Here is a 72,089-nt window from a genome sequence, read left to right on the forward strand (position 1 = left end):
AAGATGGCGCATTTCGTGCCTTGCAAGAAAACATCGTCAAGTGAAGACACCGCAAGACTCTTTCTTGATAACATATATCGTTATCATGGCCTACCAGATGATATCGTGTCGGATCGAGGTACTTAGTTTGTATCCAAGTTTTAGAGGTCCCTCTTTGAGATATTGAAGGTGGATATTAAGCTCTCTTCGGCTTTTCATCCTCAAACTGACGGTCAAACGGAGCGGGTGAATCAAGTTTTGGAGCAATATTTATGATGCACCATCAACTATCAACAAGATGATTGGACTGCATATCTACCGCTTGCTGAGTTTGCATACAACAACACTCTTCATGCGTCAACTCAACAAACACCATTCTTCTCCAACTACGGATACCATCCCAAGCTCGATTTATTGAGTTCTTCAGCAAATAACAACCCAGCAGCTGAAGGATTTGTGAAGCAACTATCGGAGCTTCAAGCGACGTTGAAGCTTCAATTGCAATCTGCCCAAGAGAGTTACAAGGCATCTGCAGATAAATATCGAAATGAGGCGCCTACTTTTAAAGTTGGAAGTAAAGTATGGCTTCTTCGACGGAATATCAAGACCAAGCGGCCATGTGACAAATTGGACTATCGGAGATTAGGGCCATTTGTTATCGGGAAGCAGATCAATCCGATGGCATATCGTTTGGAGTTACCAGCTACTATGAAGGTACATCCAGTCTTTCACGTGTCTTTATTGGAACCTTATCGAGAGTCAGCTTTTCCCCAAAGAATACAAAGTCCGCCACCAAGTATCGAAATTGAGAACCATGAGGAATACGAGGTGGAAAAGGTACTAGATTCACGGCGTAATAGAAGAAAATTGGAGTATTTAGTGCATTGGAGTGGATACGACATCAATGAACGAACGTGGGAGCGTGCCGAAAATCTTGCCAATGCGCCAAAAAAGGTACAAGAATTTCATCAACGATATCCTCATAAACCTAAGCCGATTCAACGATAGCTTTTTGCTGAAGCTTGCTCATCAAGTAGCATAAAAAAGGAGGAGGGCACCTCCAAAACCCATAGTTCGATAGTGTAGAACTTTGTTAGCAACTATTGTTTGCTCTCATCATTTTAGCCTTTAGACATGGATAGTCAAGATACTACACTTGTTATGTCATCTCAAGTGACTAGCTCATGAAGACGACCGCGAGATGAAGAACCGCCTGCACCACGACGACGTCGGAGGATACCGAGCAACAGATCGCTAGTAATTGTATTTGAGGTCGAGCCTGCCTACGACGGTCAGCCAGAAGGTGTGTTTGGAGGACAGTTTCACAATGAAGACACAGAAGTCCACGCTTGGTCAGAGGTTGAAGGTGTTGGTCACTACCGTTGGCTCCAAGGGCCGATGAATCATTTGCCTCGCGAACAACAATTGGAATTCATAGCGGATGTGATGCGACAGATTTTCATTTTCTTGCGTTGGTATTGACTGATAACAACATTACTTCTCGGAGACCTCGAAGCTAGAAGAGGAGGTGATGTCATGGACATACATTGGAAGATTCTTCGAATATTCTTCTAGAATATTCTCTAAAGATTCTCTAAAGATTCCTTTAGAAGGTTCTAGAAGATTCTTAGAATATTCCCTAAAGATTCTCTTAGAAGGTTCTAGAAGATTCTTAGAATATTCCCTAAAGATTCTCTTAGAAGGTTCTAGAATATTCTTAGAAGGTTCTAGAATATTCTGATAGATTCTAGGAAGTTGCTCGAGAAGTTTCCTAATTAGTAGAAGTTGTTGGAGAAGCGTCCTAGTTAGCGGAAGTAGCTCGAGAAGCTTCCTATTCAGTAGTATATATAGGAGTCGAGGCTGAAGGGTTCTTCTGTCTCGACAACACATCTCTTGGAGTTCTAGCTCACCTTTCTGGTGTTGTTCTTGTACTCATCTGTTTAATCTAGTTTTGCCACTTCTTCTTGAACTTCTTGTTAGATTTCAAGTCTGTATTTTGTGTCCGTGACAAGTTTCTATCATATTATTATTTAGGATTTTTTTATTTTTTTTCTTTTGTGTGATTGGAAGTGATTGTGTCAAAGACATGAATCTCGAAGAAGGAAAATCCTCAATACACTCTTGTATCAATCTTCAAATCACTAAAGAGAATTAAAAAGTCATTCAAAAGGTGATATAATATTAAACTAGAATGGCTATTGCCAAAAACAAGAACACTGGAAAGACTTGAAACAAGACTAAGGACTAAAAAGGTCTTGACAAGAGTGAAGAAGGCTTCACTCTTGCCTCCATATATAATTTTAACTAAGATGTACATGGTAATGTCCTATAGGACCTCCAAAACGTGTTGACTTTGTTAGCCACATGTCTTAACTAGTAAGGCAAGGTATTTATGTGTGCACCACATAGTTAGCTTATTCCACAAGCTATCATATGGAAACTTGTTTCATAAGCTACCAACATGTGATGAACTTGTTGGCCAAGTTTCTATTCTACAAATACATCTAAAGTCAAAACCAGGTCTATAAAGCTTCTAAGAAGCTATTTGTAGAAGACTTTATGAAATTAATCTATATTTATCTACTTCTACCTAATCATATAAGTAAGTATTGGAATAAATATATATGTCCCTGGCATTACCTTCCTTTTTAGGAATGAGTTCCATGAGAAGCAATCATCATTTTCTATAGATCTTTGTAATTCTTCATCTTAAATTTGTTAGATGTCGTCAATAAAAGGTCTCAACCTTCTTTGTTGCATTTGCAAGATTCTTTGCTGGCTCCCATGTGCATTCACTAATGTCATATCTTTGCCAATGAACAAGATATTTCAACCTATTTTGGTGCTACATTGAGTCTAAGACTTCTTCCACTTCAAATTCTTGATTAATATCCACTTCTAAATGAAGAGGTGGCATTTGTCTTCTTCTCAAGATATTCAGTGTCTTATATGATTCAAGAAGGGATACGTGAAATATAAGGTGGATTTTCATAGACTCTCATAGATGTAATCGATAAGTAACAAGATTGATTTATTTACGAATAGAAAAAGATCCCAATTTATGATAGTCCAACTTATCACAAGGATGATTAGTCTTAATATTGTGACAAAGTAACCATACCTTATCACCTATGTTGAATTGTGATTTTTTCTTGCAATAGGCATTCATGTTGGCTTTTTGTTATTCTTGAGCTTCCTTTAATTATAACTTCATTGTTGTATGTAGCTCTAACAAATGATTTGCTAAATCTTTTGTTGAAGGATTATCAACTTTTGAAAAGTCAAAAGTATCAAGTCGTGGATGATAACTATAATTGACAAAGAAAAGTATTTGTTGAGTAAAAGAATGTATCAAATTATTGTAAGTAAACTCTGCCAATGGCAAAAGAGTTGTTCAATCTTGATGATAGTTGATGGTACACCTTAAATACTACTCCAAAACTTAATTCACATGTTCTGTTTGTCCATTAGTTTGAGGATGAAAAGGTTGAAGAGAGCTTTATATCTACTTTTAAAATCTTAAATAGTATTCTCCAAAGTCTTGATACAAATTGAATCTTCCTATCTGATATAATATCCTTTAGCAATCTATGATAGCAATAGATATTATCAATGAAAAGCTTAGTTGTTTCTTCACTTGAAATAGATTTTGTACATGATACAAAATATGCCATTTTGATGAATTGATCTATGATTACGAATATACAGTCATATCAACTTGAACTTGTAAGATCTATAATAAAATCCATAGAAATGAAAGACCATAATTATTTAAATATAGGCAATAGTTAGAGAAGTCTATAAAATCAATGATGAGGAATTTTTGATCTTGAAGAAATGTCACATGATTGGACAAAGTCTTTTATTACCTTTTAAATTTGCAGCCACCAAAAATCTCTAGATGTAAGCTCTAAAGTCTTGTTGTATCTAAAATTTCCAGCTATTAGAAAGTCATAATATGCTTGAAGAACACATAAACGTATTTTTATTTTTGGAACATATAGACGTCCTTTGAAGTAGAGTAGGTTGTTCTTGAATTCAAACTTTGAAATATCATAAGACTTAGAAGAAAGATTCTTGATATTATAAACAAGAGGATCAAAGGACATACTTAATTGAATTTGCTTGACAAAAGTTGAATCAATAGTCAATATTGATTTTATTATTCAAAGATGAAAATACTTGGATTTGAAGAAAATCGATCTTTGTTGATCAAAAGATGCATCTTCGTCTTTTGGTATAAGATAAAATGTCTAGAAAAGGCGTTTGATAGACCTTGTTGTTTTTCAAGTTAATAAGTAAACTTGAAATTGAATTTGTATAAAGAGATGCTCCAATAGGCTTGACGACAATTCAAAACATGTGCTGACATGAAGTACTTGAGGTTCTTATGATCTATATACATAGTGACTAGACTTGAAGTGCTTTCTAGATAATGATGCCATTGTTGAAATGAATCCACAATTACAAGGAGCTCTTTATTATTGATTCAGAATTAATCTCGGTTGATAAAAATTTCTTGGAATAGAAAGCTACTAGGTAAAATTTGTCATTTATTCCTAGTTGTAACAATACGGCATATATAGAAAAGACTGACGCATATGTTTTCATAAAAAATACCTTGAAAAGGTCGACACAATACAAGATTGGTGCAGAAGTAAACTCCATCTTTAAAGCATCAAATGATGCCTTTGCTTCTTTATTCCACTCAAGTTTGTCTTTACAAGTCAAACGTGTAAGTGGAGCTCTAACTTGAAAAAAGTTCTTGATGAAGACTCGGTAATAATTAGTAAAGCTCAAAAAGTATTATACTTTTCTTACTATTTTTAAAATCTTCTAATCTATAATAGTTTGGATCTTCTTGGGATCCATCATAAGATCTTTGTTGGAAATGATATATCCTAAAAAGTCAACTTGAATAGTGTAGAATATATACTTTTCTAACTTGGCATATAATCTTGCATCTATAATTTTTTGTAATACATGACAAACATGAACTTCATATTTTTCTATATTTTAGAGTAGATTAGAATGTTGTCTAAATAAAAAAATGACAAAATCATCCAAAAACTCACAAAAAATATCATTCATAAGATGTTGAAAAGTGGCCGATACATTCATGAGTCCAAAAGTCATGATATTATATTCAAAATATCTATACTTAGTTCAAAAAGTAATCTTCTATTTATTTCTTTTTTTTAATACGAACTAAGTTGTATGCTCTTCATAGATCTATTTTTGTATAGATCTTTGCTTGATTGAGTTGGTCAAGAAGTCTTAAATCAAAGACAAAGGATACATATTTTTTATGGTGATTTTTTTGAATCCTTGATAATCCACATACATCCGCAAAGATCCGTCTTTCTTCTTCACAAATAAGTTAAGAACCTTGGCTGGAGATTTAGAATGGCATATGAAATTCTTTGCCAAGTTCTCATCAATGTACTTCTTTAATGCAGCCAATTTATTGTGTGATAAGCTATAGATTGATTCGAATTGTGGTTGAGCTCCTTTTGGCAAATCAATTAAACAATCATAGGATTGATGCTCTTGAAAAATATCTATATTTTCTTTTAAAAAGAATGTCTTGGAATTCTTGATATTGACTAAGAATACTATTTGATATTTTATCACTATTAGAAATGGACATAGCATATATAGCAAAAGATGATTATTTTTTTGTAGTATGCATGAAATTTCTTACACCTACCAATAAAGGTTTAGATGTGCTAGACTAATATACTTCTACTTCAGAAACACAATCTTAGATTATACTACAAGAAAAGTTAAGGTTACAAAAAATCTAATCTATTTGAGGGTTATATTTTTCTAGCCATGATAATCCTAAAATAACCAAATTAAAGAAAGATCTTATTACATTAAATATAACTATGATGTTATGATCTTTAATTACTACATCTAAAGGAACAGTCTCATAGGTAACATTTCTAGAAGACAATGAATGATCATCTATGATTTCTACATATACAAGTTTAGTTTTCTTGACTAAAGATAATTTTTGATTTTTAACAAAATCTTCATCTATAAAACACGTTGAGACTCCTAAAATTAATAAGGCAAAGATTTTGTGATTTTTAGGTCTTAAATATACATCTATTGTAAAACAAGGTGAAGGGTCTGAGGAGAGAATATGACCTTTACTAGGTATTGTATATGATTTCAACCGCACGGTCTCTATTGTAGCTGGAAAAACTTGTTTTTTGATACATCATCTTCTTTGGTAATTGTGCTCTTCATTTTGTAATTACATTTCAAAAAACTTAGGAGCTGCCGCTAGTACTTGATTAATTCATTTCCAACCAAATCTTTATGCATGACACTTTTTAAATAACTGATTATTGTATGCAATGGCTTGAGCAATAAATTGTTCCAAAGATTCTACTTTTAGCATTATTAATAATGAATCTTTGACGCTATCCTTCAACTCATGTTGAAATTGATTGATAAGTACTTTGTCATTCCAATCCACGTCGCAAGTGAGGTTTTAGAATTTAGCAACATATGTGCTAGTTGATCATGATCCTTGTCATAAAGATAAGAATTTGGTCTTTACTACTCGTTCTCGATCCCTTTCTTTGAATGTGGTCGTAAATACTTCTAAGAATGAATTTAAATCATAAATAAGTAATGAATCATTTTCCATCAAAGGTGCAAATCAAGAAAGAACATTCCTAGATAGAAGTGCACCTATGAAGTCGACTTGAATAAATCCATCCGTGTATTGGAAAGGATGTAATCTTAAGTAGAGTTTAACGTGTTGTAAAAATCCTTGAAATTTTGATCTTATTCTATCAAACTTCTCCGGCATACTAATTCTTGTCTTTCTTGAGCTTGTAGAAGTAAGACCCTCTGAATTTGGTTGTAAGGCTAATTGACTTGTTTCCCTCAACTACACAACTTCTTGACGTAGAATCTAGACTTCTTCCATATGTACAGAAATAGTACTCTCATAGTTGATTTTAGTAATACATGAAATTTCCACCCTAAAAGTGTTGATAATCTTGTGAAGATCTTCAATAGTTACAAATCTATTCTCACTTCTGCTAGGAATAGCATCCTTCTATAAACAACTCAAACAAATCCAAAAAGTTAAATTAAAGGAGGGTAATCTGCAATCTCTAATAAAAAATTTCACAAAGAAAGATAATCCACTTTCTTTAAGGAAAAGATCAATGTTTAGAAAATAAGGTTTTTAATTTAAAGGTGGATAGTTTGCAACCTTTAAAATACAACAATAGAAGTGGAATAATCCACTCATTTCTAAAATAAGAAAGAAATACTATGTTAGTTCTCTTGTCAAATTGTCAAGAATATGAATTTTGAAGAAAGAAAATCCTCAATATATTCTTGTATCACTGAAGAGAACTAGAGAGTCACTCAAAAGGTGATGTAATTGTTAAATTATAATGGCTATTGCCAAAAACAAGAAGATTAGAAAGTCTTGAAATAAGACTAAAGACTAGAAAGGCATTGACAAGAGTGAAGAAGGCTTCACTCTTGCCTCCATATATACTCTTAACTAAGATCTATGTAGCAATGTCCTATAGGATCTCCAAAACATGTTGACTTTGTTAGCCAAATGTCTTAACTTGCAAGGCAAGTTATTTATGTATGCGCCACATAGTTAGCTTGTTCTACAAGCTATCAACACGTGATTAACATGTTGACCAAGTTTATATTCTACAAATACATCTAAAGTCAAAACCGCTTCTATGAAGCTTCTAAGAAGCTTCTCTAGAAGACTTTATAAAATTAATCTATATTTACCTACTTCTATCTAATCATTTAAGTAATTATTGGAATAAATATATATGTCCATGGTAGATTATTAGATTTAATAACCATAGTTGGCTATTTAAAATGTTATAAATTACTATACAACCTTCGCCTTGACAGTTGTAAAAATAATTCTATAAATAAATTCTACCAACACAATTGGTCATACTTTTAAAAACTTTAATAAACTATGTTATCAATTTATTTATGATTTTTAAATATAATATTTTAAAAACAAATGAAGGAGTTTTAAATTTTAATTTGTGCATGTAATGATAATTTTGACTTTTAAATCTCTATTTAATGATGTCTTTAGAATAATACTTTGCCAAATTCAATGATTAAAAATTAAAATTAGAAAAAAACCATTAATAATCATATTGGCTTTTACAATGTACATATTTTATAAAATTAAAATAAATGCAAGATTTGAATTTTAACATATAATGTTATTGTGAATACAATGTTTATAATAGTGCAAGGAGTTAAAAATTCAAATAAATATAAATCTTGAAATTTAGATTTATTTTTTTTATTTTTAATATATTAGGATCATTAGAAAATCTTGCATTAATAGTATAAAAAGTTATATCTTACTTTACCAATCTAAAGCATATGCAATAACATATAGTATTTGAATTGTGGAATAAAAATTGGATATCTATTATATAAAATAGCTTAAGTATAAGACAAAAAAGCCTTCTTATTGGCCAAACATAGGAACAAGAGAACATTGATGAATAAGAGAATAGATAGATGGCAATGCCATAGATTGTAGTGTCCAACTGTACAAGTTTTTACTAATCTATATATATACACTAGTAATAAATAAATAAATACATATACAATAATATTTTATCTATATATAAAATAGGAAAAGAATTTCATATTTTGTTCTTTTTCAACCTTTTTAATATTGCAACATAAATGTTTATGTTGCAATGTTAATAAACCTTGTTACATGCAGGGTTAGTTTAGTTTGTGTTTTTAGAAAATATTTAGATAAAATCCTATACATAATTATTTTGGTAATTAACATGTGACTTAGAGGAAGATATTTCTCTGCATGTGCTTACCTAAATGTACATATGCATGCTTAACAAATAAAGAAACAACAAGAGCAATAAATAAATAAACATCTATATATATATATATATATATATATATTAAAGCACGCCCAGAGCTACAGCTTTTCCACGATGTTAAATAAATCAACACAAAGACTTTGAATGAGAAGAAGGGGAGGTAGTAGCAGAAGAAGTCCATTCAATGTCATCAACCAGCTGTAAGAAAGAAACAGCGGGAGAAAGAAAAAGCAAGAAAGAAAGAAAGAAAGAAAGAAAGAAACCTACGTGGAATATGTTTCCACGCGTGGCGTTCACTGATTAGCCCTAATGTTAGTTCTCCCTCCATTTCATCTGATTGGCGAAAAAGGAATCTGGAAGCCGCGTGGGATATTCCCCCCTCCCTACTCTCACCAAGCCACTTGCCGTTCCGTGTCACCGTGTGAACGCTCCCTTATATAAAGAATCGTGAACAATGCACGTTGGAGTGTTGAACAATGTCTATTCACCAAAAGAAATTGCTTTGTTAAGTGGGTAGTCATCGTAGTAGTAGTAGTAGTAGAAGTAGTGGTAGTTATTTATGAAGGTAATATTTTATTCAGTGCATGGAGATTTGCCATCATTTGGAATTCGTTTTAGCTCATGTTTTGAGGACACGTTCATATATTCCATTTGACAAAGGTTCAAGACTAGGAGTAAGTAGAGGGATTCACCCCGTGGCGAAAGGGAGTGTTCATCCATTGAACTGAGAACCTCCCCTTCATCCACATCCGAACACTCCCCTCCCCTCTAGGAAAGAAAACGGCATTCGAAGAATCCGATCCTCCTTCATTCGTCTGCCAACACCCCCATCTCCCCCACGCGCTGAGCTGGAAAATCCAGGTCAGCAGCACAGTTGCCACCTCCCCCGCCCTCCCTTCCCACTGGGCACCAAAGGCACCGTTGGAAGAGTCCCTGATGTCAGACCCTGAAGTTCCGAAACGTCAGCCTCCTTGACCTCACCCGCCCCGGTCGTCGGCTAAGCCTTGACCACACCCGGCCCACTTGCCAACTCCTTGCTTCAGGCCGAACCTCACTCATACATAGCTTTGTCTTTTCTGACCGACCGAGCACGAACCACTTCCGAGCCTATCATCACATCAGAAGGTGACAGGTGTGCATTGACCAGTCACCACGGTGGCTCAATCTCCAACTTCTGTAGACTAGGCGTCAGAAGCTACCGACCTGTCCGAGCCTGGATGGGGGCGGGAATTGGAGCTTGGGCTGGGCCCAAACCCCAGAAGCAGGCCCGTTGCAAGCCGTATAAAGCGGGAATGTAGAATGTACATGGGGTGTATACAATGGGGGGGGGGTGTGAAACGGTTGTTCATACGGCCGTGGTCTCCGGAGACGAGTAGGAGACTGTAGGGGTAATGTTTCCAGCGAGGTCTGGCGCTGGTTGGGCGATTTCCAGTGATCCCTCGTGCTCCTACCATCACCTCCTTCGCCTTTGACTGGACAAGGCGAGGGCCCATCTGCCATGACCAGAAGAAATTGGGAGAGAACCTTGTGAGGAGTTTCTGTGTAAGAGATAGGCGCTTTCTGTATAAGAGTTAGGCCGGTGGGATCAATGAACTTCGTGTACTCGGGTTCTCTCTGAGTTAGTTTTTCGCGGAAGTCGTACGCTCACAGGCACCTGGTGGGTTAGATGCGTTTCCCTTTTCCTTTTGACTGGTGGGAGAGGCCAAGGACTTCGTGCGGTGGATCTTGTGAATAAGGACCGCGTTGCTGTTGATCTTGGGTTGTAGTTTCCTTTCGGCGGAGCAAGTAGGTGTGCGCAGAAAACCTCGAAGTTAAAGGGTGTAGGTCCCTTTTCTCTTTCCCGTTCTTGATCTTCCTTTTTCCTTTTGCCTCTTCGTCTCTCTCTCTCTCTGTCGAGGTCGTGCAAGGAACCAAAAGCGTGAAAAGCAAACTGAGGATACCTGCTTCGACAAGATGCAAGTGTGCTTGCAAGGTGATTGTAAAACATATTGGACGACCTCGTCTCTGTAAAGGTTGAAAGCCTGAATATTCAAGACAGCGAAAGCCCGGGTTGTGTAGCATTGGAAGCAGGATTTCAAGCAATTGTAGAAAGAAGTATTGATTTGAAGCTCTTACAGAAGCTTGCTTGTCGATTTCCACGGAATATGGGTAATTACATGTGCGTTAGTGTCAAGCACCGGCAAGTGCAGGACGAGTGGCAAGGGCCGCCGACCAAGATCATTCGCCCAGATGGAACAATTGAGGTGTTCAGACAGACGGTGACGGCTGGGGATCTTGTGAAACAGTATCCTGACCACTTGGTGTGCCATTCCAGCGCCATGATTTCTGCTCTAACTCCAAGTTCAGCATTGCCCGCGGAAAAGGAGCTTGAGGGTGGTCGTTTGTATTACGTCCTCCCGGCGCACAAGTTTCAGGAGAAGATCAAATCGCAGGGGAAAGTAGTGCCCCGAGGGCGCGGGAAACTCATAGTGGAGATCAGGCCGACGCCAGGCTTTGCGCAAGTAACAATGAAAGGCGAAGTTGGTGTGAAGCCATTGCACGACCAGCATGGAGTTGTTGTGAAGCGCGTGAAGTCGGACTCCGAGGAGCCGATCATCAGCTACTCGACACCCAATCTGAGGAGTATGTCTTTGTTCTCTCGAACACAACCGAGTCTCGCCCGGTCAACTTCATGGAAGCCAAGGTTGGAGACTATTAACGAGGTGGGTGCTGCGTCACGACGACATATTCAGAACTTCATGCGAGCTCGCAGTTCGCGGAAAAGCTGAGTACAAGATTGCGAAACGGATTTTGAACACATTGATCTACCTCCAGGCTCAAGGCGTGGCTGCTCCATGTACATTCAACCATAGCCGCATTGAAGGAGGATGCGAGGATTTCGACGTTCACACTGCCATTGATCCCAAACAGTGACCTAACCCTGACGGTGTATTCTCAGTAATACTGCATGGTTTAGGGTTAACCCTCCTCGTAGCAAGATTTCAAATTAGGATCACTGCCCCTTGATGGGGGTTACACACATACGGCGGTGGGGTTAGGTCAGTGTTTGGGACTTGCAACATTTCGGAATAGATACTGTGACTTATGAACGTCAAACCCTTTTTTGTTTGTTTCCAGACGTAACCAGCCTTGTCATCTGTATGAACGAGTGACGGTCTGGTTGCGACGGGAGACGTGAGATTAGAAAGTTAAACAATTTTGTAGCAGGTGAAACCTTTGTACAGTGAAGTTATCTATAAAATCCTGGGTTACGATTCTCTCACGAGCCATTGTCCCACTCCAAACCTTGGAAAAAACAATCCATGTTTTTAACCATAATCTCCGCTTTCTAATGTCCAGTATCTTGCAACCGGACGTGATAATACAACAACACAGTAACGCACCGGCGGTGGCTGTTGTTGATGCTGTTGCAGCGTTTGTGTTTCGTCACACTGCACGAATAGAGAAACCCACTACCAAGGTATAATTTTCACAAGCCAGGAACATTCTCCTCGACCCACCGAATATTCATACCTCGAACCCGAAGGTCTCCCGAATCGAAGCTGCCCACCAAGGACAAGGCTTCACCACACGGTCGCGAGCATGCGAATGACCAGATTGGGCTTCCAGAGTAAAGAACAGGGTGCCCCTGCGAGGAGAGATTTAATGCGAGCGTGGACCCACTTCGTGAAGGCAAAGGGTGACACCTCCTGATTGAATGTCAGTGGAAAACTTTAGGGACCCTGCCTGCACACGCTACGCTCTCCGTCTCTGCTCTGCACCGGAAGATGACGCTTGGCAGAGATCGCATTCAATCGTCAGGCACGCTCATCAAGTGTGGCCGGGACGATTGCCGAAGCCCACCACCGTTCGTTTCCTGCCGATTCCGCCCCCCTCCCCCTTCGTACTTGCCTGCCACTTTCCCCTTCATCTGGAAGCACCCCTTTCCACAAGGGTGACGGATGGATGAATTATCCCTCGATGAATGGGTGGGCGATGGATGAATTATCTGGTAGATGAGTTCAGTACTGTCTTTGTGGAGATAAACTCTTGATAAGAACCAAATCTGCCACGTTTTGGCTTTTGTGCTTTTTTGTATTTTTCTTCTCTCTTCTTTACTTTTTTATCTTTGAAATATATGGGTGTTTTAAATACTGATTCCCTAAAGCTTAAGAACTTGACTTCTTTGGACTTTTATGAATAAAAATAAATAAGTTCAGTTATTTGCTTGTTCGTTTATCTTCATTACTTTACTTAGTTTTAGATCGCCTTCTTTACATTGAACTACTTCGGAATGGAACTACACTACCAAATCTATTTTATGTTGATTCTTTTAGTTTCAAAATTGGAAAAATTGTACAATAATTTGATAACTAAGAGATGAAGTTTTGTTGAATGATGTGAACGACCTTTCATAATTATTATTTACAAATTTAAGTGTTTACTAAGAAGTTTAATGAAATTGTAGAAGTCATATATCATGTTTTACAATAATAGGGAAAAGTTTGTAACTTTTCATTATTATTATAAAATATTATTATCACTATTATTATAACTCTACTATTACTATTGCCATTATTACTATTACTACTACTACGTTAATACTGTTGTTAAAATTCTTTCTCCACTTTAAAAAGTACTTCCTAAATATTACATAATCTCAGAGTGCAAAACTATAGTGAGTGGTGCAAAAAATAAATTAAGACAAAATCAATTATTGCCATTGAGTTTGCCGTATGAATCTGGTGTTAACAATCACAACATACCCAAATTGTTTTAGAAAAATACACAAATTATATATATATATATATATATATATATACATACATAAAAAATATAATATATAAAAAGTTGAAAACGTTTTTTTATTGAACAAAATTTTAAAGCACCTTGTACAAGCAATAATTATTACAATTTATAAGACTGGAATATCTATTATTGGATATACTAAAAAAATAGGAATTTTAAATATATATAGACAATATTAATTCATTTTCGTCAAAAAAGCTTTACCAGAAGACCGATTCACATTAATAATTTCTTATCATCATTATCATTTCTCTTAAAATGTGGTGGAGTCCTTCCATTTATTAATCATCTTGCACCTTCGTTGCACATCCCAAATTCGAATCTTAAGATCTCGTAAAACATGTGGGTGAAATCGAGATGTCAATGAAGATCTGGATTGATCGTGAATGTCGTGTTTGCAACCTCCAGCGATGAATCCATCGCAACTTAACCCACTGCAGTCTTCCTGCATTCAACTACGCAATCGCCGACATTTCCTTTCAATCTAGAGGCTGCTATCTCCTGAAATTGGGTCCATCGTATACTTGATTCGTGCGCAACTTCAGCAGTAACAGTGTGCAAGGCGACGTGCAGGCGATTGCTCAATCCGAGGCGGGTCCCAGATTTCGCCTAATGCATGTTTACGAACTCCAGGATTCCTCAATAACCTCAATTAAAAACTTGCAGTGGCGATGGTAGTCTCAAAATGAACTCCACAGTACATTGCGCTCGTGGACGCGCGTATGATTTGCACAAGTGATTGCTCCTAGTGTAAGTTTATTTGTTGCAGTGGTGGTGAGACTGTCCTTGCTTCTGAGATTCTTCCATTGCACAGTCGATAACTGCTTTTGGCATCACGCCATCTTGAACCGGCGCATCAGCGGGCGTGACGATTTGCACGTCACTGCTTGCGTCGTGTGCGTTCCTGGTGTGTAAATTCCATGCCTGCACAACCCTTGTGAAGCGCACCTGCACAGCTCACTCGTTCTCTCTCTTACGACCTCATGCTGCCCCCATGACAGAAGAACCTTGTCGATGCAACCAGCCAGCTCCCAACATCGATGCGTGGGGTATTTGCTTGATCTGATGCGTGGTGCTTGAATGCTAGCAGTTCGGGAAGCATTTTCCATGTGCAACCTGCTGACGACGTGGAGCCGTCGAGCTTCGAACCCGCGTCTGCCACCCAGCCTCGGAGCGGCCTCCTTCGAGGATCTCTAATGCTTGGATTGACGGATGAAGCGATTGGTATAACGTTTGGATGAAAATAAACTTTCATCCATATTCTTTGCTACATCCATGTTTGCTAGGTAGGCTTCTTGTAATTTTGTAATTTTAAATCTAAATTTAATCTAATAAAATATGGTTTTATGTAAATCGACACTTACGAACTAAATAATTACATATTTTTAATATTGCCTTTATAATAATAAAATAGTAATAATAAATTAAAGATAAAATGGTGTGCATCCATTTAAAATCATACCATCTTTTTGTAAGTCAATTTATATACGAGTTCATCTAAAGTTGTTCGCCAACTCTTTCATTTAAATGCCTCAATAAATGAAAAACACTCAACATCCAAAGTTGACACCATGAGCTTCACTCCATGGACTTTGAGTACATTGTGTGCTGTCCATTTTACAATAAACACATAACATTTACTTATTTATTTATTATTTGTTTTTTGTTTTTTGTTTTTTGTTTTTTTTTTGTCATTTTGATGTTATTTTAAAGAAAAAAATATTTTTGTAATTAATTTTGAAATTCTCCATAAGCATTTGGTGTATATTATTTCAACATACCACACCCAAAGTAAAATAAAGGGCTCTAATATTAGTATATATATATTATTTCATTTCTTATTAAAAATAGAAATAGAAATTAAAATATTAGTAATGTAGCTTATTGCAGGTAAATAAATAAAATCATTACACTTTCTATTACTAATTTTGATGAAAAAGTCAAAGTATAAACTTTCAAACTATTGCTACTGAAAGGCTTTAAATATCATTTACTTGGAAGACTTTGTGTCTACTAGGTTGTTTGTGATTGATAAGTATCACCTAAATGGCATATGATTTGGTGTAAAAAGAGATGAAGGAATGCACAAGACTTGTATAGAAAGAGGATTGGTGCAACAAATACAAGTAATTTATTTGTATCATTGCAATTGTGCATTATAATCTATAGGCACTAGAAATATAAATTCTTCTTAATTATAATGTGTTTTTTTTTTTTTTTTTTTTTTTTTTTTGCAAAATGTAAGATAAAGATGAAGACTTAAATAAAGGTTGAAGTGTTATAGAAAGAATCCACAAAAGCCTAAGAACAACAACAAGGCATGACATTGCTAATGTTTTGTCGATTGTCTTTGTATATTTTTGTATAGCTACATTTGTTTAAATTTATTTATATTGAGTATTTATATATTTTTATTTAAATTTGATAAATCTTCAAAATTAATAATTTTCTTGTTTTATTATTTTATTATTTTGAGTACAATAAAACATATGGTGAATTTGATCTTTCATTATGTATATGTGTGTATGTAAGTAGTTGAATGCATTTTAGAAGAAATTGAGCACATGATGAAAAACGATTGTAAGAATGGTAGTAATTGTCTCTCTTCTTCGAAGTATCTTGGGCTCATATTTTTGCAATCTTAGAGTAGAAGGTTAAGTTATAGTCCTTTTAATTTAGTGGATTCTTTCTATAACACTTCAACTTCTTCCAATATAAATTTTGCATCTCTTTCATACAACAATATGTAATAAGGAACCAAAGTTGACTGTTTGGGTCATTCTCTTTTGCTTTTATCTTTTCTTTTTTGCATATGTGGTGTTTTTAAACACACATTGTAGAATGCAAACACCCAAAGCCCTATCTTCAAAGCAAAAAAATAAAAATAAAATAGTACTTTGACTCTATATGGGTATGACATGACAAGTAAAATTATTGATCTTGTACATTTCTATCTCATACACTAATGTGCAAGTAAAAACAAATTTTAAAGTGTCTTAATTTAGCATTTTAAAAAATAAAAGGACAAATGTGAGGTCATTATAGTCAATTTATTAAAACAATACCAACCAGCATATTGTTGATAGTATCAAGTAATAATTTCAGAAATGTGGATGACATTATCTAAATATTCAATAGATATTTCTCTATTAAAAATTTATCAATCTACTTGGATAAAGCATTGTTTGCTAGTGAAATATTGCATTGAAGGAGATGACAATTAACAAATTATGAATGGATTCTACAAATTTGACTGATTTTTATTTTTCCATGTAGAACCTACAAATAAAAAAAAAACATATATTACTTCAAGAACTGAATGAATAAATCTGTGTGAGTGTCTATCATATGCATACAATGGATCACATTATAACACATATCTAAATTCTAAACAAAAATGTTGTGCAAATGAAACATTCTAAATCGAAACTTTCTGCTTCTGTCGAATTGTCTCAGAATTGAATTTAAACAAAAAGTTTGTGTGAATTATACTGGATAAAATTAAAAATATATTTTATATCAATGAAAGACATAAATTAATGTAAACTATGATATCTTATATTCTTTGATTTTTTAAAATGACACTTAAAACAGTTCTTATTTGCGGCTTCATAAATCAAGTACTTGTGTAGCATATCATTTTGTGCATGAACATTTGATATCAAATACATTAAAATTTGTACAACCTTTTGCCCAGTTGAATGTTTGTGTTAATTAAAACGGATTCAAATTAGGAATTCACAGAAATATATTATTATGTAAGAAAAAGTTTACTGGATATTTGCTATTTGAAACAGTTTACTGAATATTTACTGAAAATTTGAATACATAATGAAAATATTCTTACAACTGAGCAGTATAAATAAGTAAGTAAATAAATAAATAAATTGTATTCAAGTTAATTTAAAATATGAAGAAGTAAATTCTTTTAATATAACTCCTCACCACTTGAAAATTCACTAAATGAAAGGTATCAGTTTTGATGGAGTATGTAAATTTTCAAGCATGTTAATTTGAAAGCTGTTTGGTCCACTTCCAACGTTACTTTTTCCTGAAAAAGTGTCGCCCCAGTCAAAGACAACATTTAAAGCAAAAGGAGCCATGTCGTCCATCTCCCCGAGGCCAACCACAGTTGAAGTTTCCTCACCCATCCACACTTGGCACATCCACGCTTCCGCTTACGAACCGTAGGATTACATCGAATTATCAACAACCACGACGAAATTGCGGCCACGACGAAGACACGAAGGAGCCAAGCGAGCATGGTCAACGCCGACAAATATGGCTCGGCGTTCAGTAGTGCCGTGTTCTGATTAGCGAAATGTGGGAGATGGGTTAGGTGCGAAAATAAAAGTAGTCTTCCCATCCTCTTATCGACAGCGAGTGACTTTTGAGGGATCCCAGAAATCGGCGATACAGTGTAAATTTTGTTCCTTTTCGTGTGTTTATTTTTTTTGGGGTCGATTCGATGAGAGATTGCTAACACGAGGTTTGACCAATCCACCACACGGAAAATTTGCGGGGCCCAGACGTGCCACTAAAGCGCAATCCGCCAGGGAAGCTCCTAGAAAGCGCGGGGAAGAACACCCATAAAAATTCTTCTTGGTGTGATGCAGAGTCCTGTATTGTGATCGAATTCGAATTCCGAAAGCTTACCGAATTTTCGTTTTTTGGGGAAGATTTTCTATACAGTGAGAAAACTGGGGAATTTTTCTGCTGCAATGTCAACACTTGTGGGATTCGTGTGGTTCCGACTGCGGTGATGGTTAATAATAGAGAATTCTCGGTTGCGCTCTTGACCGCTAATTCCGGATTCAAGTGATCGCAGATCTGTTCTCAAAGGTCAGCGCGTATACGGCCACACACAACTTTAGCACATTGTCGGTGCCACCAAGGTTAATAACAACTTTATGTGATTCTCCATCTTCTTCTTCTTCGATGGGTGCGAGTGGAATATATCTGTGAATGTCCTCAACCACCACAATCCAAAGATTGGATAGGGATATTCAACTCCATGACTGACAGACGCAATTCCAATAGTGATTTTTTAGTTGTATGATATATTTTCATATTAGATTTAAATTGGTCTAATATGTTGTTTGAAATTCAAGCAAAGAAAGAGATCATGCTACTCTTGTTTGTATGGCATAAATGAAAAATCATAAATGTTCAAAAAATACAATTATAAGAAAATATGTCATCACATTCTTAACAATGTTTATCTAAGAATTAGAAAGAAATTATTCACAAATTTTGGAAGTGTAGTCATGTAATAAGAAGATAAAATTAGATAACATATATACTTAATAAATTGTGCACATGTAATTATTTGGAAGTGAGAGCCTTAAAAGACAATTTGCAAACCCAAAAAAATCTTTAACATCAGACTATGACTAAGATTTTTAAAGATTGAAGTGATTTAATTATTAGTATATAATTTGTGAGTTTAATCTATATATATATATATATATATATATATATTAATCAATGAAAACAGTTAGAATATAATTCTAGTTACAAAAAATATATAAACAAGCCTCACCAATGGCACACTTTAAAATAAAAGAAAACAACCAAACATAACAACTAACTTTTTATATTGTTAGGATATGTTAAAAATGACAAACAAATTCCAAGCTAAGAAATAGAATGATTTGATGAAATATCAAAATTCTACACTACAAGGTTATTATATATGACTTGCTCAAACTTTAATAATCTCAATAAAATAAGAAGAATATTCAATCAACCCACCTATCTTCACTTGGCTCTTGTATTCCCTAGGACTTTGCTCTCCGTCATTGATCCCTCATATTTTTCACTTAGTGATGTGTTAATTTTGTTAGAAGGACAGAGGGATGAAGAATGGAACTCTTAAGAAGGGATATAATGGGTATGGTAAGAAGAAAATCACTAACAATTAGTTGTTTTGAAATCTATGTGGGTTGATGTAATATTTTCCTAAAATAATGACATTAATTTATCTAGTTTCTCAATCTATCTTATATACATGCTTTTTAAGATTTAAGCAACTTTGATCTATTAACTACAAGAGCGAATTCTCTTTGTTTGTTTTTTTGTATACATGTACATATAATTACACATACATACATCCAACCAAATCGTGATGTGTTATTCAGTCCACCTAATAATTGTCAGCAAATGTGGCATGTTCTTTCTACAATACTAATATAATTGAATTCGATGTCTAACAAGTGGAGTAGCATGGGACTGTTGAACAATATCTGACAACTTACTTAGTAATTCTTACGACAGTTTTTGCATATGTTTGGTTTCAAAGTGAAATAGTTAATGTTAATTCCGAAGCTAATAAATGAGGCCATGAACTGGAATCTACATGAAACTTCTTATTACAGTTCTGGAAACTGCTCCTGAAGCTGCACACTTACAACAATCCATGATGTGGGCTACAATATACATAATTTAGAGCACCATCCTTTGAAATCTTATGTGGAGCTCTGCACTGCACGTGTTGATAAGGAGGCAGCGAATTTTTGTTGAAACTATGCAGTCAAAAATATCTGTCGATGAGTCAGCAAATGCTTCTTAAGTGATTGACCAAGGCGCTTCCAAGAAAGCTCAAATCTGTAGGAAAACTTGTGTCTCAAAAGAACTTCAACAAGGATGAGTACGGCACAGTCGTGAAATCCCTTAAACAGTGTCGGCGTGTGATACAAAATCACCATATCCAAGACACTTAGGCTACGCCAGTGATTCAATAAACTAGGTTTTAGTGGTGACCTGTTAAAAGTCAGTAAAACAGTTTTAAGAGCAGTTTCAACAGAAGACAGAATATAAACACGCAAATAACCGTACGCTTATACCTAAAGCATGCGTTGGAAACCTGATCTATCTGTGAGTTTACACTTGAGAAGAATTAAAAACCTAATATAATTGATTTGGGGTCCAATGATGAGTCTAAGGTAGAGTCTATAAGCAATCAGGACATTCTGAATGCCATATAAAAGTGCAAGTAGTTTACACATTGACATAGATTTCTGTTGAACCTGTCCAAGGCACCTCAAACTGTAAGCCAATGGGAGCAATCACCCATTCATTTGAACAGATGGCTGCTTCCTGCAGTATTTAGCAACGCGGAGGAACCATTTCACTATCTAATACTATTCCCAATCTTAAACTGAACCAGTCAAAAGTTGAAGGTTATCGACTAGAATCTGAAACGTAAGTTCTACAGGAATAAAAAAATTAGAACATGGAATTAGGTGTAGTGCGGATCTTACTGCCTACCTGTTCAACTACTACATGGTTCCGGCCCGATATCAGTAACAGGACCATGTCCACGTAACCATCCTAGACAGGCTGCTACATGCGTAGAAAATCAGCCATATAATGTTGCGGAGAGCATCGAAGGACCTACAAAAATTTCAGAAGGCCAGAGATGTCCAACACCAATTCCACTGCAGTAACTACACCGTCACAAACAAAATGGCCCTGAAGCCAAGAGGGCTACCTCAGCGGCCTATACCAAGGCAAACTAACTTGTTGAGCAAGCGAGTAGATAGATTTCTGACAGCGGACCTTCGCAGAAATAGGCCTCAATTTGTTGGTTGTCATAGTGGAGTTGTCCTTGGTTCTTGCACAAGAAATTGGTTTTAAGGTAGCACCTGTACATGGCGAGCTGGTGACCTGAGAGACAGGACATTTAGGAGATGCAGTGCTGTCATTTGCAAACTGTACAAATGTCACATGCATTGTATGGTGTTTCAATAAAGCCCAGGTCCTCGAGGTAGGATGCTCACTCAAACAAAATGCTCGACGATTTAAAAGGAAAACCATTTAAGGGTTGCACAGACCAGTTTCTAAAAAACTCAGCAGGCATTTCATTATGCCGTCATCGTCTGCTTTGAAGCTTCAAATGTCTGAACGTTGTGAGAGAACGAAAGGTTAGAATGGAGCTTCATAGCCAGGCTCATCCCAGACTTCAGCACTGCCGTTGGAAGCATCCTCACCATCTTCCTCTGTTGAAAGCCGAATGTACTCCATGTGTGCAAACCGATCCCACTCGGTTAATGATGGGTCCTCTCTCTCCTGCTCACAACGTCCATAATTGCAATTAAGAAGCACCTCTGAGTGTCCACAGTTAGTGGGAAATATATTTTCGTTTTAAAATTGATAGTTGGAAGACTACACAAAGGTAAAATTGATATAAACCAAATTGCATCACAGAAGTGCAAAGAAGGAAGGGGATGAAGGTGCATTCTGAAAACGGCAATTTATAAACGTCGAAAGGGACCTGTTTTTCGTACTACAATATCAAGCTTAGAAGATGACTGATATGCTGAGATCTTGAATAAGAGGACGAAATACCTGACGGATGAGGAAGGGGTCACGAGTCTCAAAAGCAACGAACTTATTGAGATTGAAGAGTATATTGAAGAAGTTCCCAGACAATTTACATCGCTTCAAATCCTTAAGTGTCAGTTGCCCCTCTTTCTGCAACCAGAGAAGAAAAATTTCAGCAAGAACTTCATACAAAGCAGCGATGAAGTTCACGCAAGACCTGTTCAGTGCGACCGTGAGAAAGCCTGTTCAGAATATCGGAGTAATACAAAGCTTCAAACCAAAAGATTACCGCAGGTCCTATCATGTCTGCCATTTGACAAACGATATCCTCAAAAAGAACAGGCTCCTGAGCCATGCACTCCATCCGATGAAGTTGCTCCTCATAAAAATATTGCATCTCATTTGGTGTTATCACACCATCACAATCCAGGTCCACACATTTGAACCTGCATCAGGTGTACAAGAAAAAATAAATTAGACTCGATGTCCTCGTTGTTATGTAACTAATCAATCCGAGTGAAAATTCAATCCTTTATCCTAAATACTGTTTTGTCAGAAAGCACATGATTTGCATTCAAAAACATCAACTTCATGCCAAAAAAGTGGAGAGCATTTTAGAGGCCATATAAAGGTACGTACCAGTATTCTAAGCTAGGTTCTGAAGACTTGTCCTCTTCTGAAAGAATGAACCACACGAAGTCCTCATAACCCATCTTCCCCTCTACTTTGCTGGTGAACTTTCTTGGAACCTGAAATCCACCACATTATCAGAACCAACCCTCAGGAATTATTCTTTTTCTTTGAAATAGCGAATTACTAGACAGAAATAGTCATGATCTTCACTTCAATCATGAAACATTTCTTACATCCATGCTAAGTTTCCCAAACTAGATTTTGAAATTCAAGTCGGATATTAGAATGCACCTGGGAAAAGATACGCTCCACGATTCGGTAGGTGAGAGCATGATTTCCATATCGAAGAAGGTCATCTTTGTCTATCAAAAAGTCGTGATCTGAATCCAGCTCCCAGAATTTGCAATATATGACATAAAAATGTTCATATGAGAAGTACCTGCACGAAGCGATTACGTGGATGAGCCTACAGATACACAAGTAGAAACCTAAATTCACATCAATGTACCATACTGTCTTCTATTGAGGGCATGCCAATATTATCTATTTAGAGAAACTTGTAACCATACATAATCGGAAAAGATCTTACAAAGAGTCTATAATTTTAACTTGTTTAAACAACTTCGCCCACACCCAAGCATTTCTTGCTCACAACTCAGTAATAGTTCAAGGGTATCATCAGACCTGAAGATGTAAAAAGCAGGAAATTCGCCAGGAGATATACTCACCGCAACACTTTGTTGATATCTTCTTCTTCATCCACTTGCTGAAGAGCAGTAATTAAGTTACTCCGTTTTAACTCTCTAAGTTGTAGCCGACCATTCCCAGATTTATTTACATGGTAGAATATTCTGTAGATCACAGTTTCAGCTGTCCACCAACACAGCATTTCATTGGAGTACAAAGAATCAGGATGCATTACTCAAGTTGAAAATCTAATCATGCTAGCATTCAAAAATACCATTGAAGTCTTTACAGGATCAGTGCATAGATCATGTGCAGAATTTGTAACGAAGTCGTACCATATCTGTCTTGAAACTCTGGGGTATCATGAAGAAATTCCAAACCGCGATGCGTCAACAGCAATTCTCTTAAAATAGGCCTAAAGTCCTCCTACGCACAATATGAACACATTACATTCAACTTAGCAAATTCATCATGGACCATACAGAACAGTTAACTCTACAAATGGAGTAGATGGTAGGACTACTAGCAACAGACACGAGTACATGGACGGTAACCCCATAAGAAAGGAGAAGACAAATGTTATAAACAAGGACAAAATGAAGTTACTGTCGAAACTATATCAGACAAACCTGTCTGAGGAAATTCTTGTCAGTTTGCTTCAAAATAGTAAAAATGCGAGTTGCAGTGTCCATAGCTAGCATATTTTGGTCCACCCAATATTCTATGAACTTGTCCCTATGAATATTCAAAATCCACGTTAGTTCAATTGAAATTTCAGTGACATGTAGAATGCAAATTAACAAATTTGAAATACAAAATGCGACAGTCAACGCCATAGAGAAGGAACAAACCGCTTCACATAGTAAATACGCTACACGGTAATTAGAATTTAAACGGTGTTGAGACAATTTCCAACCTCGTCACTAGGCCTGAATTGTTGACATCGATCTTTCTGAATAAACAACTTGAAAAGAAGGATGGCAACTTGCAGACATCCTTGGTGACACTTGTAAAAGCTGCACATAGTCAACAGCAGAAAGTTTTTCAATAACCCAGCTCCAGTGAAGTATTCCTATTCAAATCAGACATTTAAGATCTATTCACCATTACTCTGACCTGGTCGACAGAAGATCGAGTCAAAACTCCATTTGCGAAGACTGACCTGATGCAGGTAGACCTTCTGGATGGGCTCCAAATATCTGATTAATGCGAGCCATGCATGATTCGGTCGTATCCTTCGATGGCGGAGGTCCATGCGGAAAATAAAACTGCATCAAACCGAACCCCCCATGTAAGTCCAATCTACAATGCCAGCAGATAACCCTGACTCTTTTAATCAGTCACGAAATCCACCTCATGTCTATTAAGAACTTTCAGAAAAGCCAATGATAAAACAACAATCGTTCATGCCCTGCTAATAAATTGCATAGATGTACGATTGAGAGTTCAAAAGGGTACACGACCTGAGGACTTAAGGAAGTTTCAGAACACTTTACAACCCGGGCGGTTTCTAGAATACTGGCCCCAAACTGCAGAGAACCGACGTACTTGCACACGTTTCATTTGAAGTTATAAGTCGTCTGGAATGAAGAGAAAGTTACCATCACAATGTTTGTAGAAGCTCGTTCCAAGAGTAACTATTAACTCTAGTTTCCAGATTATGAATCTAGAAAATTCTTAGACATCACTACTATTGCCGTAGTGTCGTGATTTTCACTGTACAATGCATATTCAACCATTTGCAAGAATAGATTTATTAAAATTACCTGGGGTATGATTTCTCGAATAGGTTCACTACTTTTCTTCAACGGAGAGTCCCGCATCAAGTGACTAGTTCCTGCTCGTCTGCTGAAAGGAGACCTTGGAGACATTGGAGATCCAGAGCTTCGAGGAGACAATGGCGGAGTATTCCCCACTGCTACAGAAAGATGAGTTGGCAAAAGTGATGAGCCAACGTTGAGGGGTCCTGCTCCAGCTTTCGCTTCTTCCAGAAGATTCGAAACCTACAGAAAGATGGATGACTTTGAGAACGTGCAATGAGCATCCCATAAACACTGAGTAGACACATTGGAACGAAACTTTTCTCTACTACACTCGAATGTTCAAGACTTAAGCACTCGAATGCGCGTCCTTAAGCGAGAGCGAAAGACGGTGGGTAATACATGTAATAACGACTTAAGCCTATCAGAACACCAGGATGTACTTACTACTATACAACTCTGGTCTAACAGTGTCTTGGACTAATCTACGATAAGCTAAAACCTCGAATATCAAGAATCTACAATAGCCAGAGCCCAAGAATCGTGAAGGGAAATGATAGGTACATAATAGTACTAAATACGTGCACGCTTACAACTCAAGGCCCACAAGAAACCCTCAGGTTCAAAACACCATCTTACTGTATGTTAACTGCACGAAGATGTGAAACAATAATACCCATTGATATGCCTGATGAAAGAAACAATAAAAAAAAGTAAAAAATAAAAAAGGACAAACGGTGCTCATATTTTAAAGAGAGCATCTGCAGGGCAGTTGCGAGGTCTTTGAAAGGGCACGTTGGGTCCGAAGAAACTGAAACATACAGGATGAAGAAACCTGGAGAAAGGAGAGGGAGACAAACAAAAGTAAAAAAAATAAGGAAGAAGAGGAAGGCGAGGGGGTGGGGTGGGGTGGGGTGGATGAAGAATCGAAAAACTGTATTCACTGGTCAAATGATCCAAAACAATGAGAACAAATGACCTAGCATCAGAGAACTGAAGTACTCGAAGGGGACCACAAATACATAGGCCTGATTTTCTTGCACGATTAAGTTCAGGAGTAGAAAGAAGATCCCAGGGCAATATAGAAACAAATGAAAAGCAATCCCCCTGCAGGGCAGTGTGATCAGGCTAGACAATGATACAATGCCGTGCTATGTGAGATATAATAGGGCCAAGGAAATGACAATAAACAAGACGAAAGGATGAGGATCGTAATTCACTCTAAGTAAAACCTAACTTGTGGGAGATATAGAACTGATGAGGTTACTCAAAATTCCCCTTCCGTGACCACTCAACAGAGGATATCAGCCACATGTAGGACAACACCTTTCCTCAAAACCGACTTTCATAATGCAGACCGAACCACATCTCCAAATACAAGATTAAACTCTCTCCTGAGTCACTTATCAGAATCTCTCATGAAATCACATCTCCACTATATATCAGCGAGGCCAGGCCAGGACATTACACTGCAACTCACTCTACATTGATTATATTCATTCAAAATCCTAAACTAGAACCTGCATTGTGCCATGACAATGAACAAATCCCACTGCAATCCCCTAAGCTCAATCTTTCAAAACCCTAATTGGATCCATCCACAGCCCCTCTCAAAACTAGCCCAAAACATCTCACCACTCCAAACCCAACACCCAAAGCGGCAAACCTCACTTGTCTCATAAATCAACGCCAAAACTCCCCCACTCTACACGCTACCCATAATCATCATCACTCACCAGACGTTGCGCGTCGGGCAGCGAAATCCATTGCGCGAAAAGCTCGTCCAAGAGCAACTTACAGAGTGCTCCAGGCTTGCTGGCTCCGTGCAAGGATGCGGACGAAGAATGGGTAGGGGAAGGAGATGCAGAGGAGAAGTCCGCAGGGAGCTGCAGCAGGTCGGGGTCCAAAACTCCCATATCCACCACAGGCGACGGAGACTCCATTGCAACGCTGCCCAAGACTCCCTTCAGCATGATCCCGATGCAATGTGGGGGAAAACAGGCGGCGGGTGGGCAACGAGGAGATCAATCTCACATCGCCTGCTGCTGCTCCTGCTGCTCCTCCTCCTCCACGGGCTCCCCGGCGAACAGCCTAGTGACGAAGGAAAGGGTGATGAACAAGACAAAGCAAAGCAAGTGGGGTCGCACTGCGATCGCTATGTGAGGAAGTGGCTCTCCGCCACCACGGCCATGGGCCCTCCTCCTCGGGACGGTTTCAGGCGGCGGTTCTCGACCCGCAACTGTTTACCGCGATGTACGGGATCCTCTGGAGGACAGTTCAGAATCGGAATCTGTCATCCACTTTAAAAGGGATTCCCTCAACCGTGCTTCCTAACTATTGGGGATTGCACCCCACTGAACAACTTTAGCTTCTTTTCTTATATATATATATATATATATATATTTATTATTTGTATGAAGAACCGAATGTATTAAGATCCCTTCGTGCTTGAATGTGTATTACTTTATCGAACGTGGATCTTAAAAGATTGTTTAAAGATGTCTCCATGAATCGTTTAAAGTTCATAAGGACATGTTTTCAAACACTAAGATAAGTACTTACTCGATAGATTGCTCCATAAGACACTTTTTGAAATTTGGTACCTCCACAATTCACAAGAATTGAAATATCTTGTGATTGCAATACTAGATTTAATATAAACCATACTTACAACAATCGTTTCTTTTATTGTATTTTAGTAATGTTCATAAATTTTAGTAAGGTTAAAAGTTTATTTATATATATATATATATATATATATATTTGGTTAATTGTGTTGAATAAGTATTTTAGATAGGCTTAAAAAAACATTGCAATCTTGTGTACATGTGTATATATATATATATATATATATATATATATTTGTATTTCTTCTGTAGTTATATTTACATTGTATTTACATTGTTATTTAGTTTAAAATGTTAGCATACATTCTGTTATAAGTAATCAAATAAATTACCAAGCTTCACATAAAAGAATAGATCAATGTTTGTAAAAACATTTTGCAAGATGTTTGCACTAATCACTATGTTACAACATTCTGCATGAAGACATGAAATTATTCCCTAGAGAATTGAGTTGATACGTTTTCTCTCCTGCCTGTCTAAAATACTAAAGTATTGTTATAGTAGCGTATTACGAGACATAAGTCGTACTAAGACAGTATTTTCTACGACACATACAAATGTTGGAAACTTGCAAATGCATCACCATTTCCAAGTTTTTAAATTACAGAGTCCAAAATTATAGAGCTCAGTCTGGAGTACCACTGATGAAAGAAGCAATACAGCAGTCGTTCATGGGTTACCCTTGAAGTCATAGTGAAGCAAATTAATGTAGCATTCTGATGGTTCTAACCACATTAATCCAACCTTAATGCGGTATTACGAAAAATTCATTGATAACTTCTACGATACTTCAGAAAGCTGAGTCATGTGCTAAGAGATACTTTAGTTCAACACACAAAACTAAGTAACAAGAATAATCGGCAATCTAAATTGTAAAGAAACTTACAATACATCAAGTTAGAGAGAGGAAAACCAATCAGCAATGTTTCTCGACAAAACTCGCAAGTCAGCTAGAGCTACATTTCTTAAAACTTGGGCGACAGCATCAGCAGGAGTGTATTCTCGACCTGCTTGCCACTTCACATCCTGCACACAGTATCCAGTTTGCAAGCTCATAACTAAGAATGTATAATCAAAGCGTAACGAACGGCCCCTGCCAAGCACCTTATAACATAGCTGTTTTCCTAGTTTTCCCTTCACCTTAACATCCATCCAAACCAAGTATACAGAAGAGAAGAGGGCAATCTCTGAGGATCATGGAACAATGTTTTTTACAGCAAGAAGAAGTTACACAATCAGATTTTTCTGTGATTCAAACTGGACAGAAGAAGTGAATGCTGCAAGAGCAGAGAGAAGATTGGAAAATTTCAGAGGATTTCAGAGGATTGTGTACTTACTGGAGCCACTGGGGTGAGGTGATTCCCAGTAAGTACAACTTTGGTCAGCTTTCCTCCTAATGCTTCGGAGCGAGGCCCCAAAATTTCTTCCAAAACATCTGTTTCATCTATAGCGTCTTGGGTAAACTTCACCTGTGCAGGACCAATGGAAGATATCATCAGATGTCTGATTACTCGCTCTGCGAAATGATGCATGGAAGTTGACGAACAGAATCGGCAAATGGGGTCATTTTTACAACGTACCAGTAGGTTATTGGGTACAGCATATGAAAGGGACGCAGCTGCGCGATTCTGTGCAGGAGTCGGAGTGAACTCTGAAACTCCCTGTGAAACCTGCCGGGGAAAGAAGAAGTTTAGAAAGATCAATATAACCAATATTAGCAAAGTGAAACTATCCACAATATAATCGATATACTAAATATCGCAACATACTCAGAATGATGAGAAACACATAGGTAACCTGGTCGAAAACAGCTGGGATCTGGTCCAGAAACTGTCGAAAAGACTGCAGGTTGTCACCAACGGCGGGTGGCAGGGGAACTCGCGAATCCAGAACTGCTCTGATTGCCTCTGCTGAAAACAGCCTATTACATCAGTCTCAAAATCTCAAGAGCCTCAGTCAAGCCAATGCATTAATCTGACATACTCACATAGGCTATTATGACTCATTCAAGCATTACCATTTATGTGAAATAAGTTAAGGTATTCAACACCAATAATAAACAATAATAAACAATGACAAACAAGCACGTACAGCTGAAAGCTCGAGCGAATTCAGTGGCCGGAGACGATTCTACTATTGGTGCAACCTGCGCCAACGTTGGGCCCATCTGCAGTAGAGGATAGAAATGCGTGAAGATCAGCCTGACCTTTAAATTAAAATAAGCTCCAAAAATTCATGTAGCTTATCCTCAGCAAGTGTTTTAGCGCTATATCGCTGACAGTTTGAAATAGACTCAACACGTGCAAGTATCTAGGAGACCGCAGGGAGAAGCTCACCTGGTCGAAGAAGGGTACTGCATCTGAAGCAGGCTTATTATTGAATGAAATGAGTGCACTTGCCTGATCCACAGCATACAAGTCCTTTAAATTGACTCCTCTTTTCTCCACAACCAACAAAAACTATAGACAACCATTTGTATGTAGACAACCAAATTATGCCACTCTAAAAGGAATTCAATGTACAGAAAAGATAAATGTCCTAAATCAAAGCGCACCTTGGGCAACCTCCCTCCTGAGCAAGTGCTTCCAATGACCACCTGCATTAACGCTCCCAAACTGGAAATCACGACAGCAGCGATCGATATAAGTCCATCAAGACTTGAAGGACGTTTCAAGGTAAAAACAGATGAGAAAGCTGAGATGAGACTCGTCGGAAAACAGCAGATAAATCTCAAAAAAATTGACGCCCATTATTTTCATAAGAACAACTGCCACAACCAGAAGGAATTGACTTAGCTCTACGTCATAGAAGATATCTTACTGCTCCAATGGCGGTATGCACACCCATTAACCAACCACGCGCTCATCTACGGATGGAATCATACCTGTGGCCAACACTGTACACAGGGAGTGTCGAGATGTCTCCAGCAGAAAGGCCCGCAAACCCTGTGTTCGACAAATAATCTAAACAGGTGTTGAATCGGGTGTGAATGCCCTGGGCAGAAACCGTATGGTCAAAACTCAAACTGAATGGCGTTGCCACTATCAAATATCCTTCCTTCGCCAGTAATTCTATCAGCACACTGCTCGCCCGTTCATACAAACAACCCCACATAGTTACAAAAGCATGATCTCATATTTTAAAAGTCTTCACAATCAAATTCACAAAACAGCTTTCTAAGTTCAAGGCATAAAAATTTTCTGTTACGAACCAACTATTCAATATTGTGATGGTTAAGAAACAAACAAAATAAAATACAATAATATAATATACAAAGAGGAAGACAATTGTTTCTCCATTTTCGAATGTAGAGTTATAACAAACAAGGAATACTGGCTTGGGTACATATATCTGGCAATTCCGTAAACTTTGAAAAACGTTAACCACTGCAAGTCCACTTGCAATTTGCATAAATAGTGAAAACTCGTGAGAGCCCGTTGTGTTTTGAACCTGTATATCACATCTGGGGCAGCACCAATAAATGCGCCTCCTATGAAATGAATAACTCCCTTCGTTCTCCCGTTTTGATCCAAAGAAGGGTAAACCAGACAGTCACAGACACGTTCAAAAGAAGCAGTCCCACGCATCCGATCTGAAGCCGCCGAACATGTGACCACAGACCTTCTTGCACGCACCATAAAGTTCCTGCTCAAGGTCCGTAACCTCAGACCAGAATGCGGAGTTCTCCTTGCTGGTCGCTTTGGATAAATGCACAGCCCAGGAAGAAACTTATTGACCGAGCTTGATGAAACATCTCCTACTCTGCTCAAACTCTCATGGCCAAAATTAGCTGCACATGACGCTTGGGGTAGGGTCCGAAAACACGCCGCTTGTGACATCGTTCTGGGACAGCTTTCGCCTCCTGCAAAAAATAACTTCCTCAAAGATTGCTCCGCCCAAATTTCGACAATAGTACAAATCAGCTACCTCTCACCGAATACAACTCACCACACATTCACCCAATCAACATCAACGAACAATGCACAAACCTCAACAATGTCCAAACAAGAAACGAGAGCCCATGGGCCTAATTTCCACCGACCAATGAAGCAACAACATAGCAGCAAAGCCGTGCGTATTCCTAAAAAGAAAATCATCGTTCGCGTAATCCACCTGTTGGAAACGCAACAGAACACTCCCAGCTCCAATCCTGCCAAAAATCCTGCCGAAAATGGGACAATCAGCGCAGCAACAGCAACGAAAAAAACGGCAGCGCTCCCAGTGTGCGAGAAGTTGAACAATGGAATGTAGGATTGGAGCAAATGGAGGCACAAAACCCAGCTGCCAAATCGGATGCTTGGATTGCTGGGCTGTGAATTTGAGGCGATGGATTTGCAGTGAAGTGGGTTCGGGTGACGAAGGCTGACTTGGAACCTTATGTACCTCAGCTTGCCGAAGGGCTCTGCTTCCTCGAGCTTCCTCCCCCACCTCCCATTAAGAATACAAGACTGTGTGCTTCACACAGTAGCGCTTTTTCTCCTAAAAAATCAACATGTGATATTGATATCATGCAATGGATATTAATGACTATGTATCAAAATCACATGCAAGACTCATGTTTCACTTCCAAATTCTTCATACATGGTATAAAACATTTCTTAGAATTTTCATGCTAATTTAGATTAATTTGCAACAAAAATGTAGGAATCTTATAGATGTTTTTCCTACCTTTTGAACAATCCCTAAAAAAATTTAATTAACATAAAAAGCATGTATTTTTTTAACAAGAGTTTTTATATTTGATGTTGTAAATAAACCAAGGTGTTTTAGGAATTTTCATTAATTTTTTTTTTGTTTTTTGTTTTTTGTTTTTTTTGTTTTTGTGTTATTTCTTGTTATGTAATTATTTTTTTTTTGTTTTTTTCTGCCTATTTTATATTCTATCAAATGTGTGATGCATCTAAGTTGGATCTTTGTATGTTTGTACAAATTTGATCTTGCATTTAAAAAGCCCATCTTTCTTGTCCAATATCATTTGCATGTATGTAATGCTTACAAGAGCATCCAACTTAAGATACCTCCAATTCTATTGATTGTTATCTTTACTTACTTAGTGCTTATTTGATAGAATTGAGGGTATTAGCAATTAAAAATATTTATGACAAATAATTATAATATCAAATAATTTTTCATATTTATAAAAAAATTCATAAAATAATAGCATGTAAATTGCATGGATATAAAAAATAACCATATTTTTTCAATGTTTGTATATTTTTTCTAAAATAAAAACATACATACAAACAAAGAATTTAATTTTTTTTTCCTTATTATTCAATTATCTACTAAAAAGAAACAATGAATGATAGAAGAATGTTGTATTAGTAAATCAATATCTCTGATTTTTCTATAACATTTGTAATATTTAATAAAATTTGAATTATGAGTGCAAATGCTATAACTTTAAAACAACGCTAAGTATATTCATGTAATGACTCGCCCTAACCATCTACCTAACTATAATCTATATAGCTCAAGCTGTGGATTTGTGCAGATGCATGAGTGAGAGATGGGTTGCTGATGTTGCTAGATTTTTCCAAAATCCCCTTTGAAATTGAAGGCAAGAACATCAAGCACAAATGGATCTAAAAACAAGAAATTTGAGTTGGCTCTCAAAAGCAACATTGGCATGTTTGTGGTCTCTCTTAAAATTGGTGATAGTGTTAATTCATGTCACTCATAACATGATTGAGACATTTAGTTGTGATGAAGATTGTACAAGCTTTAGAGCCTTAAAATTGAATTCCTTAAAAATGACAATGAGTATGTCTAATGTAGTTCAAAAACAATGTGGAAAGTTATTGAAGAAGCATGGTCAAGGTATGTATTGCAACTTAGAAGATTGCTTGCCACAAGGAGAAGCTAAGATGTTGATTAAAGGCTTTGTGATGGACTACAAGAAATTTTATGTGATGGTCCATCACAAAGCCTATTGATAGTGATTGGAGGCAGTAGCACATAAGAGTTGGTTGTACTAAATTGCATACTTCATATTTGATAAAGTTTATATTCTTATTATTGCTTTATGCTTCTTCAATGATAGTCTATCAAATGGTATTGTAAATATATCCAATATTTGCTAATTAATATTCACATATAAGACAAAGGTATCACCTTTGATTACTTTCTCTCTCACTTAGTACTGGTGTAATTTTATGTGTAGAGAGTGCATGAAATACCAACTTTTTGGCAAGCTTGATTGCACTGATATTGTAGCATCTAAGATCAATATCCATCTTAGTCAGTATAAATGTTCCTTCAAGAGTCAATGTGGCCTTATTATTTTAATTTTCTTTGAGTCCATTGTTAGAAGATTCTGCTCTTTGATGATTTTCAATAAATAAATTTCTTCCTTTGTATCTTTTTTTAATCTCTATGTTCAGCTTTTGTACCAAAAACTACCAATGTAGGTTGTTTTTTACTTGCCCATGAAACCACCTCTCTTTAAGGAAAAAAACACAAAAACTATAGATACTATAATAAGATTCCATGCATGTGGCTTAGTTAGAATTAGTGTAGCCTTTAAAGTTATGGCATGACTATAAGAGAAATAATAAAGACTAGAAGTAATACCTATGCAATAGAGAATGCTATAGTTAAATATGTTCTAGATTTAAGAAATGATTTCTCAAACTATATTCCAATAGAATGCTTTGAAATAGACTATAAATTGATTAGCAAAGCCAATGGCATATGAAAGATCCAAGTAAAAATTAATAAGTTAAATAATTACTTAATGAAATTATAATAGAATATTTGATTGAATTTTAGAAGCAGGTTTTAATTACAAGAGAAATGTTTTTAAATAAAAGCATAGATATATATTTGTATTCCAATATGTTAAATTTTAATAAAATTTATTGAATATAGAAACTTTGATGGATAAATACATCATGTTTAGAGATAATAAATTTAATTCTTAAATAATTTTTGATAGAATCTAACTTTTCATTTCATATTAGATTTGGAAAAAATATTGTATTTGTTGAATTTTGATATTTTAGTTTCTTATAATAAGATCATTTACAAATAATACCATAATAACTATGGTAGACCCTTCTCTTACATTGTGAATTAAAAAGATAAGAATTGATCTTAGTATATCAAATGTGTATATTTTGTTTGAATCTATATATGAAAAAATTAAGATGGAAAATAAGATATTTTTGTCTTGGTGAAATAAAACTTTATATTTGAAGTAAGTAGATTGATCCTTCTAAATTTTTATTTAAAAACATGGTAACTATATTGTTATATTATGTGAAAACTAACTTGGAAATGTATTCGGAATATAGCTTTAGAAGGTAAATAGCACTTACTTCAAAAAAAAGAATCTAATAATTCTAATAAAATTCTAAAGAAACCTTAATTGAATCTTAACAATTATAATCAAACCTTAATAAAAATCCTAAAGAATGTAAAATAATTCTTAAAATCATCAATAGATAATTTTTTTTAAATATCAAATAAATTATAAAGATTATTAAAATAAATCTTTAAAAAATTCTAAAGAATTTATAAAGCAATCATAAAAAAATATTTAAAATAAAAATTAAAGAATTTTTTATAAAAAAATTCTAAAGTTGTTAAAAAATCCGAAAAAATCTCTAAATAAACTTTAAAAATTTCTAATCAAATTCTAACTAAATCCTAAATAAATCATAATTATTTTAATAATTTTCTAAAAAAACTCTAAAAAATCATAAATAAACTAAAAAAAATTATAAAAATTTCCAATTAAACCATAAAAAAATCCTAATATATCCGAATAAAAGCTTAAAGATATCCTATAAATCCTAATCAAATCCTAATCAATCCTATGATTGACTTAAAATCTCAATAATTATTTATTAAACTATTAATTTTACTTAAATTTATAAATTTATTGCAATCTAATAATTAAAAATAAGTACCACAATTTAAAAGAAAATATAATTCACTAATTGGAAAAAAAAATTCCTTTATTTTTTTGATATCAATTTTCTTCTTTTTCCAATCTTAATTTTGATCTTCTAAGAGCAAAATTTCCTTATTGAACTATTCACTTGCACTAAAAATTTGTAATTGTTTTAAAAAATATATTAATAATATGATTTAAAATTTTTACTTCAATTTAATTAGAAAATTACTTAAGATTAAATAAATCCTTATTTATCCTTAAAATCCAAATTTTAAAATATTATCTAATTAAATTTCAATAATTATTAGACTGAATTCAAATTCATAATACAAATTTTAAAAAAATAGATACATAAGTATATATATATATATATATATTCACTTCTTAATATTCAAAAATACTCATGTGATTTTCAAAATTATATATATATTTTTTTATTTCTCAAAATCTAAATCACTTATAATACATCTTAATTTGAAAAACTCTAAAATATTTGTTATCAATTCAAATCACTCAAATTCAATGCTCAACCAAATCTTAGTAAGTTTTTTTTACCAAGAGTCGACAAAAGGAAAAAGGACCAATTCAATATTCGGGTGAGTTTGCTGTGAAGGGCCAATTCGACCCAATTATGAAGACATTGAATCCAGGTCCTAGTATGGGCCTCTTATCCAAAATGAGACCTGACTTGGTTGAGTAACCCAATGAGGTCCCGAATATGGAGGCTTTGGTTCCATTTCAATCTGTTCCGTTCTCTATGCCATTTTGGAAGGAACGTCTTTTCCATGGAAAGATCCTCTTAGAGACAGGAATTCCGGGGAAGCGTCATTGGCTGTTCTAATTCGAAGTCTAAGGCGGGAGAAAAGGGGACCACATCGAGTTAAAAGGGAGGAGAGGATAAGGAAAGGGGCATTCAAAGATCAAGATTTTGGGATTGGAGAGCTAGCTTCAAGCTCCTTCAAAAGGTGTAGAATTGGATTTCATAGGGTTTGGGAGAACTTTGGCAATCGTTGCTGAAAGTCAGTGTTTGTATTGGTGATTTGGATTTTTTTTGCAATAAAATTAAGGTTGATACTGTTGACTGTTTTGTGAAATTGGAGAAACTTCTGCAGTGGAAATTTAGAGGTATCTAGAGGATTGAGTATGCCAAGTGCATGCAAAAAGTTGTATTAATCTGATAGAACAGATAGAGGATATTTGACCATTAGTATAAAGAGGTATCAGAAGTTAGCAGATTAGGGTTGTTTAGGATTTGTGTAATATCTGGAGATCTATCGGTTGGAATAAGATGATTTGGCATGGTAAGTCAAGGACTTCTAGGCGGCGGTCAAGATACAAAAGTATGGATTAATGAAGTTTTCTTGCAACTTATAAGTTAGATTGGATTCAAACTTCTTGAGCATTTGGAAGGCTTGCAAAGACAATAGTCGTAGAAGTTTACAACCAGCGGACGGTCATATTGAGAATTACAGCTTGTCGAAGCTCGCTGTTGAGAATTAGGGTTAAAAATAAAAATAAAAATAAAAATAAAAATAAAAAATAATAAAATAAAATAATAAAAAATAAAATAAAATAAAATAAAATAAAAATAAAACTAACAAATAACAAAAAACTTGTACTTATAATTTCTTCAAGTTATTAAAAATAGTGTATCTAAGTATTTTATAATGGGATTAAGCTTTTATATTGAAATCCAAAATAATTGTATTTAGATGGTTGAAACCCACTAGCCTACTCGAATACTTGCAAAACATTGTTTTATCTTCTATAGCCAGATGCTTGGTGCATTTTCAAGCAAGATAGTACGTAATACGACACCAATATATATCTATTTGGCTTGTTCCATATAAGGTTAGAAAATGATCTTGGTTGTCTCGTTGGTACGGAGGATACTTGGTTTGATGATGTCGATGGAGCATATTGCTGATGTCACATACGGAGGTATAGCTTGTAATAGGGTGACATCAATTGGTCCTTGAATATTGGCACTGAAATTGGCCATTGTTTCTAACATTCAAGATGATTAAATATTAATAAAATCTTTTCTATTTATATTTTCACCATATAGTCGTATTACAACACGACAACGGTACATTTTTCTAGAAAACAAACACCTTTTTTTGTTAATTATGGTTATCATCTATGACTTGATACTTTTGACTTTTCAAAAGTTGATAATCTTGCTGCGAAAGATTTGGCAATTCATTTGTCAGAGCTACATGCAACAATGAAGGCGCAATTAAAAGAAGCTCAAGAACAATAAAAGGTCAATGCTGATGTCTATTGAAAGGAACAACCACCATTCTACATGGTTGATAGGATATGTTTACTTTGTCGCAATATCAAGACCACTCGTCTTTGTGACAAGTTGGACTATCGAAGGCTTCGACCATTTTCTATTTCTGCACAAATCAATCCAATTGCATATCATTTACATCTACCAGAGTCAATAAAAATCCATCCTATATTCCTCATGTCTCTTCTTGAACCATACAAGACAGTGGACATACCAAGAAGAAGACAAGCTCCACCTCCTCATATAGAAGTGGACAATAATGAAGAATTTGAAATAAAAGAAGACTTAGATTTAAGGCGGTGTCAAAATAAATTGGAATATCTTGTCCATTGGCGCTGATATAATATTAGTGAATGCACATGGGAGCTAGTAAAGAATCTTGCAAATGCAGCAAAGGCAATGGAGGCTTTTCATTGACAACATCCATTAAAATCAAGATGAAAATCTTTTTTATAAAAAAAACAACATCTCGATAAGATATCATTCTACTTTCAATCCTTATTTGTAGCTTCTTTGTAGTTGTGACGCTCAGAAGATGGAGAACCAACAACCAGTGGATTCGACTCAAGTACCTTCATTAGTTGATCTGTCGGATGAGATATTACAATTGTCTCAACCTTCAAGATGATGCAATCGAAATGAAGATCTTCAAGAACAACATATTCTTCCTCGAATAGATAGCAAAGTATAACGCCTTTGGTATCACGACCTTGGAAGGGACTTTCAATGTTTGGTGATTTTACTAGAGGTGTCATGGACACAAAAATACAGACTCGAGATCTAACAAGAAGTTCAAGAAAAACTGACAAGAATTAGATTAATCAGATGAATACAAGAAAAATATAGGAGAGGTGAACTAGAGCTCCAAAAGATGTGTTGTCAAGATTAAAGAACTCTTCAGCCTCGATTCCAATATATACTTCTATTTAGGAAGCTTCTCAAGCAACTTCTAATATCTAGAAGCTTCTAGAAGGTTCCAGAGACTTGCTTCTAGAAGGTTCTAGAAACTTGTCTCTAGAAGGTTCTAAGGACTATGTTCCTAACATCACCCCTTCCTTTAGCTTCGAGGTCTCTGAGAAGCAATGTTGTTGTTAATCAGTACCAATGCAAGAAAATGAAGATTTGTCGCATAATGTCTACTATGAACTCCAACTGCTGTTCACGAGGCAAGTGGTTCATTAGCCCTTAAAGCCAACACTAGTGGCCCACGCCTTTGACTTCTGACCAAGTATGAACTTTTGTGTCCTCATTGTAAAATTGTCCTGCAAACACGCCTTTTGGCTAACCATTGGAAGCAGGCTCGAAGTCAAATACAATCACCAATGATCAGTTATTTGATATCCTCCGTCATCATCGTGGTGTAGGCAGTTCTTCATCTCAGAGTCGCCTTCGTGAGCTAGTTGGTTGAGATAATCTAATTGGCATAGTATCTATCTCTTGGCTATCCATATCAGAAGACTAAACTATGGCTACTGAAAAAATTCTACTTTATCTTAGAGAAAATAACTACATCAACTACGAATTTTGGTGGTACTCTCCCTCTTTCTTATATTCTTGGGTGAGTAAGCTTCAGAAAGAAGCTATCGTCAAACCGACTTAGGTTTATGAGGATGTTGATGAAACTTCTATACCTTTTGTGGCGCATTGGCGAGATTTTCAGCTGGCTCCCACGTTCGCTCATTAATATCGTAGCTGCACTAATGAACAAGATACTCCAACTTATCCGACCTTCGCCGAGAATCTAGCACCTTTTTAACCTCGTATTCCTTGTGGTTCTCGATCTCAATACTAGGTGGCAGACATTGCACTCTTCCAAAAAAAGACGACTCTCGATAAGGCTCCAATAGAGAAACATGAAAGACTAGATGTACCTTCATAGAAGCTAGTAATTCCAGATGGTATGCCACTGGATTGATTTCCTTCTGGATGATAAATGGTCCCAATCTTCGATAGTCCAACTTATCACATGGTCGCTTGGTCTTGATATTTTGTCGAAGAAGCCATGTTTTATCTCCAATTTTAAAAATAAGTGCTTGATTTTGAAATCTATCTACAGACGCCTTGTAGGATTCTTGTACGGATTGTAATTAAAGCTTCAACGTATTTTGAAGCTCTAATAGTTGTTTTGTAAATCCTTCAGCTACTAGATTGTTATTTTTTGACGGACTCAATAAATCAAGCTTTGGATGATACCCATAGTTGGAAAAGAATGGTGTGTATTGAGTCGATGCATGGAAGGTGTTGTTATATGCAAACTTGGCTAGCGACAGATATGTGGTCCAATTGTCTTACTGATCGTTGATGCTACATCATAAGTATTGTTTCAAGACTTGGTTCACTCGTTTCGTTTGGCCGTTAGTTTGAGAATGAAAAGTCGAAGAAAGCTTGATATCCACCTTCAGTATCTCAAAGAGAGATCTCCAAAACTTTGATACGAACTGGGTTCCTCGATCTAATACGATATCATCTGGTAGTCCATGATATCCATACACATTATCGAGAAAGAGCCTTGCTATGACTTCATTGGACGATGTCTTCTTGCAAGAAATAAAGTGTGCCATCTTTGTAAGCCGATCTACCATGACAAAGATGCTATCAAATGAGTTCGATGATGGCAGGTCCGAGATGAAGTCCATGGAAACTGAAGACTATGGTTGATATGGAATCGGTAATGGCTGTAGGAGTCCATAAGGGTGATGCTGAGGATTCTTAGATCTTGAACAGATGTCGCAGGAGAAGACAAAATCTTTCACATCCTTCTACATTTGGGGCCACCAAAAATCTTGAGAAATAAGCTCCAAGGTCTTGTTAAATCCAAAATATCCCACAGTTGGAAAATCGTGGCAAGATTGAAGAACTTGGAGTCGTGTTGTTCCTTTTGGGATATACAACTGTTCTTCAAAGTATAAAAGATCTCCCTCCACCTTGAACTTGTCGTCATTGGCACACTGCTTGATATCAATGGCTACTGAATCTTCAATGGTCACAGCATGTACCTCATTCAAGAAGTCAGCATCAATTGGCACAATAGTAGCACAAAGCCGAAATTGCTCTGGCTTCAACAACGTCATACATTGTTGATCAAACGCTGCTTCTCCAGCCTTTGGTACAAGATATGATCTCCTTGATAAGGCATCACATAGTCCTTACTACTTTCCAAGTCGATAAGTGATAACAAAATCGAACCTAGATAGCGACATCCTCCACCGAGCTTGACGTCGATTTAGAACTTGAGTCCACATGAAATACTCCAAATTCTTGTAATCTGTATATACGGTCACTAGGTGTGCAACTCCTTCAAGAAAATGACGCCATTCTTGGAAAGAATCCACTATAGCAATAAGTTTCTTATCGTGGATCTCATCATTGATTTCAACAGCAAAGAACTTTCGAGAATAGAATGCAACCAGATAGAGCTTCTTGTCTTCTCCCATTTGTGAAAGTATAGCTCCCAAAGCAAAATCTCAAGCATCAGTTTCTAAATAAAAGGCCTTTGTAAAGTTTGGATGTACGAAGATTGGAGCCATAGTAAATGTGGTCTTCAAGTCTTGAAACGCCTTCTCCGCTAGAGGTTTCCATTCCAGCTTATCTTTGCATGTCAACCAAGTGAGAGGAGCAGCAACTTGAGAGTAATTCTTGATGAAGATCCGATAGAAGTTGACAAAACCAAGAAAGCATTGTATGTCTTTAACCGTCTTCGGAACCTCCCAAGACACGATTGCTTCCACCTTCTTGGTGTCCATCTTCAAGCCTTCTGTAGTTGCAACGAACCCCAAAAACTCCATCTCTATTTAGTGAAATAAACACTTCTCCAACTTGGCATATAGTCCTCACTCGCGTAGTTTCTCTAAGACCAAACAAATGTGCTTTTCATGCTCTTCCTCGTTTTTGGAGAATATCAGAATATCATCCAAATAGATGACAACAAAATCGTCAAGGTGCTCTCGAAAAATATCATTCATCATATGTTGAAAGACCGTTGGAGCATTGGTAAGACCAAAAGACATGACATTATACTCAAAATGGCCATACCTTGTATGGAACGATGTCTTCCACTCATCTCCTTCCTTGATTTGTACGAGGTTGTAAGCTCCTCTTAGATCAATTTTTATAAAGATCCTTGTACGTCTAAGTTATTCTAAGAGACCAGAAATCAAAGGTAACGGATAACGATTCTTCTTTGTTACCTTGTTGAGGCCTCGATAGTCCATGCACATCTGCAACGAACCATCTTTCTTCTTTATAAATAAGATGGGTGTTCTTGTTGACGATTTTGAATGACGGATGAAGTCCTTGGCCAGATTCTTGTCGATATACTTCCGCAACTCGGCCAACTCCGTCTGCGATAGATTGTAGATTGGGCCAAAAGGTGGTTGTGTTCCTTCCTGCAAGTCTATGGCGCAATCATATGGTCAGTGTTCTGGTAGCATGTCGGCATTCTCCTTTTGAAACACATCTTTAAAATCCTTATATTGCTCAGGTATACTTGCTGTCAAGATCTTCTCCCCGGTAGTTGGAGCAATATAAATGACAATCGATGTACCTTCCTTGGACGATTTTATAAACGCTCTTGCTCCAATGAATAAGGATTTTTTTATTCTGGGTTTTCTACTAGGCTTGCTCTTGGATGGTTTTGTGGAAAAGGTCATCTTCTACAACCTCCAATCTATGGATGGATTATGCTTTTCTAACCAAGAAAGACCAAGAATAATAGGATCTGATGGGATTCCAATAATATTAAAAATAATATGACTACTATGGCCTTTAAACGTTACTTTTATAGGTTCTGACTTATGGGTGACACTACCAGACAATAAAGCTCGTCCATCTATGACCTCAATGTGAACAGGTTTGGATTTTTGTAGTAAAGGGATCTTATGGCGCTTTGCAAATTCTTCGTCTAAGAAAGAAGCAGATGCTCTTGAATCTAATAATGCTAAGGTTCTTAATTTTTGAGGGCCAATAAGTAAAGGGATTATAAAGCAAAGGGCAGGATGAAGGAAAAGAAAGGAACCTGGTTGTTATTGCAATATTTCATTGTCCAGCCGCACGATTCCTATTATGACTGGGCATCCTCGTTTTTCAGAACAAACGGGCCCCTAGTTCTAACAATATGTCAATTTTGTTTCTTAGGGCAGTTTCCAACTTTGTGGCCTTCTTCATCGCAATACAAGCATAGACCTTCCTCCATACGCTATCGGATTACGTGCTTTCCTGCTTGAGAACACATCGAGTGTCTGGCTATAGAAGGTAGTATGGAGATTTGCTAATATTCAAGCAGTCTATCGGTTTTTGACTGTTGGAATATAAATAATTGCAAGAATATATCATAATTCTATACGGATGTCCTTCGATTGCTCGCCAAAATCCTTTTTGCTCCAACTAGTAGGTCTCTAGACGTTACAAAGAACCCCAAACAATCCAATCTACTAATCTCTGATACCGCTTTATACTCACGACCTTGTATCCACTGACTGTCTTATTAGATTAACCCAAAATTTTTCATTCACTCTACATACTCAATCCTATAGACACTCTTTTAATTCTTCAATCACAGACGTAACTTTGATTTCACAAAACAGTCAAGAGTAATCACACCCACTTCATTAAAACCCCGATTCACCAGTACAACACTGACTTCAGCAACGGTTGCCTCAGTCTTCCTAAAATCCTATGAAGAAAAAAAATCCCAATTCTTTGTCTTTTCCCTCCGAAGCATGAAGCTAGCTCTCCAACCCTTAAAAAAAATTGATTCTCTTTATCTCATTTCTTAACCTATCCTCCCCTTTAACCCTAATTCTCCCCTCTTTCAAACCCTAGCCTCTGAATTTTTTCAATCTTCCGTCTTGGATCCGGAATTGGCTCCGCCGTCAGAGCTTTCTCCTCCATTTTTTGCCTTTTAAAAGGTTCTTTTTCCAAAAACAACGTTCTCTGAAATAGCACAGAGAATAGGACAGCCTGAAACGGAATTGAAACCCCCGTAATCAGGACCACATTGAGTCACCCAATCAATTCATGTCTCATATTGGCTAAGAGGCCCATAGTAAGACCTGGATGTTTTCGTAATTGGATCAAATTGGCCCTTCACGTCAGATTGGCTAAGAGGCCCGTAGTAAGATGTGGATGTTCCTGTAATTGGGTCAAATTAGTCCTTCACGTCAAGCTTGCTTAGTCATCGATTTAGTCCTTTCAATTCTATTGACTCCCACTATTGGACTCGAACGGAGCATTTCATTACTGGTAAGTGTGCCCTGACCGACTCTGACGGGGTGACTAAACCTGGCCTCTCAGTATTTGCACTGGAATTGGTCGTTGCTCCTAATATACGAGGTAATTGAATATTAATAAAAGTCTCCTTTCTTTATATTTTCACGGTATACTCATGTTACAACACGACATCCATCCCCTCTGAACCTGTCCATCTTTCGGTATGCACCAATTTACCCAATTGCTATCTGATTTATAATATATTCTTTATGTCATTGTCCAGTTCGTCTTCCTCACCTTCATTATCCAAATCACTTTCATCTTCTTGCTGTGGAATCTCTATACCTTCATTAAGGTCTTCCATATTCATCTCCCTGTGTTTTCGTTTAAATATTTTTACTCGCTTCCCTGCAATTGGTATTTTCAATTTTGTACCATCTAACTCCCGTAATGAATAAGTTGCATTATCATGAATAATTGTTACTACATATGGTCAAAACCAACGTGTTGAAAATTTCCGCAAAGTACTATGTTGATTATCCAGACTATTGTCATAAACAAGTATCCAATCATCTTCTTCAATTGCTTTAGAATTCAATCGATGTTGCTTATCAAATCGCGCCTTATTTTGTAACCTTGCTCTTTATAACCTTTCCAATGCTATATGCACATCCTCTGATCTTTGCTCCAATTGTCGAATCCTAATAGCCAGAAGTTCATCTCTTGTCAATTCATCTTCCCATGGTAGCATACTCCAAGTAAGTACCTTTTCTTCAATCGACATAATTGGTTTTCGACCTGTCATAAGTTCTACTAGCATATATCTTGTCACTGAACTATGTGTTGTTCGATCAGCCCATAATGCAAATGACAAAAGCCGTGGCTACTCTTTAACTTTCCCATTACAAGCTTTAACTAATGCTTTCACAATCAGTGGGTGACCACGTTCGCTTTTAGCATTCCCTTCTGGATTATAAGCAGTAGTCAGTGATAGTTTAACTCCACATCTTTCAAAGAACTTACGAGCATCTTGTGCATTTAATTCTCCACGATCTGCAGTGATTTTTCCTACGTATCCGTAGTGGCAAATGACATCTTCAAGCAAAAACCTACAAATCCCCTCTGTAGATTTTGTCCTCAATTTTCTTCCTTCTACTTGATTTGATAAATCTTCACGAGCTAAGACCAAATATCTCATCTGCCATAACCCAACTAGCATAATAACCAAATCATCAATCCATTTAAAATGAATAGCTAGAGGATACGTAGGATGAAGATTATCTCGATGTCGGATATTAGAATACGATTGACAGATTTCACATGACTCTACAAATGAAAGCACATCTCGATACATATTTTTCCACCAATATCGTTCCTTGAGTTTAATAAAAGTAGCCCAGATTCCTCTATGCCCTACCTATAAACTATCATGAAACTCTTTTGATAATTTTATTTTTTCTTCTTTTTTGCCTATCACTCATTGTGGCATCCCAATTCCTTTCTTCGGTCTCTTCCATAAGAATCCATCTTGAAGCAAAAATCCATATGTTTTTTTTCTTATTTGTTTGAATTTTCTGTAGACCAATTCCCCTGCTTAGTCAAGGTATTCAAGTAATGACCAATATCCAATAATTCTCCTTCATAAAAATTTTCAAGAAATAGCTTGTCTTCTTTGTTGAGATTTGATATTGAATAGAATTTCAATCCGACGTCATCAATGTCTTCAACCATTTCGTCCACCCTCTCGTATCTTGCTCGAGATAGCATGTCTACTACTAAATTGTTCTTCCCAGTAATATGCTTAAATTCCGGATTAAGTGACTTAATTTAAGCAATCCATCTCAACATTGCAATATCTGGCATTGAACAGTTAGTAATCATTCCGAGCAATGGCAAGCAATCTATTTCAATTACTACTACTGCCCCAAACAAATAGTCCTTTTTAGCTTTCATAGCCGAAACAACTCCCCAAAGTTCACTTTTGACTTGCGAATATGCACGCTGACGAATACTTAAAACTTTAGCTCCAAATCGAACTGCAAATCTATTCCCACTTGAATCATCTTGATTCACAGTCCATCCAATGGCAATTGGACTAGCGTCCACAGTAAGAATCACTGGTCTATTGCACTTATAATCAACCTTCCTCAATATTGGAGGTGACATCAATAATTTCTTCAATCTTTGCATTGCCTGAATATGCCTTTCTTCTCATTTAAATCGGTAGCCCTTGCATAACAATTCATATAATCGATCTGCTATGTGAGCATAATGAGGGATCTAGATTCAATAAAATACACATGCACCTAAAAACATGCGAACCTTTGTTAAAGAATCACAATCCTCTTTCATCCTTCCAATTGCATCAACTTTAGTCGAATCTGATTTTCTTACGTAAGATCCACATAAATGTCCAACAATCACAACCTCTCGTACTCCAAATACGGACTTCATACCCGATAATGTAAGATGAACTTCTCCAAGCCGAGTTAAAATCTTTTCACAATCTTGTATATGATCAACAACATATTTGCGACACCCCCTCTTATCTAAAGTTTCATCCTTGTCTCCTTCTTTGCACCCTTTTATAGAAACATCATCTAGAAAAGGCATAGTCTTCTTCAAAATAAAATCTCTCAATACCTTATTCATCCCATTCATCATATGCGCAACTGAGTTGGTCGCGCCTTGAGGAAGAGTGCACATTCTAACCAATCCAAGTGGTGTCCTCATCGTTGTCATATCTCAACTTCCTTCGGCAAGTTGAAATTCATCATAACCTGAATACAAGTCACCCAATGAATAGATCACCCTTTCAGCAAATGCCTCAGTAAATTCATCTACAATAGGTCCAATTCTTGCATTCTTGACAGTTACTACATTCATCGGTTGCATATCTTGAATAAACCGTTGTCGTACTGTAACTACTTACAGTATGTAAAAATTAGTGAAAACATGTAATATATTTATAAGTCTTAATGTGAGTTAGAATAGTTAGTATGTTAATTTAAAATGAATTGAAATAAAAAAAATTATTTGGAAGTTAATCTAGTTTGATCATAGAGTTTATATTATATAGGATTTAGATAGTTAGTATAAAGATTAAGGGAAGGGAGGAGTTAAAAGATGAAAATATAACTAGAAGGAGGCTTATTGGGAAGGATGAAAGTAAGGCATGGTTGGATGAAGGCAAGGGGTGAAGAACTTCATCCCTATTGGTCGAATACCATGCCCAATGGGCTATGAGGAGGCTGCCCGAGGCCATATTAGGAATTAGGGTTCCTCTTTCGAGGCATTCAAGATTTTGAGGCTAGGGTCAGAAGGTTTAGGGTTTTGGGTATAATTTGGGTGAAGATTTTGTATGATTTCGAGTTTTTATGGAAAAGATATGAATGTTCAAAGATAAGGTGTCAATTTCGTACCTACTGTCACTTATTTTGGGAATCACATACGAATACGGAGAGAAACGGAAGATCGGCGAATGGATTTGGAGGGAGCATTTTCTCGGCTACACATTCTACTTACTGTATAGTAAATTCTAAGATTGAGTGAAGGAGTTATGAGGCGTTGAAGACAGCACTTGTAATTTGAAGGCAGTAAGTATATCGTTTTGTTGCTAGTTATGGGTGAAGCCATATCTTGAGTTTTTGGACGAATTTATGGCTCAAAATTTCCACAAGTGTGTGTAATTGGGTTAAAAAGCTTTAGATCAAAGTTTCAAAGTATTTGAATAATTACTTTGTGAGATATAAAGGAAGTTGTACACGGGTGTAAAAAAGCTAGGGTTTGAAGCTACAATTAGGATTTTCAAGATATCACAAGATCGAAGACGAATTTACGGTTGAATTTTGGTGTGGTAGTTTCTAAAGATATATCAGTACTCCATGTAAAATTTGGAGTTGTTTAGACGGTTAGATCGTAAGTTATGAGTTGTTGAACTTCGGGAAAAATTCCTCATAAGGATATATAAGTTTTTTATAACACCTTATCAAGTATTTTGGTGTTCTTTGGATTTTAAGGCTTGTATACTGATGTAATTGCTCCAAAGGAGAGGAATTTATATATATAAAATTGTTACCCTTATATTTCAAACTTGATTGAGTATTTAGTGACAGCTAGAAGCCCAGCGCTTTCTTGAGGCAAACTCTCTCTACCCCGACACCGTAGTGACCCATTCTTCTTAGGTACCATAAACCATCGACTAGAATATGGCGCAAATGAGGATTCCAATATTTTCATCTTTATCTTTTCTTTTAATAGTTCCACCAATTTAGGTAAATGTACCCTCGGTACTGGAATCGGTTTTAGATTCCAAGGTATATGCGGTACAGTGGAGATAACCATAGGTGTTATAATATTCGAATCCACACACCCAATTTCATAAAATTCGAAGGCAAACGATCTACCTTATTTAGCCTATATCTTTTTGAAGCAAGTAATTTCCTCCGGCAATAAAGAACCATCACAACCAATCTTCAATTCTTCAAAAGTCTCTTTAGTAAACTGGTGTCCAATACTCATTGGATCTCTTAAACTTGCTTCTTTTGATGTTTCTGCCATTTGTTCTTTAGAATCTTCTAGTAATGGTCCGGCAACAGGCTTTACCTTCTTATCTGTCATTTTATATCTCGTCTCTACAGTGATTTCTGGTGCTTGAAAAGATTCAAGTATGGTATAAACCTCTCTCGAATGAATCTCAACAATCTTATCATTATCCCCTAACCCAATAGATGTAATCAATTCTAATGAATCTTCCAGTCCATTTTCTTCATAAACACCCAAAATCCTCTCATCATCTTGCAATGTACCTATCTTGCGTAATTGTCCTTCAATATCATATAATCTTTTTCTTTCTTTTCTTTTAAAATCATCAACTTTCTTATACATAATATTTCCATTCTCCAATATACCAATAAAACTCGCATCAAAAGTACCTTCATCTCGTGAGAGGTTCTCCTCTTTTGTACCTCCATAATCTCGCTTTACAGTGGTACCTCCCCAAAATCCTTAAATCCTTCAACAATCTTGGGCAATGGTTTCTCCCTCAATCTATCTTGATTCCGTTCATGGTTAGGAGGTACTGTTAGAAATTACAGAGCTTTCCTCCCATCTTCGCTACGTATCCTTGCATAAGCACAACCATCGTCAAGTACTTTTGTTTCCATCCGTATTGCTGTAATATAAGGTTGTCCTAAAATCAATGGATAAGACGTTGTATCTTGAACAAAGAAATGTTGCTCCGTCGCAATATCCCCAATCCGAATTTTGACATCTGGACAAGCTCCATATAATTCGCCTCGTGTATTATTAGCTGCTCATATTACCCATCCATGTTCCATATCAATTGGCCATTTTTGCTTCTTATAAAGATCTTTAGACATGAGATTTATTTCAGAACCATGGTCGACTAAAGCAACAATTGGTTCTTCTATATCTCCTACTTTCACCAATACCTCAGTAGTTGCCCTTGCCCAATGCTTTCGATTATAATGGCTCAAAGTTTCCATTTCCTTATCACTATAATCTTCAAAATGTACTCGTTGATTATACCCATTCTTTTCATTTGTTGGTTGCTTATAACCAATATCAACCTCTTCTTCATCTTTATATATTCTTGCATCAATAGCATGACTCATTCCAGTTTTGCCCATTAATTGCTTCTTTCGCTTAATGCTGTCAATGATAACATCATGAAACTCCTTCTTTACAATTTCCAAAACTTCTTTCAATGTGAATTCCACCTTAGCGTTTAATATACGTTCTTTCAACACCCCTTTCAAATTTGTTGCTGTTTCAATGTCAGAAAGTAGCTTATAAGCAATTGGTTTGCCCTTATCTTTTGTCTCCCTTGTTTTTTCTTCTAATGATGCTGAGGTATCCTTTACAGGCAATTCTTGTGAAGCTGCCTCCCGAGCCTTGTCTCCTCAAGTTTGCCTCTTAGAAAAATTTCCTTCTCTCATATCATCAAAATTTTCTCGTCTCTTTTCTTCCATCAAAGCTTCATTTTGGCTCTTAGCAATATATGCATGAACTGAAAGAGACTCAACAGGATCCTCTCAACCTGTTCTTCCTCGTATTGTAGCTGCAGTCCTCAATAACGCTTCTCGAGGTAATTTCCCTTCTTGCATTATAGAAATGGCAGAAGTCCAAAACTCACTAATTTCTGTACTTCCACCAAGGTCCTCATCTTCTCTAGCACCATAACTTGTACTTTCTCGTGCTGCTATTTCATGCTCTTTTAAGTAATCTTGAACCAATGCTCTCATTCCTCCCTTGCCAAAATTGGTTTGAAGAAGATCCTCCCTATCTTTTAATGCTATCTTTCCATCTTTTCAGTAAATAATTCCTTGCCATATCATATTATTAAATTCATTGCAATCTTTCCTAGTGTGTGAAGCGTCATCACACCAAATACATCTTTGTACATATCCTTGTTTTGAAATATTCTTCAAATTCTTTGTAGAAGTATTCTCTTCAAGTCTTGCCAATTCGATTTGAAGGTCTCGCATTCCTCGTATAATTTCTTCCATCCTCATATCTGCTTTCTTTGATAAGGATGTCGAAGGTTGAACTGTAGGCATTGTTGGTGGTGTTGTACGTACTGGAGCTTTGGGTGCTTGTACTGTTTTTGGAATATTGCTCCTATCCTTCCTCCTTTCTCTTTTTGTAAGCAACTCCACTACATCTTCAACGTTCTTCCACTTTGTTGTCAATCCTTCATCTTCTTCTTTGTCTTCAAGAACGAGTTCTAATTTCCCTTGCAATTCTCCATTAGTAGCTTGAAGAAATAGATCAACTTTGTTTGGCTCCAATGTCAATTTTTCTACCTTCGATAATTGAGAGTACTGCCTCTCAAATTCCCTTAGTAGCTCTGTTGCTTGCAAATTCTTATTAGGCCGTTCAATCCATTCCAGAAATAGCTTCTTAGTAACGCGATCAGCATCTTTGAAGAAATATTTGTCTTTCAATGCATGTAAAAAAACCTCCCATGAATTCCCATAACGATCCAATATCGATGTAATATGGTCTCTTGTCTCCGGTATGATCGCAAGTCCAAATAATTCAACCATTTTCTTCTCAGAAACTCGATTTAATTCCATTTCAAGAACATAACATTTTAAATACCTTGAAATATTCCTTCCATCAAATTGATCAATTTTATTGACCACTGCTTGCAATGCTTTGGTCGCCAAAGCTTCTTTTCGATCATTGCTTTGTTGTTGCTGCATTGATAATGAAAAGGCTTGAAACATACTAGCAATAGACGGATCTATGTCTATACCTTGTCCTTTAGAAGAACCTCCACTAGAAACTCCTCTTAAAGATCCTTCAAAATTTTTATTTTTGTTCTCTATAAAAATAAAAATAAAATCAAATGAAATCCAATACCTTCCACCTCAAGCTTTCACATCGGATTCACCACTTATGTCGGATTACATGCTTTCCTGCTCGAGAATGCACCGGGCGTCTAACTGTAGAAGGTAGTATGGACATTCGCTAATATTCAAGCAGTCTATCGGTTTTTGACTGTTGGAATATAAACAATTGCAAGAATATACCATAAATCTATATGGATGTCCTTCGACTACTCGCCAAAATTCTTTTTATCCCAGCCGATAGGTCTCTATACGTTACAGAGAACCCCAAACAACTCAATCTACTAATCTCCAATACCGCTTTATACTCAAGACCTTGTATCCACTGACTGTCTTGTTAGATTAACCCAAAAAATTTCATTCACTCCGCATACTCAATCCTATAGACACCCTTTTAATTCTTCAATCACAGACGTAACTTTGATTTCACAAAACAGTCAAGAGTAATCACACCCACTTCATTAAAACCTCGATTCATCAGTACAACACTGACTTCAGTAATGGTTGCCTCAATCTTTTCAAAATCCTATGAAGAAAAAAAACTCCAATTCTCTGTCTTTTCCCTTCGAAGCATGAATCTAGCTCTCCGACCCTTAAAAAAAACTGATTCTCATCCCCTCATTTCTGAACCTATCTTCTCTTTTAATCCTAATTCTCTCCTCTTTCAAACCCTAGCCTCTGAATTTCTTCAATCTTCCATCTTGGATCCAAAATTGGCTCCGCCGTCAGAGCTTTCTCCTCCATTTTTTGCCTTTTAAAAGGTTCTTTTTCCAAAAACAACGTTCTCTGAAATAGCTCAGAGAATAGGACAGCCTGAAACGGAATTGAAACCCCCATAATCAGGACCACATTGAGTCGCTCGATCAATTCAGGTCTCATATTAGCTAAGAGGCCCGTAGTAAGACCTGGATGTTCCCGTAATTGGGTCAAATTGGCCCTTCACGTCAGATTGGCTAAAAGGCCCGTAGTAAGACTTGGATGTTCCCGTAATTGGATCAAATTGGTCCTTCGCATCAGGCTCACTCAGTCATCGATTTAGTCCTTTCAATTCTGTTGACTCCCACTATTGGACTCGAACGGAGCATTTTGTTATTGATAAGTGTACCTTGACCGATTGTGACAGGGTGACTGAACCTGGCCTCTCAGTATTTGCACTGGAATTGGTCATTGCTCCCAATATTCGAAATAACTGAACATTAATAAAAGTCCCCTTTCTTTATATTTTCACGATATACTCGTATTACAATACGACAATGGCACTTTTTTTCTTCTAGAGTAAGGAATTTGACACATACCACATCAATTTGCATGTCTCCTAGCTCTGAATGTGAATTCACGCTTCTTACCGATATAGTTGGGGCATGGCAAACCGTATGTTGTCTTGAACATTGATCTTGGTGGAATTGGAATAGGCGGTTAACACACTTCACAACTTGGCTAATAGCTTCGTTGAGCGTTTGCGGATCAGGAAGAGTTAACAGCAAATTGTTCACATCGTCCCTTAAATCCCAATAGAATTGACTCATCAACGCTTCTTCATCCCAATTGATGTCGCATGCTAATTGCTTGAAGTCCGATGCATAGACTGATGTAGAGCGCATCCCTTGTCGTAGTAACCGGATCTTTGTTGTAGCCCATCAAACCTTGTCATGTTTACCAAATGCTTTCGCAAATACCTCTAAAAAGGTTTCAAAGTTGTTTATTATGGACGATCGTTTCTCAAACAAAGGAGCAAACCATGATAGAGCTTGCTTTGTAAGTAAGGTTCCAACAAGCCCAACACGTGACTCCTCCGTTGGATAGCGTTAGGGTTGTAAAACTGTTATCAACTTGATTTGGTTGATGAATCCTCAAAACTTGGAACGCGTACCATCAAAATTGTCCGGAAGGCTAACTTGGGGCTCCTTATGTTGTAGAACCAACGGTGCTTGTCAAACCTGAGGCAAAGTTGCTTCTCCAAGTACAAAAGTTTGAGGCTGGTGCAACCTAGATTGTGCCATCCCAGATGCTCCATCATTATGAAGCCTTGCCACGACTCCTTCAATCTCTGCAGTTCTTTGCAATAACGTAGTGAGGGCATTCATGATAGCATCCAACTTGGACTCCAAACTTTTCATCATACTAATGTCTTGGCCTCCTGCCATTCTAAGAGAAGGACAAAAATGACTGTACAAGAAGACAATATTGGTTTAGAGGAGGGTACTCCGCAACCTCTAAAATGCCTTAAAAGCTTCAAGAAAAGGAGTAATCCACTCTCTCCAAGAAGAATAAGACTCCAATATTATAACAAAAGAAGTATCAGTTTAGAGGAGGGTAATCCGCAACCTCTAAAATGCTAGTACAGTTCTAAGCAGAGGGGTAATCTACACTCTAACGAGGAAGAAACTAGCTCTGATATCTGAGATGAGTGAAGTCTCAACAAACTGTCACGGACACAAAAATACAGACTCGAGATCTAACAAGAAGTTTAAGAAGAACTGACAAGAATTAGATTAATGAGATGAATACAAGAACAACACCAGAGAGGTGAGCTAGAGCTCCAAGAGATGTGTTGTCAAGACTGAAGAACTCTTCAGCCTCGATTCTAATATATACTCCTATTTAGGAAGCTTCTCAAGCAACTTCTAGCAATTAGGAAGCTTCTAGAAGGTTCCAGAGACTTGTTTCTAGAAGGTTCTAGAAACTTGTCTCTAGAAGGTTCTAAGGACTATGTCCCTAACAAGAGGTAGGAACAACTCCTGACGGTGTTCTCAATATTTTATTCGAAGGAAGTTATGAAGGCCTCAACAATGATCAAATATTTGGATGGTCTTCCCGCCCTGGTATAGGACATTACTGATGGTTGAGAGGCCCTATCAACTATCTTCGAAGAGAACAAAGATCAGTATATGTGGCAAATATAATTCGTCGTATCATATATTTTCTCAATATATGATGATCGCTCCTCATGGAATTTGTTCCTAGAAGGGGAGGTAATGTCACGGACATATGCATGTAAGCCAATAATTACATGTATAAATAGATAGAAGTAAATAAAAGTATATAAAAGTAAGTTAATTCTATAATATTTGTTATCGAAGCTTCTTAAAAGCTTCATAGATACTACTTTGACTTTAAAGGTGACTTTAATTGACTTTTTGGATTAGAAACATGATCAACAAGTTGGCCATTTGCCACACATGTTGTTAGCTTGAAGACCAAGCTAATTATGTGGCCTACACGTAGAAAAATTTGCCTTGTAAGTCAATGCATGTGTCCTACAAAGTCAACACATATTGAAGGCCCTATAGAACATCGCCACATAGCTCCTAGTTAGATAGTATATATAGAGACAAGAGTGAAGCCTTCTTCACTCTTGTCAACTCTTTTCTTGCTTCCAATCTAATTTCAAGGGTCTCTAGTTTTCTTGGCTTTTGGCAATAGCCATTCTAGTTTCTTTCTTAATATACATATTAAGTTATTTCTATTTTGTCATTTTTCTTTGAAAGAAGTCTCACTTTTTTATTTGTCTTTATCATGTTCTTATCCTTGACAGATCCTAGTATAAAGTTATCTTTGTCAATAAATACAAAAATGACCTATGAAAAAAAGACAAAGAATCTTTTAAAAAATTACATCTTTTTTTATTAAGTTATAAATTTTAAGCTCTTAATTTCTTATTTTTGTTAAATTGAGACATTATTATTTGTCAAAGATAAAAATTCAATTCAAATAAATAAATGAGTGAGACTATTCTCAAAGAAAGATGATAAAATAAAAATTAAAAAATATATATATTCAAAAGAAATTAAAATAGCTATTGCCAAAAGACAAAAAAAATTGAAACACTTGAAACTAAACTAAAAGCAAGAAAGAAGTTAATAAGAGTGAAGAAAGTTTCATTCTTGCCTCCATATATATTACTTAATTTAAAGCTATATGGTGATATTCTATAGGATCTCCAATACATGTCTAATTTACAAGATACATGTCTTAATATACAAGGCAAGTTTTTTATATGAATGCACTATAGTTAATTTGTATCACAAACTACCAATATATACTACACATGGCTAATTTATTGGCCAAGTATTCATCCTATTGATCATCTTTAAATATATATATATATATATATATATATAAGAATAAAATTATATCTATAAAGCTATTAAGAAGCTTTTTTATAAGCTATCATGAAATTAATTTATTTTAATTTAATTCTATCTATTCATATTATTTAGGTAATTATTAAAATAAATATGTATATCCATGATATTATCTCACCTTTTAGGTATGAATTCTATAAGCTAAGATTATATATTGTTGAAGTTTAAGATGCGATAAATTATATTTGTCACATATTTTAATCTTTATTTTCTATGAAGGTAGTTGATAGGTCTTCTTAACCATTGATAGTATCTCATTCCAAGGCAAAAAGATCACCCTATTATTTGATTATTATTGAAGCCTTTATAACTTCTTTCAAATAAAATATTTGTAATACCATCAAGAGTCATTTTTATCTCTAATAAAATCACCAAACATTGTGAATATCTTCCTAAGTCTTGATATCAAACACATAGAATCTTTCTATCTTTTTAAAAAAGAACATGTTCTTGAAGATCTTTGTCTCTATTATGTTAACTTGAAGGTTGTGATAATTTTAATGCCTTGTCTAATAAATCAAGAACCAATAGTTTTTAAATTAAATCTATTGGTTGTTGATTTTTCATCTCCTTAGTGTTATAATTTCACAAAAACTACAAACAAGAATAAAATATAAAATACAATCTTTCATAAACTATATTTTTTTATAGCAAAGATTTATTTGACTCCTCATCTTCATTTTGATAAATATTATTGATACAAAGTTTTGACTTTTTTTACTATATTTATAAGATTTTATATTGGCTCCTATGTGTATTTACTGATATTGTGTTTGTATCAATAAACAAAATATTTCAACCTATTTTGGTGGTACTTAAAGTCTAATACTTCTTCTACTTCAAATTTTTAATTATTATCTACTTCTATAGGAGGCGGTGGCATGTATCTTTTTTTCAAGATATTCATTATCTTATATGGCTCAAAAAGAGATACATGAAGTACAAGATGGATCTTATTAGATTGTGATAGATATAATTAATAAGTAATTAGATTGATTTATTCACATATAAGAAATGGTCCAAATCTATAATAATTCAACTTGTTATAAGGGCAATTAATCTTCATATTACAAAAAAATAATCATACCTTATTACCAACATGGAATTGAAGTTATTCTTTATTATAGACATCTGCATTGATTTTTTGTTGTTCTTGAATTTCTTTTAGTTGTGCCTTCATTGTTGTATGTAACTCAAATAAATAATTTGTCAAATCTTTTGCCACAAGATTATTAACTTTTGAAAAGTTAAAAGCATCAAGTTATAGATAATAACCATAACTAATAATATATATATATATATATATATATATATATATATATTTATTGAATAGAAGAATATACTATATTATTATAAGCAAAATTTGTCATTGAAAAAAGAGTTGTCAAATCACCTTTTTGGTAGTTGATGGTATACCTCAAATATTTCTCTAAAACTTGATTTATGTGCTTTATTTGTCCATCAATTTGAGGATAAAAAGCCAAATATAGTTTTATATCTAACTTTAAAATCTTAAAAAGAATTTAGTAAAATCTTGATATAAATTAAATCCTTCTATCTGATATAATATCTTTGGAAAATTCATGATAGTAATAGATATTGTCAAGGAAATGCTTAGTTAGTTCTTCACCTGTGATAGATTTTAAACATATTGATTTATACTTCATAGATTTTTTATATTTTTGATAGTAAATTTTAGTGAAATGATTTATTATCACAAATATAGAATCATAAGAACTTGAGACTAGAAGATTTGTATTAAAATCTATAAAAATAAAAGACTATAGTTGTTTAGGCATAGATAATAATTGAAGAAGTCTATAAAGTCAATGACAAGGAATTTTTCAGCTTAAATAAATATGACATGATTATACAAAGTCTTTGACTAATTTCTTCATTTGATACTAACAAAGCTTTCTATATATTAGTTCTAAAGTCTTATTATATTCATAATGTCATGATATTAGAAAGTCATAATGAGCTTGAAAAATACATAATTGTGCTTCATCTTTTAAAATATATAAGTATCTTTTAAAATAGAATAGATTATTTTTGAATTCAAACTTAAAAATGTCATCATATTTTAAAGAATTTTTCTTAATATCAAAAATTTGAAGATCAAAAGATTTACTTGATTGAACTTGCTTTAAAAAAATGAATCAAAAATTAGTGTTGATTTTATTGCTTAAATCTATTATTGATTATAAGCTATAGTTTGTTCTTTTGATACAATATAAGATCATCTAGAAAAGTCATTTGTCAAATCTTGTTATTTTTTTAGTTAACATGTGATATTAAAGTTGAAACTTCACAAAGACATACTTCAACAAGTTTGGTAACAATTCAAAACACGTTTTGATATAAAATACACTAGATTCTTATAATTTGTATATATAATGATTACACTAGAAGCGTAATCTATAATAGTATGGACCTTCTTAGTATCCTATCTAGTATAAGGCCATCATTTGAAATGATATATCTTAAAAGTCAACTTCTAAAGGATAAAATATACACTTTTTTATCTTTACATATAGTCATCTATCTCTAAGTTTTTGTAACATACAATAAATATGAAATTTATATTCTTACATGCCCTTAGAATAGATTATAATATTTTTTAGATAACAAAAAACAAAATCATCTAAAAACTCTTGAAATTTATTATTCATTAGATATTAAAAAGTTATTGGTTCATTTGTAAGTTCAAAAGATATGATATTGTATTCAAAATGGCTATATCTAATTCAAAAAATAGTCTTCTATTCATTTCTTTTTTTAATGTATATAAAAATATATACTCATTGTAGATTTTTTTTTAGTATAGATCTTAGTTTAATTCAACTGGTCAAAATATCCAAATATTAAGAATAGAAGATACTTATTTTTATAATAATCTTATTGAGTCCTTGAAAATCTACATACATCTATAATAATCTATTTTTCACAAATAAGATTAGAGTTCTAGTTAGAGATTTTGAATGGCATATAAAATTTTTAATTAGATTCTTTTTAATATATTATTTGAATTTAGCCAATTTATTTTGCAATAAATTATAGATTGGTCCAAATGGCAATTTAGCTCTATCTTAATGACCAATTGAATAATTATAAGAATAATATTTTAAAATAAAATCTACATTTTTTTTAAATATCTTGATAATCTTAATATTAACTTAGAATACCACTTGAAGTCTTTCTACCATTAGAAATGGATATAGCTTAAATAACACAATGCACTCATTCTTTTGCAGCATGCAAAAACGTTCTTACACATATGAATAAGAATTTGGTTGCACTAAAATTTTAATATTTTACTTAATTAAAATATATATATGTATATATAATTAAGACTACAATTAATTCAATCTATTTGAGAGTTATATTTTTTTAGCCATGATAAATTTAAAATAATTAAATTAAATAGAAATATAATTATATTAAATATCACAAAGCTATTATGACTACTAGTTGCTACTTTTATAGGAAGGATTTTATGAGTGACATCTTCAAAAGATAACAGATGACTATCTATGACTTCTATATGTATAAGTTTAGTTTTTTTTACTAAAGTTATATTATGTTTTTTAACAAATTCTTCATCTAAGAAATAAACTTAGTGGCATGAATCTAATAAGGTAGAGACTTTATGAGGTATAGGTCCTAAGTTAATACCTATTGTAAAAAAAATTTTAAAAAATCTAATGAGAGAATAGGACCTCACTAAGCATTGCACAAGATTTCAGCTATATGGCCTTTACATAGCTGAACAAACTTATTTTATAACATATTATCTTTGTTGACAACCATACTCCTCATTTTATAATTGTATTGCTTCTCTAAATATTGAACAATATATGTTGTCATAATACGTGAAGTCTTGCTTGAAAATGCTCCGGGCACTTGGCTGTGGAAGATAGAATAGAAATTGTAACAACAAAATCCTAACTCTAATAGAATACTAACTAAATTCTAATTAGACCATAATAAAGCTAAGCAGGCTTTAATCAAATTTAAAGAAATCTCAAAGGAATTACAAAGAAATAATAAGAAATCTTAAAGAAATATTAGAATGATTACAAATATATCTCAAATACATCTCAATTCAATCTTAATTTAATCCTAGTTAAAATCCCATTAGACTTCATTCAAACTTTAGGCCAAAAACTAACTAAATTTTAAATCCTAATAAAATCCTAATAAAATACTAAACCTTAAATCAAATCCTAACTAAACCCTAAATCAAGTCCTAATTGAATTTTAAATCCTAAATCAAGTCCTAATTGAATTTTAAATCCTAAATCAAGTCCTAATTGAATTTTAAATCCTAAATCAAATCCTAACCAAATCCTAAACCCTAAATCAAATCTTAACCAAATCCTAAACCAAATCTTAAATCCTAAATCAAATCCTAATAATTTCTATAATAGATTTAAACCTCAATTATTAATAAATGAATCATTGATCTTAACTCAAAATTTTTAAAATTTTTAAAAATTAAGTTGAAAACAAGCACAAAAAAATTTGAAAAGAATCGAAATTACCAAATAAACAATAGCCTCAAAAATGTACTTGGATATTAGCCAGCCTCCTTCTCTGATCTTGATGCCAATCTCCTAGAGCTAATATCTCTCTTTTTCACTATTCGATTGATCTCAAAATTCTCATATACATAGAAAAATAAGTCTAATATCCTTATACATAAATTTCACTCTAATCCAACCAATAGATTGCAAGAAATCTTAAAAACCCTCACTAGACCTAAAATTCTAATTCCTAAGACCTTGACCCTCTTAGACCTCAATAACCCTCAATTCAACCACTAGATCGAGCTAAGATTTATAATAAATATTAAGCACAACTATGACCATTAATCCACAAAATTTCACCTATAGATTTGTTACAAAATTCTTGAAATCACTAGAAACGTCAACCCTATTTTATTTCACAAAATCCAAGTCATCCAAAAACAAACTTGACTTTGTAAAGCTCTTACAAAGTTATTACAAATCCAAATTGCCCAAAATTAATGCTCATAGAAATTCTATTCAGTTTGCTATCAAATCCCACTTTCCGATCTACAAAAGAACTGCCAAGTTGCCATAGGTGCTCGGTTTTGTGCCTCAAGGTCTGATTTTGACTCATGTTGATAACCGGCCATCATTGGATATCAATATCTAGTTTTTCTAGGTAATTTTTGCTAGAATTTATACTTAAATTCCTCTTAAAGATACTTATATCATTTATTTTTCCAATCTATCTTATTTTGCCTTATTTATGGCCCTATTAAATTAATAGAAGGCATTTTTATAAAAAGGTAGTACTACTAAAAGCTTTACTACCTTATTAACTTTTATCCATATTTTTCTACTTTATCTTTTAACTTGGCTCTTCTATAATAAGATCCATATTATCATCTTTTAGCATATAATCATGTTACAACACAACAACGTAGATTTTCTACAATACAAGCACAGTCCTTCTTAATGATATTAAGTCTTTTTTTGCTGAATAAGAAGTTTAAAATGTACCACATTAATTTACATATCTTTCATTTTTAAATATATATATATATATATTAAAAAGGCAATGGTGTTGCCATTAAATTATAAAGACATTGATGTCCACTTATGTAACTCTCAAATTGAAATTCAAAAAGCTAATTGTCACATTTTATAACAAAGTCAATTACTTGACTCAATATTTGAGGATTGAGTAAGTTGAACATTGGTTTCTTTACATCATATTATAATCTATAGAAAAATTGGCTAATTTGAGTAATATCACCTCATTTGATATTAATTATAAGTTATCAAAATTATAAAGTATATAATATTACAAGTTGATTGCTTTACTATAAAATATAAATCTTCTTAGTTGCAATACAAATTATATTATATTTTCTACAAATGGATCAAAATTCTACCTAAAAGGCCTCTAAGTTATCCAATATTAGATCTTATTGTTCAAAAAAAGATGAAAATCATGATAATATAGAACTTAAAAGTAGTGTTTCAATAAATTTGACTAGAGATCCTAAAATTGGATAGGTTTAGAGTTGAAGTTCAATCACCAATTGTACTTGATTGATGAATCTTTAAAACTTTGATCTTATACCATTAAAAATCTTGGGCAAGATAACTCTTAGTTTTTTAACATTAGAATAGTATTCCACTATAGGAGAAGTAATATGATTTGGTACAAATGTTGAAGCAACTCCATTCATCTCTATATTTTTATTTCTTGTCAATCTTATTGTTCTTTATTGTAATAAATTACATTGATGCATTACAAATATGAATTTCTTCAATTGTTCTTGTATTTACGCCATTACACTTTTTATTTCAATAATTTTTTCTATGATAATATATATATATATATATATAGATAACATTAGTCAAAAAAAATAGAAGAAAAGACTTGAGAACAAAGAAATTGCTAAGAACAATATCAGTTTAAAAAAAGATAATTTATAATTTCCAATATGTTTATGTCTTATCAAGAGAAAGAGGTAATCCACTCTTAATCAAGAAAAGACAAAGCTCTAATATTATAAATGCATTCTTGTCAATTTATAAAGAAGAAGAATTCAATGAAAGCAAATAAAAAAGTGAGACTTTTTTCAAAGAAAGAATTGACCAATATAAAATAAAATAGACTCTTGTTTCTATATATATCATCTAATTAAGAATTACATGGCGATGTTTTATAGGACATTCGACATGTATTTAATTTGTAAGACATATGTCTTGACTTATAAGGCAAGTTTTCTATACAAGCACCATATGATTAATTTGTATCACAAGCTATCAACATATACAATATGTAGCCAACTTGTTGGCCAAGTATTCAACCTATTAATCACCTTTAAATATGTATAAAAGTGAAATCGTATCTATAAAGCTTTTAAAAAGATTTTCTAAAAGATATTATTAAATCAATCTATTTTAACCTACTTCTATCTATTCATATTATCTAGATAATTATTATAGTAAATATGTATGTTAGTGATACTATTGTCTTCTCATATGAATTTTTCACTATGTGATTGTATGCTTTTGTTGTCATATATATTTCATAATCAAAATAAGACATTTTTGAATTAATATTGTGTTGAGTGCAAAAATTGCTTTCAAAATTATTCTAAGATCTACAAATGTCACATATCATAATCTTAATTATTATATTGTCATCATTGATATTATTAAGCTTAGACAAATCAATCATCAAATCTTTAAACTTGAACATATAGGCTTTAATGCCATTATTGATAAACCAAAAGTCTTAAGAACATCTTCATAGGATTTCTACTTTTTGTTGGCTTTTATAATTTGTATCACTTAGAAAGTTAATATAGGATAACTAATAAAACCTACAAGCTTGTTGCTTTCAAAAAATCCATATTTCTTGAAATTCATTTGATATGATTGTAAAGAATATAAAGTTTAATAAGACTCAAATATATAATCTTGTCAAAGTAATATGAAGAATAATTGCACAATGAAAAATAAAGTTTTAGGCAGTGTCTTAGTAGAAAGAATTTCCTCAAGAAAGCATTGGGCCTCTAATTGCTACTAATTGCTCAAATGAGTTGCAAGATAATAAAAATAAATATGAATTATAGCTTCTCTTTAAGAAGACAATTACATCAAATATACAATTCTAAGATGTACAAGAGTACCTATAATATGACTAGATATCTTAAAATCACTTCCATTCTTATGGAAATTTCTTCTATATGTATATCACTCAATAACTTCTAATCTAACCATCTAGTTAGATTCAAAATTATCCACAAGTTAAATTATATCATTGACTACTTTCATACAAAAATTCAACTATAAATTCATTACAAGTCTTTGGATATTGCCTAATCTCTAGTAAGTACTAAACATGTCAATTTTTAGGCACTAATTCCTTCATATCTCAAAAATCCAATATTCAAATACTACAAATTTTTTATATGCAACTTCTTAACATAGTCACCTACATTTGTAGAAATTTTGAGCCAAAACTTCATCCCAAAACTCAAAATATGACAAAATCCAAAACCTCTCTTAAAAATAACTCACTTACAAACTCTAGTTTTAAATACTAACTTCCAATAGCTCTTTCTCTTTTATTCTAGATTGGAATATATATATATATATATATATATAAAAAAAAAAAAAACAAAAAAAAAAAAAACTAAAGAAAATGTAGTTCTTTCAGTTTGCTTTATAACTTTATTTTTTGATTCTTTAAAGCTTTCCTATAATTTTCTATATGCCTTAAAGAATAATATTAGGTGCCAAAATCACATCCTAACTTCAAAAAACCATAACTTTCTTTTTACAAATCCAAATCACACATTTTTTTTCATCCAAATTCTAGTCCAAAACACACACTTTTTGAATCCAACTCCCAAACTTTGAATGCATGACTTTGCATTGTCGTGATGTAATACGACTATATAGTGAAATTATAATTAATATTAAACTTTTAATTAATATCTAATTATCTTAGTTCAATTATAATTTGAGGTATCTAAACATAGCTTTTATAAAAGCCTCTTAGATTATTTTCTTATCTTAATAGTTAGTAAGTTGAAAGTTAGTTAGTAATTTTAGCTTTTAGGTTGTAGAGACTCTTCTACTACTTTAGAAAGACCATAAATTGATAAAATCAAGTTAGAAGAGGTAAATAATTAGTATAGTTGGTACTAGGGTTAAGTTGAGAGTAGGATTGGGCTAAAAATTCCTTAGGATAGGTTAGATTGTTACCCAAGGGTTGGCCGTTTGTGTAACAGGATTGAAATCAGACCTCTAGCCACAAAAACGATGGCCAAGGGCAAAATAGGGATTCATTCGAAGATCGAAATATAGGATTCGAGAGTAAGCTTGAAGTTCTTACCAGAGGCATAAGGATTGGTTTTGGAGGGTTTTTGAGGACTTAGCAATTGTTGTTTGAAGTCAAGGTTTGTATCAATGATTTGGGTTTTATATAATATAATTAGGGCTAGCAATTTTGGCTAGTTCGTGCAATTGGTATAACATCTATAGTTGAAAATTTGATCTTGTTTGGATTATTAGGTATGCTAAGTGTATACAAAATTTTGTGATAATCTAATGGCGTGGTTTAGAGATATCTAGTTTTTAGCACAAGAGGGTTTCGGAAGGTGGCAGTTTGAAGTTGGGTAGGGTTTCTATGATATCTGAAGATCTATCAGTCAGATTAAGGTGAAAATTGGCATGGTGTTGAAATACTTAAAGATCAAGCTACACACCAATTTTGAGACAAAGTTAACGGTTGAAAAGGGAGAAATCACTACTAGGATTTTTGCTTCACTTTTCAAGTTGGCGGCTAAGTGACATCAGTGCAATTTTTGGAGGTTTTTTCACAATCTATAAGTTGGATTGGACTAAAAATTCTTGAGCATATAGAAGACTTATATTGACAATTGCATGAAAAATTCCACATCAAGTGGACAGTCAGATTGGATGTTACAGCTTGTTAAAGCTTATTGATTAGAATTGGGGCTTACAAGAAAAATCTAAATTGCTTAATTATGAAAGTAACAAGGTAAATGGGATTTATGTATGGTTAAGACTACTAAGAAGAGTGTTTTTAGCACTTTTGAATTGAAATTCAGATTATATTCTTCTCGTATGGGCAAAACCTATTAGGATTTCTTAGCTACTTGTGAAACACAATCTCACCTTCCACAGCTAGGTGCCCGGTGCATTTCTAAGCAAGACAACACATAATACGACAGCGTTGAATGGATCGCCTTAAAGTGGTCTCAAAATCTAGTGTGGTGTTGAATAACATCTTGAAGTCCATTGGACATGACTTTCAACCAATAAAAATGAAGTCTTCTACCATTCATCTTATCCACTCACATGGAATGGCCTAGGAGTCAAAACATTATACTTTTGACTCCAAAATCCCTCTAAACTTCTTACTAATAAATCCTACATCTTCTATCTTTGATTACAAAACTTAAATTACAAACTTAAACAAATTAGACAAATATTTTATTATTTTTATTTTTATTTTTATTCTATTTTATTTTTAATTACAATCAAAACATTCATAAAATTAAACAGTATTTTTATATATTCTGCTACTTTCTTGCATGACAACAGAAAGAAGAACTAACTCTAATACCATAAAAAAACAAATTGCTTTTACTATGCTCAATTAGCATGAATTAATTGTATGACATTATATGAACCAAGAGAAAATATATTCATTGTAGAGTCTACGTACAAAGCTTAATTAAAACTTTAAACCACTAATATTAAAGTCCTTAGATGAACTTTGTTGTAGGTTAAGTACATATGCCTAATAACTATCTCTAACCATCCCACTAACTACAGTCTACACAACCCTAGACATTTAGCTTCAGACATGGATTTATTGTACTAATGTAGGAATGAGAGACAAGTCACCAAAGTCATTCAATTTCTCCAATAAATACATCTTGTGTTAAATAATTTATTTTCAAATCTGTAAATCTCTTCCATATCCAATTTGAATTTAATTTTGCATGTTTGCAAACTTTTACTTTTTATAGATAACTTGAAAGTTTACTTTGCATACAAGCACATTAAAATACATTGTATTGTGGTATAATTTGTCTCTAATTTGGACTCACATGTGAAGGAATATGATCAAAGTACATGTTCTACTACGTAAATTATGAACCAAAGCTTCACAAACAGTCACTTTTTCATTACGAGCACAGTTTTCCTTCCTTGTTTTAATAAGGACATGGATTTATTTGCCTTTCCCTTAAAAATCCTCCTGAAATTTGGTACTCGACCAAATGGTATTATGTACTTGAGAAGCGTCATATTAATTAATCGATTAATTGTTGAAAGAACAAGCGTACAAATATGTCCAAGTCAAGTTGGATGTTGCATCCACAGTGAAGCTGAAGTACTGGGCATAAATGAAATGTCTTGTAACATTCATATGACGATTGTTACCAACATTCCCTTTTTTTTCTTCACACTTGTCCGACATAATATCAGGCTGAAAAAAATGAGTACCCCACACCTCTGCGCAATGTTGATTGAAATAAATGCCGTCCATCACAAATACTAAAAATTAAAATTAAAAAAATAAATTTTAAAAAAAATAGAAAAGGTCTAAAATCAGAAGGCAACTATGAGCGTCACACGAAAAAAAATTCTTCAGGGAACGTCCCCAACATGTACAAAGACACCTTCTAACGTTACCAGCTATACAGCATCATCGCGCCTTCACAGCAGGGGGGGCCTTCGCTAACACCTTCACCGACGCGACGTTGCCCAAGGCTGACGCCGCGGACTCGACATGCTGCAACAAAAATTCGTAAATCTTGCGCTTCAACCTATTCTTCGTCTCTACAACGCGCTCCTCGAATTCCTCCCTCACTCCATCCAACCAGTCGTTCACATGCTTCAATTGCGACAACACGGAGGCAATCTGACAGTTCTCGGCCTGGCTCACGAACCCGTTCTCTTCTCCCTTGCCGCCCAGCGTCGAAATTCGAAAGCCGCTGTCGAGAGCTCCCTCCATGAATTGCAGAAACCATCTCTGTGCCTCGATTTGCACTTGCTTCCCTAGCTCCACCATCTGCTGCAGACGAGAAGCTCTTTCCAACGAAGCTGTTGGGGCGGGCGATTCCTTCGTGGCTTTTGGAAGGTTGCGAAGCGGGGCGACTTTAGAGGAGCGCTTTGCCGGGGAGGCGGCAGGGGTCAGCTTTGCTGGAGATTGCGGAGTGATGCTTGAAGGTTTTGAGGTTTTGAACTTAAGGTTAGAGGTCTCGGTTTGGGAGGACAAGGCCGGCCGGGATGCGTTTGTGGTCCTTGCGAACATGGCTATGGCTGCGGGAGGAGCCGTGGTAGCGAGCTTGAGGCCGCCGCCAAGGGGCGCGTCGACAACGACTGTGAGTTGTTGTTGAGTAGGCGCTTGGCGGAGACTGGTTGGGGTGGAGACTTGGCGATCTTGTTTCGATAGGAGGGAAAAGGCGGCCAGATCGCAGGCAAGCGCGGTGTTGATCCAGGTCGCAGCGGCCTGGTAGCCCTGTGATGTGGCAGTATGAGCTGGTGGTGAAATTCCTTCTTTAATGTCGTCGCGGGAGGATGTGTATCCGCCACGGATTGCAGCGAGTGATTCGACGACGGTTATGGCGTCTGAGAGTGTGCGGTGAAGGCTCAAAAACTGCTCCACCGTCGACTGAGGGGAGTCCGTCCTTGCTGTGGTGCAAATTTCCGCAAACATACTGTACAGGCAAGAAAGTGTGAGAATTGGTCTACTGAAAGTTCAGAAGCAATGAGAAATTCGAGAACCTTCAGAAACATTAGTTGAAGGCTTACCTTAAGCTTCGAACGACGCATTCTGCCGCTGACGCTTCCTGAAGAGCTTGAGCGGCAGCCGCTGAAGCTACATCACGCGTTTGCAAAACGTCCTGCAAAATAATGAAAACCGTCTTTAGAGTCCTCAAGATGTGTGAAAGATTCTAAGATGAGTGACAAGCACAAAAATGTAATTCCGCTGGTTCGTAAATGACGTGCTCTCAGTTACCTTGCCCAGAGTCGCTAAAGATGCTGGAAGCGAATCCCAAGAGACGCTCCCATCGGTCCAACGCTTGTTGAGAACCACTTCCTTCTGCGTCACAGAGGAATCCACAGCCGAGGCTAACCTCTTCGCTGGGGGGACACTAGAATCCTTAGAACTACTTAGACTCGTTACACTACTTCTTGTCGGTACAGGTGCTGGCTTAACCGATGGCACAATCTTGTCCTGCGTCTGAAACTTGGGCAACGCTGCACTCCGGGTGCTGTCGCTCAGTCTCCTCACGGTACCCTGCTCCGCAAAAACAAGACCTTAGTATGAGCGTCTCTTCCAAATTACGAGCACTCTAATGTAGAATTGGCAGAAGCGCACATGAAATCCTAGGACAGTGCACACAGAACCGTTTCAAGATGATCACCGAGATTTTGTTGCGATTGATGTTGGCTTCTTTAGGAGGTGCTTTATCTTTCACAGCTCCCTCCCAGCTCTTTCTTGGAGCGGGTTTAGTTCCTGTAAGAGATGTCGCGCTGTTGAGTGATCCTCCTAGAGAACGTCTCTTGGTTACATCTGCTAAGCTTGATTTCGCCATTCCCTTTCCTGCGCTGAGAGATCTTCTAATTACAGGAGATTTCGACCTAATTGCGACGGTCACGGGAGGAGTCTCCCTGTAAGGAATTTTCCGGTCTTCCGGACACGGAACTCGGCTGTTTCGCACTCCACTCGCTGGTTTAGGGCTTAATGGAATTTTCTGATCAGTGAACAAGACGGGAGATGGAGTACTTGGAGCAGAATCGGCGAAAATTCTAGACTTCACCACGCGACCTTTGGGTCGAGACTGGGATCTCGGAGTATCTCCAGTCTTCACCACGGGTGATCCAACGAATCCATTCTCCTTGGCTGTTGAATCCCTTGAGGCGTCGCTACGAGCGAGACGCTGTGCAAGTTCGGAGTCAAATTTCCTAGCTGCTGTGGAGGACCTGTCAGGAGAAATCGTCATCTCCTCGTACTGCACTTGAAAGCTGCTGGAGTTAAGTGAATATCGGTCCCGGTCGGAGGATGACCTGATACAAGAAGACTTCTTGGGGGTCGTAGGCTCATCTGGTGATGAAGGACGGCTGGTCCTCCCATTACGAGTGTCACTTTGTGCAGATGGAACGACGGTGGCAACCAAGTCCTCAGGACTGCCTACACACTGATGCCTGCCAGGAAGAGGACGCACTCCTCTCAACAACGGCACTGGAGAGCCAGCCTCAAGTCTGTCTATGTGAATGAATTGCCCCAGTTGCAGCTTGTCACTAAGAATTAGGTCGTCGTGCTCCTCCGCGAGAGAGACATACGTCGCATGAGAGGAGTCTGAAACTTTGATGTAGAAGCCATGGTTGGGCCAGAGATCACCGTTAGCGAGAGCAGGGACGATGCTTATCACTTGCAGTAGCGCTGATCGGTGCTCACCTGTTGCCTTCACGTCAGAATTTATGTGTTGTAGTAGCTTGATCAAGACTCCTGGCGTGAGAGTCGCCATCCCAGCCCGTCTCCCGAGTGGGTCAATGGATTCCTGGTGAGCGTTGTAATGAAAGTAGTCTAACCCTTCTCGCCCCGCTCTTTGCGACTCCCACGACTTCGGACAACAGTGGACATCGTGGAATCATGCACTGACTAGCAGCTGCATCTCACGTTGAGCCATGCTGGTCCTTCGATTCCCGTGCGTGACAAAAAGCTCGAAAATGAGCAGAGACCAGACCTACTCCGGAACATATTCTAACGCAGTAGTCCAATCTTGGAGGAACTGTGAACCTATGAAACTCAGACTTGGGGACACATGATCAATGATTACGAACTTTAAAGTCGGAAATCCCAAGCAAATTCTGGAGAACGAGTTGCAGTGCTTTTAAGGCGTTTTCCTGTGTCCTCGATGAATAGCGACAGTGGCCTGAATCCTGACAACGTAACCAGCAAGCTTCCGCTAAATGTTGATCCACGAGAGCCTGGCAACAAGACCGATCCATAGTAGCTCAACGTAGCAAAGACATGTTCTGCAGCATCCTTCGAAATCGGAGAAGAGCGTCACCTGTAGGAAGCAAACGAAGAAAGTTAACAAGACGACTCGAGACGCGCACACGAGCTGACTATGCAGTAATGTCGAAAGGATAATCACCAAAGTGAAGCTTTCCAGAAGGACGAAGCATCGATTCTTGAGAAGCTCGTGCACCCCTAATGCCCAGCAGTTCACATTAAAAGAAACGAGCAACAAGTAAAATACGAAAAATGGAAGAGAGTGAGAGAAAGGGAGAGGGCGGAAGATTATTCGAGACTCGTATTGCAGCTGAGTCACCTTGTAGACGAAGATAGAAAAATGCCGCGGTGATGCCGACCCACATTCCGGGTGGGTTGGGAAGTCGTCGATCCAGGACAAACGCCAAATCTTACAACAACGTTCTCAGCGCAGGCGTTTCATAAGAGAGAGAGAGAGAGAGAGAGAGCAGGCATAAGAAAGCGCTGCAAACTGGAAGACCACAACCTACGGCACCAAGCTATGGAGACGCACGCCCTCACTCCACAACTTCGCTCACACGTTGGTTGCAAGGCAGGTTAAGAGCCAAAGTAGTTAATGAAAAGGGTTTTACAAACGAAAGCACTCGAGAACAAAATTGTGTCCACAACACTGACGTATGCGACGCCGGAATCAGCGCATACAATCAAAGCTCCTGCATCTCATCCTCCTTCTCCTCTTCCTCCACCACCAGCGGCACCCCCCTTTACCGCGGCTCAGCGTAAAAACCAAAAACTACAGGCCCTCTTAACTCCCTCAACCCTCTAGCCTAATCACCCCACCGCCACTTTCCAATGTGCGACCTCAACCACGACATCTATCAACCTCCAGAGTACCAACACGAGCACTGCCGGAAGGAGTCACGTACTCAGGATTGAAGCCTTACAGCAAAACCCAGCGGTGAGTCACAGATCATCACCAAACGACACCAACGGACAACCGAGGGGGAAAGCAGGGGTAAGATAAGCTTAAAAAAGTAAAGGAATATTAGGGAGTGAAGCACACATTCGGCTGGTAACTTCGGTGCCGTAAAGACGCTGGAGCTCGTTGGCCTGTGGGTCGAGCAAGGTAGCCAAAGATGGTGGGGGTGGTGGGGATGGTAGCTATGCTGAACTCCTCAAGGTCTCGGTGCCGGTGGGGAGCTCACTCAGGTATCGGAGTTTTGCAGCAAGAAAGGGTGTTCAGAGCTTCCCAGACTGACAGTGTGCCCAGGCTCCTTTCCAAGCATGTGCAGCTCTGGAATTGCAGCATGTGTAGGTAACATGGGCTGTCTTCCACTAGGGCGTAACTTCTCATCCTCTCACTCTCTCTCCCTTCTGATACAGCTCCTGTTTTAGGAGCCTTCTCTTCCAAGTAATATGTAAGGCCCCTAAGTTCCCTCTCGAATACACATTTCTGTAGACTCAATGCTGCATGAAAGTATTTGTATTTTATGATGGATTCAAAATACCAAAAATAGTTGGGGTGTGGGGCCTGGAATGTTAAATGTGTGCATACTTTTGTCAATTGGTTCATATGGGTGAGAATTGAACTGATGAAAAGAGTGATCTGAAAGGGTGACCTTATATTCTGAAAATGTTATTATGCAGTTTTCTAAAATAGATGGTGAAAATAACTATTTGTTCCCATTATTACATCTGTGCATCCTCTCATGCTGGATGGAGCAGCTTTTTCTTGACAGTAAATGGTGCACAGATTTAGCATCCAATGAAAGCTCCCATGCCATTGAAACAAACTCAAGTCAAAGATTGTTTGGCATTTACATCTGAGGTGAGGTTCCCAATTTGGGGAATGTGCAAATTCAAGTCTGGAAATCCCACAACATTTTTTGTTTTGTTGGATGGATTGCATGTGAGAGAGTGGGGACATGGACAGCTAGAAGATTGAT

The 72,089-nt window shown here is 35.8% G+C and overlaps 4 protein-coding genes across 5 annotated transcripts; 1 reads left to right on the plus strand and 3 right to left on the minus strand.

Moving 5' to 3' along the window:
- Positions 1 to 10,194: 10,194 nt before the first annotated feature.
- LOC149989969 (uncharacterized) lies at positions 10,195 to 12,123 on the plus strand. Its single transcript, XM_090255033.1, has one exon. The coding sequence runs from the start codon at positions 11,006 to 11,008 to the stop codon at positions 11,627 to 11,629; it is 624 nt and encodes a 207-aa protein (XP_090111159.1). The 5' UTR covers positions 10,195 to 11,005; the 3' UTR covers positions 11,630 to 12,123.
- An 8,471-nt stretch (positions 12,124 to 20,594) lies between these two features.
- On the minus strand, positions 20,595 to 27,191 carry LOC112289189 (serine/threonine protein phosphatase 2A regulatory subunit B''beta). Of its 2 annotated transcripts, XR_002971788.3 has the most exons (13): positions 26,791 to 27,191; positions 25,061 to 25,297; positions 24,457 to 24,562; positions 24,211 to 24,310; positions 23,924 to 24,029; positions 23,630 to 23,720; positions 23,336 to 23,477; positions 22,899 to 23,046; positions 22,614 to 22,723; positions 22,264 to 22,420; positions 21,999 to 22,124; positions 21,485 to 21,719; positions 20,595 to 21,295 (listed from the first exon to the last, which is right to left on the minus strand). XR_002971788.3 is itself a non-coding variant. In XM_024534194.3 (12 exons), the coding sequence occupies exons 1-12, from the start codon at positions 27,025 to 27,027 to the stop codon at positions 21,576 to 21,578; spliced, it is 1,704 nt and encodes a 567-aa protein (XP_024389962.1). In that variant the 5' UTR covers positions 27,028 to 27,191; the 3' UTR covers positions 20,595 to 21,575. The 2 variants fall into 2 exon arrangements, 1 of the variants encoding a protein (XP_024389962.1); XM_024534194.3 differs by having other exon boundaries at positions 20,595 to 21,719.
- Positions 27,192 to 28,239: 1,048 nt separating this feature from the next.
- On the minus strand, positions 28,240 to 32,018 carry LOC112285558 (uncharacterized). Its single transcript, XM_024526511.3, has 10 exons — positions 31,795 to 32,018; positions 31,132 to 31,543; positions 30,566 to 30,763; positions 30,236 to 30,296; positions 30,018 to 30,080; positions 29,773 to 29,848; positions 29,479 to 29,591; positions 29,262 to 29,351; positions 29,019 to 29,150; positions 28,240 to 28,707 (listed from the first exon to the last, which is right to left on the minus strand). Exons 2-10 carry the CDS (start codon positions 31,518 to 31,520, stop codon positions 28,579 to 28,581), a joined length of 1,251 nt encoding a protein of 416 aa, XP_024382279.1. The 5' UTR covers positions 31,521 to 31,543; positions 31,795 to 32,018; the 3' UTR covers positions 28,240 to 28,578.
- Positions 32,019 to 66,529: 34,511 nt separating this feature from the next.
- LOC112287312 (protein CORTICAL MICROTUBULE DISORDERING 2) lies at positions 66,530 to 71,174 on the minus strand. Its single transcript, XM_024530212.3, has 5 exons — positions 70,484 to 71,174; positions 68,570 to 70,219; positions 68,161 to 68,442; positions 67,953 to 68,044; positions 66,530 to 67,858 (listed from the first exon to the last, which is right to left on the minus strand). Exons 2-5 carry the CDS (start codon positions 69,671 to 69,673, stop codon positions 66,844 to 66,846), a joined length of 2,493 nt encoding a protein of 830 aa, XP_024385980.1. The 5' UTR covers positions 69,674 to 70,219; positions 70,484 to 71,174; the 3' UTR covers positions 66,530 to 66,843.
- Between the last annotated feature and the right edge of the window lie 915 nt (positions 71,175 to 72,089).

Source organism: Physcomitrium patens, chromosome 1, assembly GCF_059467195.1.
Source record: "Physcomitrium patens ecotype Gransden chromosome 1, ASM5946719v1, whole genome shotgun sequence".
Classification (NCBI taxonomy): domain Eukaryota; kingdom Viridiplantae; phylum Streptophyta; class Bryopsida; order Funariales; family Funariaceae; genus Physcomitrium; species Physcomitrium patens.

Bases quoted from the DNA above. Each gene is read 5' to 3' on its own strand.
- LOC149989969 (XM_090255033.1), top strand. From the start codon at position 11,006: ATGGGTAATTACATGTGCGTTAGTGTCAAGCACCGGCAAGTGCAGGAC.
- LOC112289189 (XM_024534194.3), bottom strand. From the start codon at position 27,027: ATGCTGAAGGGAGTCTTGGGCAGCGTTGCAATGGAGTCTCCGTCGCCT. The intron at 22,421-22,613 runs GTACGTACCTTT...CACCTGATGCAG, and splicing joins GAACCTAGCTTAGAATACTG to GTTCAAATGTGTGGACCTGG. The intron at 22,125-22,263 runs GTAATCTTTTGG...CTCTGGTTGCAG, and splicing joins CAGACATGATAGGACCTGCG to AAAGAGGGGCAACTGACACT.
- LOC112285558 (XM_024526511.3), bottom strand. From the start codon at position 31,520: ATGTCACAAGCGGCGTGTTTTCGGACCCTACCCCAAGCGTCATGTGCA. The intron at 29,592-29,772 runs GTACGTGCTTGT...GGCTGTTTTCAG, and splicing joins ATTCGCTCGAGCTTTCAGCT to CAGAGGCAATCAGAGCAGTT. The intron at 29,151-29,261 runs GTACGTTGTAAA...GGTCCTGCACAG, and splicing joins CTGTACCCAATAACCTACTG to GTGAAGTTTACCCAAGACGC.
- LOC112287312 (XM_024530212.3), bottom strand. From the start codon at position 69,673: ATGGCGACTCTCACGCCAGGAGTCTTGATCAAGCTACTACAACACATA. The intron at 68,443-68,569 runs GTGATCATCTTG...TTTGCGGAGCAG, and splicing joins TCAATCGCAACAAAATCTCG to GGTACCGTGAGGAGACTGAG. The intron at 67,859-67,952 runs GTAAGCCTTCAA...TTGCCTGTACAG, and splicing joins TGCGTCGTTCGAAGCTTAAG to TATGTTTGCGGAAATTTGCA.